Source organism: Apteryx mantelli, chromosome 2 (assembly GCF_036417845.1).
Source record: "Apteryx mantelli isolate bAptMan1 chromosome 2, bAptMan1.hap1, whole genome shotgun sequence".
NCBI lineage: Eukaryota > Metazoa > Chordata > Aves > Apterygiformes > Apterygidae > Apteryx > Apteryx mantelli.
This window is the reverse complement of record NC_089979.1, coordinates 93,438,024-93,503,828: the sequence shown is the minus strand read 5'-3', so window position 1 is coordinate 93,503,828 and position 65,805 is coordinate 93,438,024. Positions and strand designations below refer to the sequence as shown.

At 37.8% G+C, this 65,805-nt stretch overlaps 2 protein-coding genes across 5 annotated transcripts; one reads left to right on the top strand and one right to left on the bottom strand.

Annotated features, from left to right (window-relative positions):
* Window positions 1–14,885: 14,885 nt before the first annotated feature.
* On the bottom strand, window positions 14,886–30,994 carry TRIP13 (thyroid hormone receptor interactor 13). Its single transcript, XM_067291063.1, has 14 exons — window positions 30,861–30,994; window positions 30,425–30,527; window positions 28,496–28,661; window positions 28,061–28,190; window positions 26,155–26,210; window positions 23,329–23,419; window positions 21,638–21,710; window positions 20,532–20,595; window positions 19,643–19,729; window positions 18,735–18,841; window positions 17,536–17,689; window positions 17,238–17,350; window positions 15,690–15,759; window positions 14,886–15,156 (listed from the first exon to the last, which is right to left on the bottom strand). The coding sequence occupies exons 2-14, from the start codon at window positions 30,514–30,516 to the stop codon at window positions 15,061–15,063; spliced, it is 1,299 nt and encodes a 432-aa protein (XP_067147164.1). The 5' UTR covers window positions 30,517–30,527; window positions 30,861–30,994; the 3' UTR covers window positions 14,886–15,060.
* A 10-nt stretch (window positions 30,995–31,004) lies between these two features.
* BRD9 (bromodomain containing 9) lies at window positions 31,005–56,590 on the top strand. Of its 4 annotated transcripts, none has more exons than XM_067291061.1 (17): window positions 31,005–31,143; window positions 32,177–32,397; window positions 34,087–34,219; window positions 36,118–36,178; window positions 37,101–37,245; window positions 39,872–39,982; window positions 40,817–40,929; window positions 43,351–43,483; window positions 45,811–45,886; window positions 47,684–47,779; window positions 48,670–48,802; window positions 49,171–49,282; window positions 50,993–51,031; window positions 51,480–51,551; window positions 52,911–53,013; window positions 54,686–54,853; window positions 55,651–56,590. In XM_067291061.1, the coding sequence occupies exons 1-17, from the start codon at window positions 31,071–31,073 to the stop codon at window positions 55,749–55,751; spliced, it is 1,890 nt and encodes a 629-aa protein (XP_067147162.1). In that variant the 5' UTR covers window positions 31,005–31,070; the 3' UTR covers window positions 55,752–56,590. The 4 variants fall into 4 exon arrangements, with proteins under 4 accessions (XP_067147162.1, XP_067147161.1, XP_067147160.1 ...); XM_067291060.1 differs by having other exon boundaries at window positions 40,814–40,929; XM_067291059.1 differs by having other exon boundaries at window positions 40,754–40,929.
* Window positions 56,591–65,805: the final 9,215 nt, after the last annotated feature.

The following is a 65,805-nucleotide window of genomic DNA, read 5'->3' as shown; positions in this document are numbered from 1 at the left end:
GCCTTAATGGCTCTGAACAGCCTCACCTAGGGCCTCCACTCACACTCTCTGCCCTTACAGGAGCACCATTAAAGCTCAGGCCAGGAGTTTCAGTCCTTGTCTGAGCTATGTGGTAGATGTATCTGTTTCAAGTCTTGTCTCTTGGATGAAATTCAGACCTACCCTGTAGGTAGCTTGTCTCTTGGATGAGTCCCTTGGGTAGGTGTTGCACCCTTGTCATCTGTCCTGCCTTTGGCCCTGTCTTCTTTTGCTTTTGACTGCCCCCCTGGATGGACCCTGGATCCGATTACTTTGCCCTGTCTGGGACTGTCAATAGACTCTCTTTTCAGCACCCTGCTCTACTCACCATGTGTAGATCCTGTGGAATTGAACCCTGGCTGGTGACTGTGACGGTGTGCTCCTTTTCCCCCCCACTGATGTGCTCTCTCCCCCTCAACCTGACCTCCCTGTAAACAGCATGTATGTAGGGGCTAGTTGAGCATGCACCAACTAAGGCCCGTCTAGTATGCAAATATGACTATGAGTCAATCATCATCCCCCCCCCCCCATAAATAGGGGGCAGCCCAGAGCCCATTGAGCTCTCCTGCACGGCAGCAGGCTACACTGTAGAACCTCCCCTTGAGCAGGGTCGCCTCTCAAGGTTACTCCTCGAGGTTGAGAGATTCCTTACCCGCGACAGATCCTCGGTAAGTGATTAATAGCATGCTGAACTTTTGCAAACTTTGCAAAACTTTGTTGAGTTATATCTCTGATTAATTGCGCACATAATCCCTTAGACATGAACCGTTGACCAAGTCGGAGACTAGGACTGGATCCAGCCGCACCTAGACTCCTCTCCGAAGGAGTTTAGAAAGCAAGGGGGTCCAGTCTGAACCTCGTGACTCAACGGGAGGGTCTCCGTTGCGCACGCACCTGACCCTATCCTTCATGCAGTAAATAACTGAGTGAACCTTGCCAATCGAACCTCGTTAAATCATTCTTATTTACGATTGAACTTTGTTAAGTCGCTGTCTTACTGCAATAAACGTAGTGCTGCTTCCCTCTTACGAGTGAAGTGCATCACTCCTTTCATGACAGTGACACACTGCCTGTGTACTGTGATCCCCCTCTGCTCCCAGCTCATGTCTCCTTGAAGAGCAGCCCAGCTCTTGCTGCTACCAGGATATGGTGAGTTCTGGAAGCTCAGTCTGTTGCAAAGTAGTCTGAGTTAGAGCTTATACTGAAAGTGGACCTGGGACAGATAGAATCTAGATTCATGGGCACCGCCACGTACTAGCAGATAGGGATAGGCGACATTCTCTTTGTTTCAGGTGGAGAAACTGATACACACAAAGAATAAGTGATTTGTTAACATTATGGAGCTAAAATAATTGCTGTTTCTCACAAAGAACAGAGAACTCACTAAATCATAAACAGTCTTAAATTCCCAAACTGTGATTTGTGAGTGACTTCGAAGAAGTACAGAGTAGCAGTCCTGTCTACCTGTCTGCTTGCCTCTTGACTCTTATCTGAGGCACACAGTGATACCTCTACATAGGCAGGTACTTTGAAACAGTGAGACGATGGGTGTTGATTCCTTATTAGTGAGACCAAAGTAGCTAGGGGCACAATTTTCAGGTCCCAGTTAGACTGGAGTAAAGAGTATTAGGAAGATTGGGGAAGCACTGCTCCTTAATTTGGCAGTGGTAAGGAAGTGCGATAAAAGAGTGTGAGGGGAAGGGATGGACACCTGTTTCCTCCCAACACAGAGCAGCATGCTGCCAGTGGTACTCAAGCAAGTTAAGTTTGGAAAGTCCTGATCATACATGTTTTCTAATACTAGTGTTTTGTTGCACTTTGCTCCTTCCTTACTTTTTTGAGATAAGTGGCTAGGAGATCAGAACCTAAAAATACTCTGTTAGGTTATCAGATTAAAGAGTAATCACAGTGCACATAAAGAGCCAGTGAGGATCAGAGGAACAGTGACAGGTGGAGAAATCCTAGAACCTAATCACAGAAAACAGCACACCCTGAATCAGCTACTCTCTAAGACCATTGCGGGGCAATAATTAAACCATTCTCTCTTGTGTGAAACCCATTAAGGTGAGTAAAGGAAAGCAACTCTCCCCCAGAATGAATGTCTTGCAGACTAAAGGAGATTATTGCCCAAAGGGCTATATGGCTTAATATGGGGTACAGGGGCAAGAGAATTTTAGGACTGGGTGAAACTTATTTTCAAGGGGATGTTCAAGGGGAAGGGTCAAAAGTGGGGAAAGGGAGGGATCAAGGTGCATTGGGAAGGAGCAAGTGTAGGGGAATAGGGGGGAAAAGGGGATAAAAGAGGTCAGTTGTGTGTAAACAGGTGGCTCGTCATTATGCTTGCCTGACTGAGCCATCACTGGAGTCTCTCCTGACATCTTATTGAATTCTGTCCCTAGCAATCTTCTGTGTGGGTGTGCTGAGCCTGTGTGTGTGAATGCTAACAAAATTCAAGCCAGATCATCTGGTGAGTAGGAGGAAAAGTTTGAGTACAAGTGACTGGAGAGAGGCCATGAGCCTGAGGAGCCTGAAGGCCCGGGGGCCAGTGACTAGAGGAGACCAGAGTCTGGGGAACAGCTACTGAACAGCTACTGAACACACTTCATTGTTGAGGGCCAGCTATATCGTGTGTGCATGTGTGTATCATGATAAGATACTGGAGGACACCAGGATCTAGGGGCCAGCCATTGCATAACTAAGTGTCTAAGATCAGCTACTGGAGAGACCTTCAGTGTGTGTGTGCATGTCCCACTAGTGAAGTTTGATCCTCATCTGCCACAGATGAACAGGACTGGACCATGCTTGTGCGAGTGCTGTGTGTGTTTACATGGGTGCTGGTAAAGGGCACTGTTTCCATCTGTCTTGATCTGTGTGGTCACCTGTGGGTGTGTTTATTGGGAATATCGTGTGTGTATGTTTATTGGGAATACGTGCTCAGCCTCACTACTGGCTGGACCTGGCAACATGGAAGAGCAGCAGATTTCTATCTGTCAGGAGAGTACAGGACAGGAGGAATCCCATGGGGTCATTAGGCCTACCAAGTTCAGCTACCTTCTAATATGCTCCTCAGAGAAAGGTAGGAAAACTACTTTTTTTTTTTTTCCCAGTTCAAAGATGGTTGCTCATGTCATCTCGTTTCCACAAACATAGCATTAGCAGAGTTTGTCAATTCTGCTTCTGATTTCTGTGTGTGTGTGTGAAACCTATTCAGAGTTAGTTTCTTGATAGAGGAATGACTCTTGATACAGATAATGAAATCTAGATTTCTGTGTAACAACTTTAGGTTAACTGCACCTGATTCATTCTTTTCTTGTGGAATATGCTATCAGTCAACACAAATCTTTTATTCCATTTACAGCTAGGTTGCACTTTACAAAGGTTCAATGATTTAGCTGAGTGTGGAAACCTGACATAACTTGACATTCAGTTTCAGAAGTGTCACTCTGCATTATGTTTAATATTTGGTCTACAAATAAGAATTGAATGTTAGAACAATAACTGGCAGCAGATTAACACTGAAAACAGGTCTTTCAGAGAAGCAAACACTGTTCTAGTTCCCATGGCACCAGCCCAATATTTGAATTTTATATTCCTGAGAGAAAAGAGGAAAGCAGAACAAATGTTAAACCTCCCACACAATACTCTCAGAGTAATAACATCATCCCCTTAAGACTCCAGGCTGCTGTCACACTGTTTTTCTGACAAGTTTCCAAATGCTTTTATTGAGAAAGGATAATAATTATAATTATCTGAAGTTTAAGTCAATGAGTTTTTACTCAAACAGGTTAGCTCCATGGTCTCTGTCATTGAAATATGTTTTACAGTCACTCATGTAATTTGCAGGGTATGATTACCACTGAGGAACTCATATATATACTTGTGTAAATAGATTATTATTTGCCTAACTAGCCACCTGTATAAGCAAATTCCTGGTTTTTATCAGTAATCTCAGTATTTATTTATACAAAGGAATAGGCATTTGTGCAGATTTTTTTAAATCAGTTCTGCCACTTCCTATAATGTTGTACAACTTCTGATGCACTGCCATATAGTTTTTCTTTATCAACCCTGATGTATGCTTTGCATAATTTCTAGGGCTGAGCAAGTATCTCCCTAGAATGCTCAAGAAATAACCATTTTCAGTTGTTAAAGATTTCATTTCAGCCACATTTATGTACCTCTTGTTTGGGAGACGAGATGAGGGTGTAGAAAAAAGAGCCCTTTTGATCATTTTATTTCTAACATTTTTTGATGTTTTCAAAATATGTTCCATTTTTCAATGGCATTCACTTCAGAAAAGGAGAAAGATGATGGTTAAAGATGACCTCCAAAGATCATGTCCAACCAATGTTCCTATGACTTTTTTGTTCTTGTTATCAGGAGAATCTAAATCAGCTTTCTGTGTCAGTTACTACTCAACTTAGTGCCTTTCCATAGAAACATACTTTTTTTTCAACTTTGGATGTAATGTATTAAAACTCTGCCGCTGCATACTTTGACAGGCATATGGGAAAAGAAGCTATTCTACTTTTCTTTTGTGCGACTTAGAAAATAAGCAATATCATGGAGATGGTGAAAGGGCTCTTTTCAAAAACTTGCATCATATATCCCCATATGCATATACTGTGCAGCCTAAATGCAGCTCAAACACTGATAAGTGATGTTGGAGCAACACAAAAATTTAGTGACTCATGCCTTTTGTTCCTAATGCATATCACTTACCAATCAAGTAAGTGCTGAACATTTTACACCTTGCTTACTCCAAATAAAAAACTGAGTGAAGCTGTCTTCTTTCATTGTACAGTTTTCATTAGAGCTTTGCAGAGATAAGCAATAATGAATTCAGGTGATTATCTGTCATTTCCATTGAAAGCTTGGAATCCAAATTCTCTGCTCATTCCTCTGAGGCAGGAAAAGTCTTCATTTTACCAAAGTTCAGTCATTTAGACATTTCAGCAACTGAGCAGGCTGCTTTCAGTAACAGTGAAGAACATTTTAATCTTCTTAACAAATAATGGCCATTTCCTAAATGAAAATATCTGTTAAAAGCATCTCTGATGCTAGGAAGCATTGAAATATGCCCAGAGCATTAAGTTTTGCTTCTACAAAACAAGGAGCAGAAAGAAACATTAGCTAGTGCAGAATCTGTAGAAAAGAGGCATGTGAAGCTCTGAGAACCCCCAGAAGTATTATATTTATTCAGACTATTTACCAATAAGCTCTAAGCCTTCAATATGAAAACCAGAAAAATGTTTTTACTAAAAGTGGATATCACAATGGTCTTTGGACCATGGTTTTAATGTTCACTGTGGAAAAGTTAACACCTAAATGCAGTAAATGACAGATATAGGGAGGGTGAGAGCAAAGTGTAACAAGGCTAATATGTGGAAACCAAAGGATGCAAGGAGCCTCCTATGTGTACAACAATACCTGCTATATTAATAGCATGTATTAATAGTTCTAATGTCTGCTGGGTGCCTCACAGACATTTAGTCAAGCAGGTCTCTGATTAAATAGTGTCTCTTGCATAAGCCAGTATTAAACCAATAAAATAATAAAATCATTTAGTTTGAAAGGGAGCTCTGGACATCTCTAGTCAAACCTCTTACTCAAGGTGGGGTCATTTAGATCTGTTTGCTCAGGGCCTTTAGTTTTGAACATCTCCAAGAATGGTTATTCCACCTGTCTGGGCAAACTGTTCCTGTATGACCACCCTCATGGTGAAAATGCTTTTCCTAATATCTAATCAGAATGTCCTGTGCTTCAACTTGTATCCATTGCCTCTTGGTTTATCACAGTGCATCTATGAGAAGGGTCTTGGTCTGCCTCCTCTATACCCTCCAATTAGATAACTGAAAACAATCAGATTCCCCTCAGCTGTCTCTTCATAAGGTTGAACAAACTCATTTCTCTCAGCATCTCCTTGTGAGTCACATGACCAGTCTCACAAACGTGTTGACAGCCATCTGCTGGACTCACTCCAGTATGTCAATGTTTTTCTCGTACAGTGAAGCCCATAACTGGACACAATACTTCAGATGTGGTCTCACAAATGGCTAACAGAGGGAAAGAATCTCTTTCCCTGATGTGATGGCTGTACTTTCACTAGTATAGCCTAATATATGGTTGGCCTTCTTTGTGGCATGGGCACTGCTGACTCATGCTCAACTGGTTGTCCACCAGGACACTTTTCTGCAACTTTTCTGCAAAGTTGCTTTCCATCCAAATGGACCCCAGCCTGTACTGTTGCATGGGGTTATTCCAGTCCAGATGCAGGACTTTATATTTTCCTTTCATTCCTGGCAGCCCTTATCTCCAGCCTGCAGAGGTCCCCCTGAATGGTAGCTCTGCCCTCCTCACTTCACTATTGTTTGTGAACTTGCAGAGGGTACATTCCATCTCATTGTTCAAATCATATTGAAGATGTAAAAACAGTATCAGTCCCCAAACTGATCCCTGAGTGATGCTGCTAGTAACTGGAAGCCACTTGGACTTTGTACTGCTGATTACAACATTCTGAACCTGAGGTCCAGGCAATTTTTCACCTACCTTATTGTCCATTTATCCAGTCTATATCTCAACAGTTTGGTTAACAAGATACTACAGAAGAGCGTGTTACAGGCCTTGCTAAAATCAAGGTAAACATCCACTGCTGTCCCCTCATCCACCAAGTCAGTTATCTCATTGTAGAAAACTATCAGGTTGGTCAAGCATCATTTGTTCTTGGTAAATTTATGCTGGTTGCTCCCAGCCATGTTCTTCTCCTTAATGTGCCCTGATGTGTCCTGACATGGTTCCAGAGAAATGTGCTTCTTAATCTTCCTGGGGACTGAGATGAAGCTGTCTGGCTTGTAGTTCCCTGGATCTTTTTGCTTGCCCTTTTGAAGATGGTCTTGGTGTTTGTCTTTTTTCCAGCCACTGGAGACTTACATGACTGCCACCTCCTTTCAAAAATGATAGAAAACAGCCTCGCAATGTCATTGGGAAGCTTCTTCAGCACATCTGGCTGCATCTCATCCAGTCTTATGGACTTGTGTGAATCCAGTTTGCTTAAGTGATACCTAACACTATCTTTCTCTACAGTGGGAAGTATTTCACTCCCCCATAGTCTGTTAGTAGGCTCAGGGACCTGGGAGGCCTGAAGGCAGATCTGATCAGTGAAAACCAAGGCAAAAAAGACACTGAATAACTCAGCCTTTTCTGTGTCCTTGGTCACTAGGTCCTCTGCCCCGCTGAACAGTGGATCCACATTTTCCTCAGCACTCCTTTTGCTGCTACTTATAGAAACCCTTCTTTTTGTCTCCAAGTAGTTTCAAATCTAGCAGAGCTTTAGCTTTCCTAACTCCACCCCTCTATCCTTGAGCAGTGTCTTTATATTCCTTTCAGGTAGCCTGCTTCTACCTTCTGTGTGCTTCCTTTTTGCTTTTGAGCTTAGTAAGGAATTCACTGTCCATCCATGCTGGCCTTCTGCCATACTTGCTTGACACCCTGCACATTGGAATGGACTATTCTTGGGCTTTGAGGAGGTTGGTCTTGAAAAATCAACCAGCTCTTCTGGGCCCTTTGCCCTCCAGGGGCCAAGCAGATTCCTGAAAAAGCTGAGACCTGCTCCCTTGAAGTCCAGGGTTGCAATTCTACTATTTTGCTTGCTCATTTCTCTCAGGATTTTAACCTCTGTAGTCTCAAGGTCATTGCAGCCAAGGCTGCCCTTGACCTTCATATCCTCAGCCAGTTCTTCCTTGTTTGTATGTAACAGGTCCAGCAGAACGTGTCATCTAGTCAGTTAGTTGACTACTAGCATCACAAAATTGTCTTCAACACGCTATAGAAATTTCCTGGATTGCTTGCACCCAGTCATATTGCACTTCCAGCAGACATCCGGGTGTTTAAAGTCCCCCATGAGTACCAAGGCCTGCAATCATCAGGCTTCTTCCAGCTGTCTGAATAAGGTTCACCTAATTTGTCTTCTTGATCAAGCAATCCATAGTGGATGCCCACTGTAATATCATCCGTGTTGTGCTTTCCTCTAATCATTACCCACAAACTCTCAACTGGCTCATCACCTGCTCCAACCTTCACCTTTCCAACCAGCCCTTCCTTGTTTGTAAGTACGAAGTCCAGCAAAGCACCTCTCCTCATTAGCTCCTCTATCACCTGTATCAGGAAGTTGTCATTGATGATCTCCAGGAACCTCCTGGATTGCTTGTGCACTGCTGTGTTGTCCCCTACAGCATATACAAATCATTTACAGACACAGAGGGCCCCTGTTGCTTTTAATGAGTGATGGTCGGCTAATGGAAGGCAGCAAGCTTACTCATAAACTTGAGAGCAACCTATTATTTTTGGAAAAGTGTAGTGATGCAAAGGCTCATGGGAACACGCCTCAGAGCTGCAATCTCTTCAAAGCAGCCTGGTGTCCCACTGCACCACCCTCTGGGGTAATTTCAGCTACTATGCCTAACCTGCTTCAGAGGCTGGTGGGAGGAGGAGGCATGTCTGTTACTCACCCACAATAGTGTACTCAACAATTGCTGGCAGAGAATCTAAAATGACAGTCATGGTCATGTAAATCTTTCCACTTTTTTCAAATGCAACAATGTTAAAAGACTGCCAGGATTCTGAGAGAGAGGTCATGACAGGAGCCATGATCCAAATCCAGCTATAAGCCCTGTTAAAATTGAAAAACAATTTTATTTTTCCTTAGAGCCTTCAAAAATATCCACCTTTTCTCTCTCCTGGTAGAAGTCCAAAATATCAAAATCAAGTACCTGATTCTTTTTAGCATTTAACAGCAGAATAGTCTGAAGTAACAGATACCTATAAGCTGGTTTTGTTTTTTTTGTATTTGAACAGTTATTGGACTAATATGGATTTACTCAAGTATTGGTTATTAGTAGACATGTAGTCAAATAGAGCAGGACTTATTTGTCCAAACATGGATGCCTATGGTGCAGATGTTCACAGTACTGAAGCATTTCAGACAATGTTCTACATTAAGTGGTGAGAGAACCTCTTCTAGAATACAATTCATCTGGTCTATTTTTGAAGTCTAACTTAGGGAAAGATGCACCTCACCTTAGAAGGGCCCATTTCTCTCCACCAACTACAATGGAAGTCAAGATGAGTAGCTCATATCTTCATATGATATCTGGAGATACGGTTCACTTCTTCAAAATCAACATCTAACTTTAGGTGAGGAGAATCCTGAATGCTGTGATATCAGTTCTATATTGGCTAAGTATATCTCTCTAACTTATTTAAGTACACTATAAAACCTACCTCTTTTAAGTATATTATCTCACTTTCCTCTTAAAAAAAAAAAAGTATTCACTAATTGCACATGTATAGCATATGAACTAGATGTTTGTTGCCAGGGCACCCAGACAGAGACTTGAAAAACGACAATTTAGGATGACCTAAACAAAACAAGCAGAATTTCTGGAAAGAGGATGACTTGAAAGATTTTACTGGGCAAAATGAACAGATTTCATGCTTTCAGTAAAGAAATTTATGTGTTAAGCCTACTTATAGTGCTGCTAAAATGCTTAATTCATAAACATCTGAACCAATGTTAAAAAGGGAGGTTTTACTTCTTCAGCAGGTACAATCAAAAGAACCACTGAAAACTGCAATCAGTCCCTTATGCAAATACTGTCACTGAAATCCATAAGACTGCACCCATGAGAAGTGCTGGTCAATATCAGAGCTGCAGAATGTGGATTAATACCATGAATTCTTCTTCAGCACTTGGATGTGTTCAACGAAAGACAGGAATATTAACTAATTTTCACAGAGCCACCTGCAGACAGGAGCCTGCATGCTTCTCAGACATATGTGAGAGTTTAAGGGAGGATTGTTCCTTCTGGTATCATAGCCCCTTCTCTGCCTTCCCCAAAAGCAGCTCAAAAAGGCACTATAAAATTTTCTATTTTTTTTTAATAACAGTAATTTGTTGTTGCTATGTACTACAAATTGCATTAGCATACTGTAAAATGGGGGCTTTTACTCTGGGCAGCATACAATTGCAGTAGGCTTTCAAGGCCACAAACAGGAAGAAAAAAATTATCTTCTGTACTTTCCAAATACTAGATCTTGTGGTTAACTAAAAAAACAAAAACAAAAAAAATTATCTGGGAAGATATTGAATGGCCATCTTTTCCAAATATAGCACAGCAAAAACTTCATCCGTTTTATCCTGGGAAATATTTGTGCATGTTTGTTTGAAAAGATGGTACATGCTATTTGAGTCATGGAAGAAGAATCACAAAATTTAGCAACGTACCGTCATCAAAACAGGTTTTATTTGAAGCCATACATCCTGAAGGTGCAGAATTGCTGTACTAAAGCTAAATTCTCCCAATGAGATCCAAATAATGCCAAAACAGACCTCCTAACAGTACTTGCAAAAGAAATTGATAAAATACTCCATTTCTAATATCCTTCTGAATGTATGAGGACACTAGCCCAAGCCTTTGGTATTACAGGGACTTCTGATTAATTCCTCAAAACTTTCAGATAGCCACATGCACATTTTATGTATCTATTAACAATATTTTGCTAACTCTAATACATGCATTTTATATACATTTTAAATTTTATATACATTTTTATATTCATATTTATATTTTACATAACTCACTACAAAAGCAAAAACATAATCCAGCTCAATGCTTAAATTTAGTTACCTTGAAAAATCTACATCAATGCTTGCTACAGTATGATTCTTTATGATTAGAGAAGAAAATTTTCTAGTGAAAGCATGCTTGTTTCCCACAGAGCAAAAGGGATCCTTCTGACATCCAGACAACTTTGGCTGAGATTTTCCTGCAGGCTGAGGCACAGCTGGAATGGAAAAATATTTGGAATGTGAGAAAGTTCTGGAGCTTATGCAGCAATCTGAATGCATATTTTCCCATTAAGAATAATTTAGTGACCCTAATGATCTAGGATACCCTAGCAATGACCAACACTGCACAGAACAGTTCCACTTTGCCATGGATGGCAAACAGACTAGGAATATTAGAGGGTACATGCCTGTCTATTCTTTTTAGTTTCTTTTTGGACCTGTTGACTATCAATTTGTTTAAATCCCTTTCAAACTTTCTGATACTGTCTGCCTCCGCAGCCTCATGGGGCAACAAATTCCAGAAGTTTACTATGTAAAAAAGTACTTCTTAAAAATCAGTTTTAAACTGATCTTCTATGAGTTTCAACAAATGCCTCCCTTTTTTAGCACTGCAGGATTTGATGATTTACAGTCCTGCATTCATCTTACCTACTACATTCACAGTTTTGTAAACCCAAGTCAGCTTTCTCTCCAAATCAGCCCCCTTTTTTTCCTGTCCCTATAAAGTGACTGTACTATCCCTTTAAATATGGTAGCTGTTCTTCCCTGGACATTTTCTACATCCTCTATATCCTTCTTATGATGCAGAGACCAGGACCACAAACTGAATTTGGTACAATTCATATAGATCCCATCTTTCATATAAAGCTTTTCAGAATTTAGCTGTTACATTTCTCCTCTTCAGTAAGCTTGAAATGAATTACTTATTTCCAAAGGTCTAAAGTTTTAGACAAAGCTCAGTTTGAGCCATTTTTAAAAAAGTTATTTTAGGAAAAAAATCAGTCTTTGAAAAATCTGTCAAGGACAAATTGAGTAATAAAAGTCTTCCCTCTCTCCCCCACCTAATTTTGCAAAGCATTTTGTAGGAGCTGGGTCAGAAATGAACATTTTTGGCTGCTTGGAGAAATGTTAGTCACAGAAATATCTCGGGAGATAAACAGTGCTTAGCTTGGCAAAGGGTCTACTTTCACTTTTTGCAAGTGAAAAATTATTTTACATTGCTATTTTTAGCAATATTTACCTCTGTTAAAACTCCAGGCATTCCAAACGCTTTAATATGCTATGCTGAAAGTCTTTGCGTTCACCAGGCTCAAAATTTCACCATCTACGCTTATAGTAACCTAGATCCCAGAGATCCACCCAGTGGACAAGATGGTGAAACTACAGTACAAAATAACTTCTGCCCTACCCATCATAGTGCGGAAAATTTCACTGGTTGTCATCTTTGGATCAAATTCTTTAATGGCTTCTTTTTATTAAAGCAATTTTTGTGTCCGTCTATAAGAATTTGGGGAAACATTTTATACATTAGACTATCCCTTCCCTAAGGCTGGCTGGAGGGATTCTAAGGTGTTATGTTGCATTACAGCATTGCATTACAGTCTTGCATATCTCTAAGAGAATCTAAGCACTGCCTTCAACAAAATAAAACTGTATTATCTGTTTTCACAGAAAGGCTAAATAAGATCCCATGTGGGCTAATATCTGTCTCTGTTCTGCAGAAAGTGTGTGTATTCAAATTAGACAGTCATTAAACACCAGATAAAAACAATTCAGTCTAGAATTTCCCATGCAACTCTTCCAGCTGAATGGCCTGACCCCTAGGTTGCAGTAAGGATCCCCATTTTATGTTCTCTGTTGAGGCTCATTTACTTTGTACTCTTTGGGGGGGGTTCAACAAAAGTGGAAAATAGTTCCCACTAAAATGACATACAACCCACTTCAGGATGATTTTCTTCAAAGATGTGGATTCAAAGCCTTTAGAATTTAAAACTGAGTTGAACTACAATGGTCCTCAAGAAAAAAAACAGATCCATAATTTCTATTCTTTGGAGCGTCAGTGCAGGGAGCACTTGTCATATAACTGAGAAGTAAGGAAAACGCAAGCCTGCCTCATTGTGTGATTTTTCTTTCTGGAATTACTTAAAATCACTCAACTGAATTAGTTATTATCTAGGATTTTAACAAAAGATTAAACCACTGCCAGCCATTGCACAATCACAATACTAGTGAGAGCACACATACTAGAAAATGGTCTCTAAGTTATGCTTCTTAGAATAGTTTTCCACTAGTGTGTCCTATTCTAAGTATTCCTATCTACTAAATGCAAGAAAACATCCTAAAACTAAAACTGTCTATAAAATCTGAGAAAAAGGGTAAACCACATGGGTGGGGAAACTGGCATCATCTCAGATTAAGGAATAAAGAAAAAAAAAAGAAAAAAAGCTGCTGGTCTTCACAGTTCTTATAGCTTTGATATAATGAGTGAGAATAGTTAAGAGTCTACACACAGAGCAAACCAGCAGTGCTATTAAGGTCTGCTTTTCAAGCAGAGGGAGTGCATATACCTCCTCTGGTGAAATATAGGCAGGAACTTGCCATTTGTATAGCCTCTGTAGTTCTTAAAAAAAAAAAACAAAAAAAAAACAAAAAAAAAAACAAAAAAAACCAAAAAAACAAAAAAACAAAAAAACAAAAAAAACAAAAAAAAACAAAAAAACAAAAAAAACCAAAAAAAAACAAAAAAAAAACAAAAAAACCACACTTCCTCTAAAATTCTGAAATTAATACCAGAAGATAGACCCATGCTTTTGTATTATGCTGGAAGTACTCCAAAATACCTATTATTTGGATCATCAAGATACACACACATACCATATACCTGTATTGAAGGTACAGTCATTTTAAAGTACATCTCTAAGTCTCCAAACTTTAAAAGGCACAAGTCATGTATGGACTAGAGTTTGTACAAAATTTTGCTGTTGAGCAATCCTCCTACACTTGACTTTTACGGAGGTTTCTTGCATGCACCAGTATTTCCAAAACAAGCAATACATTGGATATTACAGTACTCAACTCCAAATGATTGATTTTGGTACAACCTGTTTTTTTTTCCTTCCTTTTCTTGAAGATGGATGGATGGGGAATAACATTTAACAAGTTATATCTCAAACTAATATAACAGACACATAAGACAGGCTTAACACAGAGACTCTTTACAAAAATATAAATGCCATAATAAAAATTGATTAGTGATTCTTGCTGACAAGTTCAGTGCAATTGTATAATGCACAGTTTTTAGTGTTCATCAATATTCATGACAATCTTCCATCTAAAGAATGTATAACATCGATTAATCAAACAGGAAAAACAAAATGACAAGGAAATAACAAAATACGCAGAAGGTATGCATTAACTGGATATAGTCAGCTTCAAAAATCTCACTATTTTAAACTTCACTTAAGAAAAGTAAACTTCTGGTCTGTAAACTCTTCTACATTTCACTGTTTCTGCTGATTGCAGGTGAAATGCTTGTAAATGCAAAAGAAAAAAACAAAAATTGAGTGTTATTAGATAGCATATGTAATTATCAGATAAGAGTTGACTTTGTCCCTGTAGAACCCAAATACATAGATTTCCTGGCTTTTGCACTACAAAATATTTTTCCCCAGAGATTATTTGCAACTTCAATTTTGTATTAAAAAAAAAAAGGGGGGGGGATTTCACCCATTTTAAAGAACCTTGCACAATGTACTTGTTTTTCAGCGAGAGTACATGGTCCACTGTCCATCCTTGCATCAACATAGAAAAGTAGTATTCCAAAATAAAATTAAGTAATATCTCTTGATCTTAAACTTTCTAAGATGATGTAATTAAAATGTAATACTTGAGATTACCTTTCAGCATAAAGAAGCGCCAGTATGAAATGCCTGGGCAATCACTGAGCACTTTGATTCTTACCCAGTTTCACACTTGTTAATTTCAGAAGAGGTAATAACAGTAGTGCATTTATTGCATAAGTATCAGAGCCAGACTGAATTTCTATTGCCTTTAAAAATGGAAAAGAAACTGAAAGTATAAAAACTGATGCATGGATAGAAAGTTAGTGATTAAGAAACAAGGAACAGAAATATGCCCATTTTTAGTTTAATTGCAAAAGGTGTAGAAATTTTTTTTTTTTAAATGTCAGTTTCTAAGCATCTTATTGGGATTTGAAATAAAGCTTTTCAGAAGCGTGCTACAAACTTTCTTAATTTTGTTTATTAGTCACTGTTTTCAAAAATTAGATCAGGCCTTCCAGGTTTTTTCAGGTGTTGACAATCTATTTTACAAATGTATAAAAGGTGCACATTTTGCATTCAAAAATATGTACATTTCAGTGGCAACAATACAGACAACTATAAAACAGTAGAATGTCACACACAGTTTGCAAGTTTCTTTCTTTCTTCAAATTGCTTGTCCACTACAAGTGAAAGAGCTTGAAGAAATGTGGTCATTGTAACACTGGGGGACTGAAAATAAGAGAACATTTTGTTAGACACTACAGCAACAGGCACGCATAACATTTCATATTCTATGCGCAGTATTGAAAAGAGAAGTATTTGACTTCCACTTTACAATATTTTCAAAATGCTACAAAACATTAAATTGCAGCTCTATTTTATACAAGTTAGCATAGTAAAAATCAAAGTCAAGCCATGCAAACTCTTGAGTCAATCAATAATACTGTGTATTTGCTTCAATGAAAGTTTAAACCAATTATTACTTTAAAAGTGGGGGAGGACTTTCAGCAAGAAAGCATCAGAGAACTGATATCAATGTTCTGTTACAATATATAATTAAGTAGAATGTTGTTGGACAGGTCAATCCTATTAGTCTTTTTCAACCTCATTTTAAATTATAGGCAGCACAAAATTGTTTCAGTCCAGAAAGCAGCAGCAGAAACAGTACAATTTAGATTTAAAATGATTCAGGGCTTTTGTCCAAATGTCTTCCTATCTATCTCAAAAATCAAACCAAAATGAATAGAATAGAATTAACTTACTTGAATGTAAAGTGCATGTGCTAGGAACGGAAGTTTCCTTAGGACCCGGCCACTAAGACCTTCACTTCTTCTACAGTAAAACAGAGACAAGTGCTGCTTAAATGCTAAATATTCACTGATAAAGACGACTTTTTCTGTGCTTCTCCCATAAGTTCCTCTAAATTAACTCCAATCATAATATCTAGTATTAAACACCTCACTTGCAGCATTTTTGGCAGAAGCAAGAAGTTAGGCGAACAGAAAACTTCAGTCTATTCTACTGAACAAAAGGGAAAGATGGACAGGCAGGCAGAAAGGAAAAAAAGACATCCCACCCATGCTACCCATTCTTATTCTACTCGTGTAGCATGTCAGACTAATAACATCTATTCTTAATACAGTTCCGCAACTACTAAATTACAATAAAAACTACACACACATCTTACTGATTCATTTGCTGGTGTCAGTTTTAATTATGATGCATATCATCTTCTGCGAATAGCATATATGAAAGCATGCTTTGGTGATCTATTTCGTTATGAGCATATGTAACCCTGAGGCTGCTAATAGACTAGAGTTCTCTTCACACGTACTCAGAAGCAAAAAGTAAAAGGGCGTATGGTTTGAAGAAACAAGCTAGCACGGGTACAGAAATAGCATAGTTACATTTGCCTGCCAAAGCTTATGTGTTGCACTGCACATCACTGTGCCACATCTCATGAAACTAGGGGAATGTCTACATTGAAAGAGCATGGTACAGACATAACCTTCCATTCACGCTTAGAAAGACATTACTACTTATACCACTTGCTGACTTGTTAAATTTGTTTTGAAGTGCAGAATGTACTTTTTATGTAGTGTAGAGCCCAAACCCATATGCCTAGCAGAACTTATTTGCTTGTACTCCACTGGTTGAGAGCTAGTATTTTAGGAGCAGAAAGTCAGGAAAGTGTGTATGTGTTCTGAATGTTACACTGTTTTACTAAGGTGCCATTTTGTTCTGCAGGGACCAGAACTTTGGAAAGAAATATTGCTTGATATTGTAAACATCATTTCTATTGTTTCAAGAATCTTTATGCTACAGTGAAAGATTATTTGCTGTACTAGCATTCTCAGCAAAACATGACACTCTCCACTTACACTTCAAATTCATCGATCCTTTCCCCTTCACCTCTATTTATTTTTGCCTGCTAAAAACTGACTACTTGGTGGATCACAAGGCATTCTGAGACATCTTCTTAGCAGGAATTTTCTGCTAAACTGCATTATAATTCACAATATCCGCTGAAATCTCAGGTATCTTGCAAATTCAACCAGGAATTTGACAAGAGGACTTCGAAAGCGAGAAGCAGTATCAGACACTGGGCCAGATTTGAGACTGAGAAATGTTTGCAAATCCTGCTTGCTTCTATTCACTGTTCCATGAAAGGTTTCGCACTAATCCCAACAACAAAAAAATTGAGATGTTTCAAAACTATGGCTATTATTATATTCAATTCCTTTCAGACATAATTCCACAACCCCAACTGTATCAACCATATATCATGCAGAGTTTCAAAAAAATCTTACCTTGAGATTTCTTTTAACACAAGGCTTAACCTTGACACATTATTTTCCACGAAGCCAATCATCTCCAACTCTCTGAGTGTTAAGAGCTGCTGTCGAGGATATATTATTTGACACTAGAAAGAAGAGTTACACACATTGTATGAAAACTTTAAAAGTATATTCAAAACCAAATTCTACAGTTAGAGTGGAAATATAGAGAAGGGTTAAAATTTGTGTATTTTTGTTATTTGGGAAGTATAATAAAAATGCCAAATTTATTTAGAAAGGATGTTTTACAGTCCTGCTTTCAAAATGTTACCTTCATCAGTTCTTCCAAGCAAGAAAGATATATTCTGAATATTGCTGCAGCAGATGGAGGTCCAACATATTGCTTTATGTCAGCTCTGTCTACAAAGGCCATGTCAATTTTCTCCGTAATATTTGAAGTAGTCAGGATAACTACATTGGGATACCTTCAAGATAAAAGCAGATTTTTAAGTCACATGCAAAAGAATTATCTCTTCCTGGGACTGGGAAACTGATAACTTCTTTCTTACGATTCAAGCCATTTCATGCAACAAGCAGTCATGCCACTCTCATCAGCTAGCAATTATATTAAATTATCTGAAGATCTTGGCCAGTTATGACTATTTTATTTTAATGCATAGTCTTTTCTTTTGGCAATTTCTCAAGTGTCCATAGTTTCTCTAACTCTGCCTTAGAAGTGACATACATTAACTATCTAGTGTGGAGAAAGCCTAAGTTAGAATTCTTGTTTTTGAATCATGGTGTCTGCCATAAATAAGAATTCAAAAAGAGATTTCTAAATTTGAATCTTTAATCTACACATTTTCAACTTCAATTCAGTAGAAAGTGCCTAGCTTAATCACTAACATGACACTTTCTACAATCGTTGACATTTGAGCAAGCTCAAAAGGCATGTAGCATCTTGCTCAAAAAAAATACTGAAAGAGCATTCTCAACCACAGCTATTTCTAGATGAAACCTCCAAACTTTTACGGATGAATCAGGCACTTACCTCTAATCAGTAGCCTAACATGGCCAAATACCAGGGCACCCTTTTTCTGTGAGCATAGCCAAAGTATGACACAAAAAGGGGGAGGGAATGGGCAAGAACAAAAAGTGGCGCTTGCATGTCCATCATGCAAAGTAGACCAAACACTGCTTGCAGCAGCAACAGCATGGATTGTGCAAGTCTGCTTTAGACTGACATCCAGAAGCTGTTATCATGAATGAATTCTTCACTGAGATGACTCTTGTCTCTCCAAAGCAGATCTCATGACCATCCATGCTGTATCTGTAGATTTGATTGTTCACTCAGTTCCATGCAAAATATTTCATCAGACTACTCCTATTTCTTTTCTAAATTAGAACCATTAAAAAAAGAATAGTTCATTAGGCAATATTTTTGGATTAGTATTCCAAGAGAGAATTAACTTTTATTAGGAATCATGAAGTTGTCAGGTACCTTTTGCTGCTGCAATAATATGAGTTTACCTTTTAATCTGATCTATTTGTGTCAGTACAGCATTCACCACACGAATAGCATCTGAAGGCTCTGTACCTGCCTGAAAGGCACTGCGGGCTGCTGTGAGACTTTCCACCTTCAAAGAAAAAAGAAATGCTCATTTAGAGAGCTAGCAGCAAACAAATATTCCAGACAATACATCTTCAGATCCTCAAGAGTCTGGTATTTAAAGCTTAATCTTCAAAATCTTCTGTTAAATAGGAACTTATGGGGAGAGAGAAAGCCTTTTTTTGAGAGAAAGAAGTGTTATGAAAGCAAAAGGTATGGTGAGCAAAGTCCTTGTTTAGATAGCAGAATGGATGCCATTTTCCATTTTAATTCAATTTTCGTAAGAAAGTTGAGCATAGGATAACTAATGAACCGAATTTAGAACAAGCATTCCCACAGGAATGTGTAGATTCAATATCATAAGGCAAATAAGGTACATAAGTTGCTCATGTATGCAAGTCTGTCAAGACAATATAGACAAACTGAAATCAAACTAATGCTTTTCTGAGCTTTACAACATGTGTAAGAGCATAATTATAATACAAATCCAGGCTACTTTGAAGTTTAAAACAATACTCCACTTGTTAACACACAGCAACAAGGGAACTGCCACCAAGAAAGGTTTCATTTCATTTTAGCTGGAATTTGTCTCAAAAGAAAAAAAAAAAAAAAAGAAAGAAAACAACATACTGTGTTCCTCCCAAATCTCTCAAATCTGCAGTAGCTGAGATTAAACCTCCCTCCTCTACACTTCTGTGCAAAGTTAAATAATTTACAAAAAAGTCTAAACATATTTTCATTGTTCTTTAAGAATAGGGATTGTCATACTTTACTTATCCAATTTAATTTCTGCCAAATTTAACATATATCAATACCATTACAATTATACCTCATCAATCAGTACAAATACAAGAGCATCTTTGTCGTCAATTAACTCTTGAATCTTCTGGAACATCTTGGTTACAAGCTTGCCACTCTGGAAAGAGACCATATGTATATGTTTAACATATTTCCTTATCACATAACATTCCAAGCCTTACCACATTTACAGCTGTATATATCTGTTTTTTAGAGTTAGTCTCTAATACAGCTTCTATTTAAGTGTTCCTAAACACCTTAAGTACTCTGAATAACCTTTGGTGCATACACCTATTTTATGAACCTAGCTCATCAGAAATACTGCTAATTCATAACAATACACAAAGACTACTAAACAAGTTACATCAATACATGTTGGGGCTCTTGCAGTGCTTCAGAATAATAATCCGTATGAATGCTTAACATATTAGCAGGGATGCTTAATAGAAACAAAGGGAGGACTGTTAGAGAATATTGAACTGAAGCTGTTTAGAATTAATTGCTTAGCATAACTTGCTTAGCATTAGTAGCTAAATTTGCTGAAGCCTTAGGCCTTAGGCTGTGAGCTTGCTGTGAACTTTTACTTAGATGAGTAAAAGGGGGCCCCAGAGCCGGTTCAAGCTAGAGAGATAAAGAAGTTACATGGACAGCAGGAGTAGCCAACCTTGAAGATAAGCAGCAGCCTGCCTAGAGACAATGAAGGGGCCTAGTGAAGAAGGGGAAGAGCCCAGACCTAACTGTTACTATTGGTCCAAACTATAACCAATCAAAGTGGCCAAGGCGCCGCGTGCCTGCATGCCACGACCGCACAAACATATATAAGATGGGCAAATTGCTGAATAAAGTTGGAATTGAATCTGCATTCTGTGACTGCGTCTGATTCTTTCCCGCTACTCCCGCGGACCGCGACAAATACATACCTCAGAAAACCATTTGGAGAAAAGGCTATGGCTGTTTATCTCAATTAACTGTCCATACCTATACCTAAAGTATGAAAGGAAAAAGAAGTATCAACCCTGTAATATTGTAAAAAAGTCAGTGATACCATTGACTTCTTTAAGTCTCATTCCCTCCATTTCAACACTGGATATTGTTAATTAGTACTTTAAATCAATTACTTTTAATAAACATCATGGCTATTTTGAGTTTAATTTTAAATTACAGAAACCTGTCTCACTAGAATGTTTCACTTTAAATTGCTATCAGAATTCCTTCATCAGAATAACTTTGGTTACTGTTTATGTATAGTTATGTATCAGTTACCATGTTAATGGCCTCATTCTTCTGTTCATGTAAGATTTTGTTCAATATAGCAAGTAAAAATATGTATAAAAACATAAAGCTCATTTACCACAATTACTTAACTCTGTATGGATGTCCTCAGGATAAAATATCTCAGCCAAACATTATATAGCCCATGCTGATCATAAACTTAGCTTGGCAGAAGTCATACCACTGCAATAATTAAGCATTATACTAGTTGCATCTAGCATTTTATATTAAGTTTTATACAAGTTTTTAATATAAATTTGTTAACCTTAAATTTCATAGCACCTTAATTCTATTACTTGTCTGATATACAAACTGACCTCTGCCAACTGTAGCATTCGGTCAATTCAACTACAAAACAAACTGGTTCAAAAATCACTACCTACTAAAAATACAGGCTTTCTCAAATATGAAAATACAAGTAGCAGGCTTGATAGTGTACAGTCCTTCACCTTTTAGTCTTCACTGATGTGCAGTGCGACACAAACAAGTAAAACAAATTCAAGTGGTAATATATTCACATTCCTAGTCACAAATATCTACACACTTTAAAATACCCCCATCCAGTTTCTTTCATACTGCATCAATTTTATTGTTCGCCAGATATACTACAAATACAAATACTATATGAATGTTAGCACTTAGTGATTACTACTTGGCACTACCATCTTTTCAGAGCCCAAAGATATTTAAAAATAGCAAACTACAGTAAAAATCTCAGAGGGGAAAAAAATATCTATATCTATACATATCTCACCTGTGTGACAGTCGAATTGTCAGCTTCTGGGCCAATGCTTTACAGAGAGAAGTTTTACCAGTTCCTGGAGGGCCTAGATTCAAATCAAATCCACACAATCAAATCCACACATTACATAGCACCTGTGTCAGATTGTTAATGCCAGGTAGCATCTTTTTAACTACAGAATTTCATTACAGCAATAATTATAGAATAAAAACACAGCAGATAGATTGTGAACACAGCTTATCACCAGGGCTACTTTGAGAAGATTGCTTACTTCGACCAAGTCTCCGCAACAACCCTAGAGCTGTGCTTTATCTTCAGCTTTGAATTTGTATCGTTTTCAGTTATTAAGTATTGGTTAGTGTAACAGTCTGTATGCAAACACCATAAAGTCAAAACACTCAACAGCCACAGGAGCAAAGTGGTTTACCCTAGCAGGATTCATGCATTCTCAAAATCAGTGCTATGTTTAAATTTCATCTTCCTGAAACAAATTCTTCTAATATGCAAACAGAAATATACTATGCCCAGTTTGCTCAGCTGACACTTTTCCAGAAACCTCTATCTTAGCTTTTGGATATGGCTTGAGGCCCTATGGAAGGGCCATCCAGATTCTCTCCAAAAAGACCAGTACACAAATAGTTAAACAAAGAGTATGAATGTATAGAAGTTGATGTGCAGATGCCAAGCAAACTGGTAACAGCAACAAGATGACAGTACTTTTGTTCAAAGTTAATACTGCCATTATAGCATAAATGTAATATTTTGCATTATCGTACAGTTACAGATTTCCCAGTATTAACAACTTTTTCAGTAATCTTAATTTTTGGAACTTTGAGAGTTTACTGCTAAAATTAAATACATCTGCTGTAGATATATTGTTAATAGTTTAAAATAAATAGCTTTCCAGGCAAAAGAATCCTGCATCTTCTGAACTGACAAATAAATCAAGGATGAAAATCTTAATTTTAAATTGTTCCACGAACTGGATGCATTAAGTATTCTCATTATAATTTTACTGAAATCATCACCCGTAACAAAAATTTCCACTATGAACTTTTATTGTTGAATAGTAGTCTCAACTATAAAATTGTAATTAATCAATAGCAAGCTGCAAACTGCAAGAAAATGGATTCAGCTGAATGTCAATCTAGTTTATGGCATAACTTCCAAAGTAAGCAAAGACTGGTTGAAAATTATGGCTTCATAATAACTCGATTAGTGAGGATACTACTTTTATACTTGATAATACAACACAAAATGTAGTGTATCTATTGCCAGGTTACAGAAAGGCTTTCATAAAGCAGCCATAACTAATGAAATTTTTAATACTGCAGTAGAGTTGTAACTAAAATACAGTTCTTAATGTTCTCAGTATCAGCATTATTTTTTGCATTTTGTACAAAAAAAGTCATAATATCACTTACAAATGGAAATTAAAACAATTAACTGTTGTCACTGCATTATAAATTTTGTAACTTAAATTCCTGCGAACACAGTAAATGCTAATATTAAACATGACTTGACTCTGATGTTATGTTTCATCTGAATTTGTACTATAGAGAGAATACTTCCCAAGCACTGCTGCTATAACACAGGAACATCTATTTAATTTCACTACACAGAAGCACAATACAAGTTTTTCAGAAGGAAAGCATAAATAGATGGCCAATGAATCTACTTGTTTTAAGATAAATGATTTTTACCATGCAGCAAAACAACTCTGTTCCATGATATCAGGTTGCTGTCAACATTTCTGTCAGAAAATAGTAATGTTGTCGTCACATAATCAAGTAGCTAATCGAAAAGGAGGAAAAAAGATTAAAGACATATCAGCAAATAGAATTTAACAAATGGAAGCAATCCCTAATTATCTCTACTGAATACTCTAACAATGAAAACTGTGCTCAGGGCTTATCCAGGTTTTAATCCTAAACCAAATTTCTTTCTACAAATCTTGGAAATCTCATTTTGTTCCTGCCCTCAGGAAAAAGAATGGCACGTACTGGGCACCAGTGGAGTTCCATAACTTTTACATGAATACATTAAATGCTTTAAGGAAGTGAAATTATTTTCCATTTTCCACTGTCCCAGTTTTAAAAAGGATAAGAAACAAAAAACTAATGGTCAGAGGGTTTAAACCACAAGCTGTCCAAGAACAAGAGTCAAAGACTCAAACTCTGCTTACTGTTTAACTGTTACCTGGCTATACATCTGTTGTCTGTTGTTGTCAACCCACCAAACTAAGCATTTCCAGTCACATTTTATTTTACTGAAGCATTTGTATCAGCTACTCTAAGCTCTTCATAGATTTGTTAAGTTTCCAATTAAGAAAAGTTGCATGTACTTTCCCTGAATGCTTACTTCCAAAAATAATGTTATTTGATTTTAGTTATCCAGAATTGGCAAGTAATAGACTTTCTTCAACAAAACGAACCTGAGGCTTGAAACTATACTTATTTTTACCAATAATAACACCTGATACCATATTGTTTTCTGTTGATGTTACCGGGAATATGTTTTTGACCTATTTGCATTAATAGGACAATAAAACAGTCCTAACAGTCTGCAATATCTCATGCCATAGGATGTAGCAGTTAGGGAACAGCAAAAAACAAACTTTATCCAGCATGTTTATCAATATTACTTTGACACTGACTGATATTACTTTGAAACTTAGCAGCAAACATTTCAGTCTGCAGAATCCAGCCACATCCAGCCAGTTCCATGGTTTAAAGAATGGACACTTCATCACAATTACTTTCACAGAAGTAGTTTCAGTTTTAATGATTAAAAGCCACCAGTGCTCTTTCTATCAACATATGCTTACTATCAAGAGTGTTTGGCTCAGTTATTCAATACATCAGTAAGTCTAATTTTAAGAGTTCTGTCATTTCACAGATGAATTGGAAAACAGTTCTGTAAAGCTAGACAAAACTTAGCTTGTTTATTGATGGTCTACCTTACGTATAATGAAGATGTATAGGGACCTGAATGTTTTGTTTTGTGATAGAAATCATGCTTATACAGATTTAAGTGAAAATACTTTATCTGTCCTATTATAACCAAGCTAATGAATTCACCTGGTTATTTATGCTCAAATACTTTGAATAGAAACTTTTTTTTTTTAACAAGCAATATAAACATCCTAATGAGTGCTGTCATAAGAGCAACTGTGAATTGAATCACTTGTGGTTTTTACTCTTACCACAATTCCTTAGTTTCAGATTATAGTATTACAGTTTGATAAATTCTAAATTACCACCACAGCCTTTGATGAATGCACAGAATCTTCAAACAAGAAAATGACCCTGTAGAACTGTTTGCTTCTGGACACCTTACCAGCTGCTAAGAAATCAAAAAATTGGGAGGGCAGTATAGTCAAATCCTTCGATGTGCATTTGAATGAAGAATAACAGTGCAGACTGACTTTATTGCTAAACCAATCAATTGACTAGTTGCTGCCAGAAACACCCAGTCCAACTTCTGCTCCCTTCCACCTAGCTGCACCCATCACTTCTGTTATATGACCATCAGCTGAGGTCATGGTGAACCAATTCCTGGGACAAAATCGGCTGGCAATTAGCCTATCACACAGTGAGGCAGATATTTTTAGTGATTCAGTTCCCTCAGTTCACTGCAAGGTCAGGGTAACAAGAGTGTCAACTGAAGGGAAGCGCTGGTAGTACAGCCAGGAGCAACACGCTCCTCTTAGCAGTTGCAAGCCACTAAATTGGTTATCTTTAAAAACCCACACCAATATCAAAACATAACAGCCCTTTTGGGACTTCGCAATGGAGAAATAAAGAACTTATTACAAATAATGTTGCATGCATCTTTCCAAGCCTCTTTGGAGTTAATTTTTCCAGCAATTTTCTTCTTCCCTTCTAGAAAAACATGCAGTTAGTCAGCCTTAAAACAAGGTGAGATCTTTTCATAAAGTAAATTTCTATACAGATCTAGAGAGTATTCATTTTTTTCCTCAAAGCAGGCTGATGAATATGTCTAGAGCAGTAAAGCAAAAGTAAATCTCCTGAGAAGTTGCAAGTTCCTAACAAAACAGTACCTCCAGCTGTTAAACTTCTAGTTTCTCAAAGATAAGACAATGCAAATAAAGAAAATTCATTATAATTTGGCATGGGCATCAGTGAAACTGTTAAGAGCAAAACTGGAATTTCTCGCAAAGCAGACATCACAGTAGTACATACTCACAGATGTCTGAAATGTGATGTTTAATTTTAATATGTCAATTTTGGCTTTTTCTCTTACGTATATATCAGAAGTAAGCAACTGTCAAAAAATATACAGGAATTTTAATAGGAACATAAAACTTTCCAAAATAATGAGGAACTACAATCATTAGAAATTACTGCTTTCAAAATACAAAAGCGTAATAAACAGACATCAGAATTCTTTCTCGAGCTAGTTATTTCCAAATACGTTCTCCATGAGATGCAACAACTTAAGACAGGCTATATATCAACTCTTACTTCTCCTTGAGCAATTTAAATTGTTATTAATTTTCAACTTACGTGTGATTTTACTTCAATGTCATATATAAGACTTTCCCAAAGGCCATGGAATTCAGCTGGAAAAACAATACATTATACTTCTATTTAGGGTAAATCAGTCCAGTAACCTGCCATCTAGCACTACAGCACCAAGCACTTTTCAAACTATTCTCAGCTAAAGGATGAAGAACAGATATTTTTGAACAATGAAAATACATGGATTATTTTTCTCAAAAAGCAAACACTACTTTTTAAACAGGCATAAATTCAGCAGCTTCGCAACATTTATTTCTCAAATAATTGTGAACAGAGGTTAATCATCTTCAGCCTTCAATAACCCTTAACATGAATGGAAAAATATTAGTATTTAATTCTGCCTATTGAAATCACTCCCCACCACCACCTTGAACAGGGAAATGAGCTACATGTCCCCAAGATAAAGAATTATGAAAAGTTCAGAGGGTTTTCTAAGCCCAATTTTAATCGTTCAGCTTTATTTTTTCTTTTAAATTAGTGTCAACATGTAGAGAGGAAGGGAAAAAAGCATGTTGCTGAATAATGCTAAAAATTAAGCAAAGCTGTGATTTGGATTTCAATCTTTTTAAGCTTTTTCTTGCTTTCATCTGCTGAAAGCAGAAATACTGTGGTAAAGAATGCTAAACCACATGGGAGTAACATCAAGATACCAGACTGAATTCTTCCCCAAAAGAAATATAATGGATATTTCCACAATGTGGAAAGAGCAAGAAACATCACAGAATCACCATCTCCTTGATCCGAAGCTTGCTTCTGTGCTTCTACCGCATAATCCAACTTCCCCAAGCACATGATAGCAACCAGGCAGACCAGGCTCTATTGCAGAGGATGGTCTTATTTTCAGAAGATGCTTTGAGAAGTTTAAATCTTTTTTGTTTGTTCCTTTCCAGAAAAAAAAGCTTAGTTTCACAGTGAGGAAGTGTCTCTCTAGGCAAATTGCTGTTTTCTCTAGAGATCAGAGAAAAGCAATCAAAGTATTCTGCAAGTTTACTGTAAGCAAGATATAACTTGAATTGTTGACAATAGCAACTATATATATATATATTTATAAAGAATGTATATTTTTATACATTTTTAAAATGCTTACTTTGAGTTTCATTGCAATAGGTTGACACTATGTAACTTTATGAAGAGTTTTATGGTAATTATATTTAGTCCTCCAGAAAAAGCCAGAATAGCATTATTTGTTTAATAATGTTGTTTTATTTATTTAATTTGATTTTTCCCCAGACTATCTAGGTTTTAATGCTGCTGTTCAGATAGCAAATTAGAATTACTTCAAACAGCAATATTCACAGAAAAAAAAAAGAAAAGGCAAGAAGATGCAAGAATCAAGGACCCATAAAGGATCAAGTTAACAAGTCATTTCCAGTTCCTTTGCCTGCTCTGTTGTGTTTTCATTACAGCTCTTGCATAGACTCAACTGTTGACAGGTCACATGCTTCTGTTCGAAAATATAAGAGCAGCACTCTCTTGGGGCTGGAAGCCAACAGTGGGCTCTGGAAAATGAATGTTTAAAGTGAGCTTCTTGTTGGTCTCCATAAAAGTTTGCAATACAGCTTGTAGGGTTAGAAATTTGTATGTTTATGATTTTGACTACGCATTTTCAGGCTTTATTCCACGAGAGCACTTATCTTCACCCACTATCTTGTATTACAGAAATACTTGAAATTTTGTGGAATCATCTGTGGTAGTTCAGTCAAAAACATAAAGCTGCATTAAAAAAAAATCCCAGTATATTGATTCTATCCAAAAAGGACAAAGCTATATAGTATATGCAAATAATATCTTTAACAGGTAATCCTATAAAACACTCTTACAACTCTTAGCCCTTCCAAGTTTTTCTTTTATTATAAATGCTCTGGACCTTCCAGAAACATCAGAAAGGTACCTGCAGGTAGCACCCAGTGGTTAGCTGCAACAATATCCTCATTCTCTTCTTCTAAATTTTCAGAGCTTGGTCCTTCCTCATTCAAATGGAAAATATGAAGAGAAAGACTACTTTTGCTTAAGTCAATGGGCTAAAAAGGACACAGAAAACAGACTTTTAATACATCATATTTCTCATTTCAAAACTAATTATAAAAAGAAAAAATTACAGTACTCAGTTGACATTCAGCTTCAAAGCCTACTACTTATATTTCAGACCTTAAGAACAGCTGTGGGCCCAGAAGTTTGGCCACATTCTCCTGGTTATACCAGTCGGTCTAGTAAAAGATATTACATCTTCCTATGAATCTTGTCTTGCTTAGACTATCACGACTAGTCTACATACCACTGGCCCACATGCATACGTACAAGGCTGTACATTACTGACTGTGAATACCTGTCTTTCTTTCAGTTTCAGCTCTGTATCCACAACTGACACAGAGTGCACATTGCTGTTGAGGAAACCATCATCAAACTCTGTCCACTTGTAATCACCAAACACAATGTTATGTCTGTTCAACAGCTTTAAGATGCTCATCCTGATATCTTCTTTCTTTGCCGTGCTAATAAGAAAGAAACAGCATTATTTGTGGCACTGGCATTTATACTATGAACTAACAGAGAGCTTTATTTAATACACTAACCCTACATGGAAAACAGCTTCTACTAACTAAATAAATAAATTACTTAAGATTGTTGGGAAAAGCAACAACTTTGATACCTGTTTTTAATATGTGCACAGGCCAGAGAACACTATTTGATCTGCTTGCTATCAGATCAGGGTACTGGGCATGACAACACCAGAAGCTTTCAAGAATGGAAATCAGTTATGCAATCTGGCTGTGTTTCACTAGGGTTGGAAAAACTAAACTACTAGGCTGAAGTTAGTACACTTAGCCTAGAAGCTCAGTTACTCTTTCACTCTTGAGGGCAACTGGTACCTCAGGATGGGAACATGCTATAAGAACTTCAGTATAAGAGACAAAAACTACAGGAGAAAGAATACCATATAAGATTTCTAAAAGGCCTTAAATTAATTTTGCCATGTCAGTGATGTGTCCCCATTGCTGTATCTTGCCTTTTCAAGCCTGACAAAAAGAGAGCAGGGGATGTTGTATACCTTGACTTCAGCAAGGCCTTTGACACACTCTACCATAGCATCCTGATAGCCAAACTGGTAAGACAAGGACTGGAGAAACAGATAACAAACGGGCTGGAAAATTGGCCAGACTCTCCAGCACAGAGGGTTGTAATTAGCAGTACAAAGTCCAGCTAGCAGCTGCTTACTATTGGCATCACTCTGGGGTCAGTACTGGGACTGACACTGTTTTTATGTCTTCATTAACAACCTAGACAATGGGATGAAATGCACCTGCAGCAAGTTTATGGATGACGGCAAAGAGGGGAGTGCTGTCAACACACTGGAAAGCAGGGCTGACATTCAGAGAGACCTCTGCAGGATGGAGATAAAGGCTGACAGGAATCTCATGAAGTTCAGCAAAAGAAAATGTAAAATTTTGCATCTGTTACCCACACAACAGTAAAGGCTGGGGTCCAACTGGACAGTATGCAGCTTTGCAAAAAACAGTCTGGTAATCCTCGTGGATAGCAAGGTGAACATGGGTCAGCAGTGTGCCCCTGCCATAAAGGAGGCCAATGATATATTAGCCTGTCCTAGCAAAAGTGCAGCCACCACATTAGGGAAAGTTAGCCTTTGCGAGGCCACATCTGGAATACTGTGCCCAGCTCTGCCATACAAGAAAGACACTGACATACTGGAGCAAGTCCAGCAGACAACTGCCAACATGATTATGAGACTGGATCACATGATGCACAGAGAGCAGCTGAGAGAAATGAGCTCATTCAACCTTAGGAAGGGACAACTGAGGGGAATCCAATGGGAGGGGATAAAGAAGGCAGAGCAAAACTCTTGGAGACATGCAGCACAAGGACAACAGGCAACAGACACAAACTACAGCAAGTAAATTCTGTTCAGGCAATGGGGAAAATGTCTTCATGGTAAGGTGGGTCAAACACTGGATCCATTGCCCAGAGGCTTTGGGATCTGAGGACAAGACTGGCCAAGACCCTGAATAACCCAGTCTTATTGGCCCTACTTTGAGCAGTGGGTTGGGACCAGACAGCCTTCAGAGGTCCCTTCCAACCTTTATTATTCCATTAAAAGGCTTCCTTTCCTGTTTTTACACACCCACACCCACCTTTTCCATTCTTCAAAATCAGAACTTTGGATTTTGGAAAAGCCACTAGTATTTTTTACAGCTCAAATTAAAAATTCACCCGTGGGCAACCACAGGGCAGAAGAGACCTGTTTGATTTCTGATGAACTTCCACATGTATTTGAATGTTATCGCACACGATAGGGAGAGCTTGCTTCAAGTCCCCGGCGGCTTCATCCATCCTCCTCGCTCCTAGGAGGAAAGCGACCGTTACAGGGCCGAGAGCAGCACCTGCGCTTCCCCGCCCCGCTCAGGAACTCCCAACCGCTGCGCCCGCACACGGCCCGAGACGGCAGCGCCTCCACTTTGCCGCTCCCCCTCTTTCCGCGAAAGAAACACTGTACCGTGCCGTGCCGTGCCGTGCCGTGCCCCGCCCTGCCCTGCCATGCCCTGCCGCCGGCGTCCAACGGCCACCGGCGCCCCCTTCCCTTCCGTCTCGAGGGCTGCGGCGGTTCCCCTCCCCCCTGTCCAAGGTCTCCGCAGCAGGGCGGGGGAGAGGGCAAGGCAGGGCTGGGCTGGGCTCACCTCGGGGCCGCGGGACACGAGCCCGCGGGGTCGCGCGGCGGCCAGGCAGCCTCCTTGCGGCCTTTTCGTAAAAGCGCGGGCTGCAGCAGGGAGCCTCCGCTCCGCTCTGCGACCCGGATCTTCCGCCGTGAGCGGGGGAGGTGCCTTCCGCTCCGAGCGCTTCCGGGTGGGGCCGCCGGGAGGCGGTGGAGGCTGCGGGTGAGCCCCGTCATGGGGAAGAAGCACAAGAAGCACAAGGCGGAGAAGGCGGAATGGCGCTCGGCCTCCGCCTCCACCTACGGCGGTAAGAGCCCGGGGCTGACACAGGGCGGCGCGGCGCCCGGGGTCCCTCTGTGGGCTGTGGCCGCGGGGCGCCCCGGGAGCGGCCGGCGCCCGGCGGGGCTGGGCGGGGGTTGTGGTGTTAAAGGCTGGGGAGGAGCAGCGCCCCCTCGGCGATGGGGCCGCAGACGCGGCGCGACAGGTGGCGATCGCGGTGTGACAGGCAGGGTTGCTGTCTCCGTGCAGACGCGGCTCGGGGGAGGGTCTTTGAGCAGAGAGAAAGCTCGGGGGCGGTTGAGGTATTGCTGCGTGGTGTGGTTTTGGAAGCGGGAGTCTTAACGGTTCGCGCAGCGGTTGTTAAACTGAAGAATTCCTGCTGCGCGGATGGAGAGACTATTGTTTTTAGCTCATTCTGACAGAGCTCTGACTTGCTGCGTGACCGTGAGGAACGTTTTTTAGAGATACTTAGGATTCGCATGGCAGTAAGGTAATGTAGTTTGTTAGAGGGTTGTAAACCGTGGAAAGGCTTGTTTACCTGGAAAAAAAATAAAGGTTGACCATTTAGCAGTGAAAGAATAAATGCTTTGAGCATTGATTCCAAACATTGATAAGGGAAAAAAGCCTTAGTGAATAGTTGCTGTAGCATTGGTTTTCAGCATAAGAATTACGTTTGCTTGATTTTTTTTTTTTTTTTTTTTCCTACGGGGTCAGCTTTGGCTACTTTAAGTTTTACAAACCCTCCTATTTGTGTGTTATAGTAGGATGCTAGTCTAGCAGCAGCATCTATGATTTTTTTATAGAATGCTGAGGAGTTAGTTCCTTATGTATTATAGGTTTCTGAAAATCATGATTGTAAAGGTGCGACCAGCTGTTTCTTATTTTGGATGTATTAGCCTTTGCTATTATTTTTCTTTCCCAAAACATTGCATACATTTTACAAGTGCAGCAGATTCTTTTTAATAGCATTTCTAGAAGAAGCATCACTAACAATGGTTTAAATACTGTGCTTTGTCACTTCTGTGTGTATTTATGAAATAATTCACCTTGTCTTAATTCAGGTTATGTAGACAAACCCTTGGAAAAACCTTTAAAGCTGGTGCTTAAAGTTGGAGGAAGTGAAGTAACTGAACTTTCTGGATCGGGGCATGATTCTAGTTACTATGATGATAGATCAGATCATGAGCGAGAACGGCATAAAGAAAAGAAAAAAAAAAAGAAAAAAAAATCAGAGAAGGAAAAAGAAAAGCATCTTGATGATGAGGAGAGAAGAAAGAGAAAGGTAAGCTGTGATTTTTAGAATTCAGAGGTACTAGTCATTTTCATGCTTGCTTATCAGATCTAAATTCTGGTGCAGAGAACAAGAAACCATTTTTTAAATTAAAGTATTGCAGGAAACTCATTGTTTGGAGACAGCACTTCAAAAATGTAGAAAACCGTGTGTGTGTTGGTGTATTTCTCCCATGTAAAAGTGAGCTTCATATGATTTGTTGAATAATGCTTATTTCTTGTAAGAGCTGTTTCTCCTGTCAGTTTGTCTTGTCTGTAGTTATGAATACTTCTGATTTCTTAAATATGTTATTTTATGTTTCAGCCAGATTAGGAACATGTTTTGCCACCCTTTGAGGTGGGTATTTCCAATGCATTTCTGTTCCTGAAGTGTGCCAAGTTATATGATATTGAAACTGGTATTTTTACTCAGAACAGTTTTCTGAAGTCTAATCTGTTAAGTACTGTGATACAGTAGTTTTATTGGCTGATGTTTAGAATAAGTCAGATGTTGGGCTTTGTGGCTTTTTTAATAGCAAATGATGAGGTCACTTTAGCCATCTGTGTTGAAAGTTTAGAAGTTAGAATGAAATCTGAGAGAAGGCTCTGACAATATGGTTGCCTATAAAGTTTCATTTTAATAATACTTCTTTTGTTTGTTAATGTTTCTTTGACTTTACCTTTTTAATTCTCTTCTGCTATGTAGTTTTGTTACTTGCATCAGTATAATATCTGACAGCTTTCCAGCACTGCTTTGTATGTGTGTGTGGCTATCATTTCACATTGATTTCTTTTTCAGGCTTGGTTTGCTTGAAAGTGATACATTTTGTAGGATCATTTAGAAGCTCTTGGAAAACAGGACAGACAGTGGAAAATGTTCTTTGCACAAACGTTTTCAAATGTTTCAGTTAGAGTATAGCTGAGTGTTGAAATGTGGCAAAGTAATTGCTGTTAAGACAAAAGAAGTGCCTTTTAGCAAAGACTGGCGTTTTTTTTTTTTTTATGCTAAATTGGTGGCTTTTTTCAGAACTTCGTTATTAGTGTACACAAAAGAACCTAATGGGTAGATTAGTAGCAAAACTATGATCTAAACACGGTTAATGAAAGTGTGCTATGCTGTACAAACATGAATAATTACTGTAAGATTATAGGAATGACTCAAGGCTGTCTTAGGTTTGAAGTTCAGGAAGATATCAGGAAGATATCATTAATTGTCATCGCTGTTACAGAGTGTTCTTCATGGCTCTTGTGTGGGCTTCCTGAATCATCACATACTTTATTCATTCCTGTTTAATGCACCAGACAACAGAAGCCTGTTGATCAAATGAGAGCAGCAGATTGTTCTTTACTGGGTAGTAAATTCTTTGTTTGCTCACCATTATAGCTTATAATTATGCAGTGTTTCATATAAATGTCTACACAGTAAAACATTCTTTTCAGTAGAGGTAGAGCATCTAATCACAGAACAGTAGCACATGAAAGACAAAAAGGCCAAAAATGAATGGAATTAGTTGTAATAAGATGGGGAAAAAAAATAGAGACAGGGAAAATGCATGCGCTATTGTTTAAACCATGTTGTTATATATTGTGGCTTGGATATAGCTTGAGTATTCCAAACAGATAATCGCTTATTTTTTTGTATGTAGAATTGTACATTCCAAGCACATTTTTTTAAAAATTTGTCCTCTTCCTGTTGTGCTAGGAAGAGAAAAAGAGGAAAAGGGAAAAAGAGCAGTGTGACACTGAAGGAGAGACTGATGACTTTGATCCTGGAAAAAAAGTGGAGGTTGAGCCTCCTCCAGACCGTCCTGTCCGAGCATGCAGAACTCAGCCAGGTGAGGAATGTGGAAAAATTAAAATTGTCTTGGATATTCTTAAAAGCACCTACAACAAACTTAGTAATCTTCTTGTTAAGGTACTAGAGTGCAAGACTTTTATGAGAATTTTCTGATATTAAGAGATTTAAGGAGAAAGTTCTGAATATTGGAACCTCTGTCTGAAAATCGGTATTCCTCTTGGTGCTTGTGGGTTTTAGTGCACGTTTTCATGTGCTGCTTTGAAATATTACTTCTTTAGATGTTATGCTTGCTTATGGTTGCTTGTTTAAATCTAGAACAGCTATGCCAATTATAAAAGTTAAAATGCGTTTTTAAAATGCATTTTTAAAATCTGTTTTTATTTTCATCAGGCCTATATGGCTGCTTTTTACATGTGCATTAGATCGTAATTAATACTGACGAGATTGATTGAACATACCAAGGACGTCTGTCTCTGGCCCCAGTTACTTGTCAGAATAAAACTAATGTAAAAGTATCGTTGTGCGTGGTGTTCCCTAATTCCTCATCCTTAACATTTCCTCTGTCTTGTACAAAACCATGGTCAGAATGTCTGAAACGAAGAGTTTTTTTTCAGCTCAAGGGAAAAAATCTGTGGAGAGTGCTCAACTGTTGGCACGGTCTATTTTTATAACCTATATGGAGTTTTAATTTGAGTATCTCTATTTTCATCACAAAGTGGCAGTAAATTGTGATAGGGTGTCTCTAAAGACTGTAGTCCGCACAGTTTTGTTTTACAAATCTTTAACTATCATCATCAGCCAACATACCTATCAATTGTGTATAGTGAGTTCTGCATACTTATCCCTTTGGATTTTGCCATGCTTTTGCTACATGCAACCGTTGTTGATAGCTAACTCTTAAAATTTTTCAATGGAAACTTTTACTTAGAAAAATTTTCAAATACTTTGTGCTTGAAATGTAACTTAATAGCAAAAAGTTGGGTCTTTAGGAAGATTACCTGTATTGTCTTCAAAACTCTGTTCATTGACCGGGCAAGTCATTTGTTGAGGAATTTTCTAATTATGACTATATACTAAATTGAGGACTGTGTCCGTCAAGGTGGCCTAATAGAGGTAACTGAAATGTTCTGGTTGCAGATTTTATGTCTCTGGATATAACGGACCACTGAAAACTTGTTAAACTAAAAATGATATCCAAATTGACAAGATTTCTATTTTCCATCTGCTTATAAAAACAACAGGTTTGAAAGTATTTATCTTGCCTGTTTTAGCTGAGAAGGGAATATCTCCTCATTGTCATGATGAGGAGTTTGAGTTTTAATTCTAGATTTTAGGTTATTTCTTGTTCATTTTTTCAACCTTCACATCAAAGGCAGTCTTTCTGAAGTACCTGTATGCGTGAAACAGGTAATTAAACAATAAACACTACATACATTAATCTGTACAGTAAGTAAAATCTTAATCTGCACTTGTTTCTCTAGCAAATCTGCATCTATACGTTATTCTTATTTTTGATTGAAAAGATTAATCTGAATCTCAGGGAAACTAATGGCCTGGATTGTTAGGGTAAATGAATTATTATAATTGCACTGATTGCACGAATGAGGATCTCCCAGCTGCAGTATTTGAGCAGCCAAGTCTCACTTTTCCTGTTAGAATAGATTACAACAAATTATAGGCTTAGTATTACATCTGATTTAATGTATACCAATTTTTAATTTAATGTGATTAAAACTAGGTAAGTAATAAGGGGGAAGAAGTAGTTACTGTATGTTTCAAAAGAGATTTACCTGATGTGCTTCTGTTGTCATTAAAATCCATATCTCATTGACCTTCAGATCAGTACAAGTTATAATTTTCCCTTTGGTATTGATATTATAGATAGATATTTCTATATCATTGCACTTTACCTATTTTTTCCATTTCAAATTACAGCTGAAAATGAGAGCACACCCATCCAACAATTACTGGAACACTTCCTTCGCCAGCTTCAAAGGTATTTGAACATGTTGGATCGACAGCTGTATCGACAGTGTCTAGTGTATATGTGTTTAGAACTTCTTAATCTGCTTTTATGTTTGAAAATAATACATAAAGACTAATTATAATACGGATGGTAACCTTTGCAACCACATCAGATCTTGTAGTTTTTAAAGACTAGTTGAGGAAAATTATTACCAGCTTTGCAATTCTAACTTTTTTTGTGGAGGGTTGGAGGGGGAAAGAGGTTTGCTGTTACATATTTATTAAATATTAATGACTTTAGGAACTTAAAAAAAAAAACTATGAATTTTATTGGCTTAAAAGGTGAAACAGTTCTCGTGAATTTTTGTCTTATGTATCCTATGTCAGATGCCAAGTCAAGTTTATACCTGCTCACATGCTAATCCACTAATCTGGATTTTTATTTTATTGTCTTCCATAAGACATTAACCCTGTAGCTTATTTTTTTGAAAAATTACTGAAACATTTCATTTTCCTTATTCTGTAGCAATAAGCTGAATTTGGAACTAATTCTAAAATCTTAAACTTGCATAGTTTAAATAATAATATTAATAAATATTAATAAATAAACTTGCAAGAGGACAAAACCCTAATGAACCAGAAGATTGGAAGAGGTTATTACTCAGAGAAGCTGAAAGACCCCTTTGGAGTGTAAATAGAGTTACAGAAGGCATACAAGACAATAATTTCAAGACCTTGTTGAATCTGTCTTCAAAAAGTCTGCATATTCTTAATCAAAATTCTCTCTTGTTTTAGGAAATTTTTCAAATATTTTTCTGTTTTGTGAAAATGTTTTTTGTGTTTTTTTTTTTTCCAACTAGGACTATACATTTTATGCTATTAATATACTATAAAACAGTGAAGATTTTAGTTCTGAACATAAATCTAAATGTATTTTTTTAATTTATTTTTAGGAAAGATCCTCATGGATTTTTTGCTTTTCCAGTCACGGATGCCATTGCTCCTGGATATTCCATGATCATAAAGCACCCCATGGATTTTGGTACTATGAAGGAAAAAATTACAGCAAATGAATACAAATCAGTCACTGAATTCAAGGTGAATTGATAGAGATTTTGTTACTTCGGAACGCTTTTGTAGTAAACCTAAGATTAATTTTAACTTTAATTCATGTAAGAAAGGCTTCTAATGTGCATTTGTTGAGAACTCAACACCACTGTGCATTTTGCCTGTTAGGATGGGTTTCTTGCTTTATTTTTCACTCTAGAAGCTTTATATTTGTCAATCTCTTATTCTAGTAGAATTACCCAAATTATTGTGGAAAATAAGAATCTGCTCTAAAGTTCTACTATGAAATTCATGCTGCTAGACATAAAACACATGAGTGAGAATATCACAGGCACTTAAGCTTTTTTAAGGGACCTGGATCTCCATAAGGTTTTTTTTTTTTTTTAATCTAAGCTTGATTAGGTTGATTAAAAGGCAATTTTGGCACATCTGCAAGAAAACTGTGGAAATATTCAAGCACTTTTGTATGAGTAAAAAAATTAGTTGTGTTTTACAGTGTAGTTACTGTTTCTTAGATTATCCTGTTTTCCATGTAACTTTGTTTGGAATGGTCTTTTGGCAAAACGTTACTTGGCAATTGGCCTTAGCTATTTTGGGTCTTGGCCCTGCTTTAATACTGTATTGAGTGTTTTGTGGTTTTACAGACAGTGCAGTAAGAAATCTGGTATTGCCCGATCCTGTAAGGAAGGGATTTTTGTGTGTGTGTGTGCTTTTTTTTTTTTTTTTTTTTTTTAAAGAGATTCATGTAGTTCTGATAGCTGCCTTCAGTATTATTGTTTTCTAGGGTTTTGTTGATGTAACAATAGACTTGGCAGAGAGTGTTGGCTTGCTCCTCAGTGGTTTATTTCTTCCTTTGAAAGGTCCAGCAAGGTGAGCAAGGAATGGCTTATATTTACTATAGGTGCTTTGACAAGGATTAGTCTCTTTTGTTAAATCTCTTTTATTTTTCAAAAAAGGTATGAAATTTTACAGGAAATAGTAAATGTAGCATTCACATAGCATTACTGTCAGAAACTTTGGTTTATTTAAATTCTGTTGGCTTTTGGATTGTCTTATTAGGCAACTTCAAAAGCAAGCTTAAATGTCAGGTCAGTGGCTATATGTAGACACAGGCAAGGTTGAGATAATGATTAGAAGTTGGGGGGAGCAACCCAGAAAAATGAAAATCGCAGTATTTTAAGATTAACAGACTGTGTTTGTCCAAAGGACTTGGTTTCTTCTGATACTTCAAGGAGCAATAAGTAGTTGCTAAAAGTCTGACCATCTTATACTGACAAAGAGGCTGGACTTTCTTCTAGGGGTATAAATGTCCCTCACTGTGCTCATGCCTTTGTAATCTTGTAATATGGAAATGAAACTTACAAGTGTTTGACCCCTAAAACAAGTCCAGCTCAGAGGGTTGATCTTTTCATCTGATATACCTATTAAAATTAGCTGAGGCTAGTCACGACCTGGTAATTTTAAGGTGAATCCCGTAAGAACCTTGTGCTGTGTTCAGAAGGGGGAAATCACTGCAAAAAAACCTATCAGTTTTGCTGCCAACAAAAAGGGACTACTTCAAAGTTGAGCAAGTAGGAGATTTCTCTATCCTTCTCTGCAGCGCCTCAAAGGCCATCAGTAGATATGTAGCTTCCCTGGGCTTCTTTGCTCATAGTTTGGTGCTTCTCAACACCACTTTCCCAGTTTTTGTTGTGTTCTCCTTAAGTGAAAGCAGATGACTTAAATGCCATAGGAAGTCACATCCTAGCAAATGTTAACTCTGTCCATCTGTTTGCTTATTATGGGCCTGATGGCAACTGCTAAACTGCTAGATGACTAGGAGAGCACTGCTCTGACATTCCTGTATGAAAACAGGAAATTAAAAACCAAACACATTTACACTGACTAGAATAAAGGCATTCTAAAAAATACTTTCGCAATCTGCAACAAAATTTTTGGTTCAGTGTACAGTGCAGTGTCTTGTAGCTTTATTTTGGCAACTTGCATCAATAAAAATTATTTGAAATTAGTAGATATGAAAGGAGACCATTTAAAGGAAAGGACAAAATCAGGCATGGCTTTTTTGCTCTTTGTTGCATGCAAGGAAGGTTTGGAAGGCTGTTTCTTACTTTTTGATGTTTTCTACCTTTTTTCCTTCCTTTTTTGAGTGCAAGTGATTGAAGAAGTGATCAAATTGCTACAACTAAAATTATATGTAGGAGGCTTTGTATCTTTTTAATGTCTTTTGCATTCCTTCAATGTCTTTCAATTTAAAAGATGGGAAAAACACCTGAAGAGTAATCATCTCGCGCCCCCCCCCCCCCCCCCCCCAAACCTTCAGTTGATTTCTCCACTTCTTCCATTCGGTCCTTTTGCAGAAGGAGGAAATATTACATTTGGTATTCAGGAAAATGTTTATATACAAAGAAAAAAATTCAATTTATATACAAAGAAAAAAATTCAAAGCAAAACTGAGCATTATGAAGAAGCAAAAAGGGCTCAAACCTTTACAAGTCAGTTTTACTTTTTGGCTTGCATTTGCTCTGTGACCCTTTATTAGTGCTGTTAAAATATTGTCGTTAATGTTTTTCAGAGCTGTGTTGATGGAATGGTATCTACTAGTCACTTAACAAAGGAGTTTGAAATTTTACCAGTTCTTTTGTTTTGTATTTTACAGGCAGATTTTAAACTGATGTGTGATAATGCAATGACGTACAACAGACCAGATACTGTTTACTACAAGCTAGCCAAGAAGATACTGCACACAGGCTTTAAGATGATGAGCAAAGTAAGAGACCTATTAAAAACAAAAATCAGAAAAGTAGGGGGTTTTGGGGGGTCAGATTTAAAAGAAATGTAATTAATAACAACGATAAACGTTGTTTCATCAGTCATTAACTATGGCAGTGCCCTTTAGTGCTGCTATATTTAAGGGCTTGATAGCATTTGTCATTATAACTGCCCCTTTATTTCTCAAACTGATCTGCACCACTGAAGTCTTCGTGAGCTTCTTCCACTGGCTTCAGTGGAAGCAATTAAGGTCCAGATACATAAAACCCAACTGTAAAACACTGCTTCTGGCTGAAACTTTGAAAACAAGATCTCACTTCAGAACCAAGTTTTATTTATTACATTAATAAAAGAGCTGGTCTTTTTTTTAAAGGGGATGGGGGAGAGAAGATAATAGGTTTCAGGGGTTACGCAAATATACACTTCTTACTCATGTAAAGTTGTTACTCTGTGAAACAGTTATTTTTGTGAGCTACTGCATGCATGTGTGTGTGTGTGTTTGTATTGCAGTTCTATTGTGGTAAGTCTTGTCTAAAATAGGCGGCTGTCTTTGCGTATGCAGGTTTTTTTGTTTGTTTCTCTCTTGATAGTCGGGCTGCAGAAATTCTGATGCTGTGCTACCATGACCAAATCATGTTGCATCACCATTGGAAATGAGGCATTAGGAACAAAATAAGGCCATGGCCATTCCCATCCCATCCCATTATCATAGCATCTTGGCTATGAGGGAAAGGTTAAGTCCCTGCCGCTCTGTCCTTTCTGATTCTAGGAACGGCTGTTAGCTTTGAAGCGCAGCATGTCGTTTATGCAGGACATGGATTTTTCTCAGCAGGCAGCTCTTTTGGGTGATGAAGACACAGCAGTTGAGGAACCTGTCCCTGAAGTTGTTCCTGTACAAGCAGAGACTACCAAGAAATCCAAAAAGCAAAATAAAGAAGTTATTAGGTAAAGGTTTTAATGGACATGCTTGCTGGTTTGTTGCACCTTTTCCATTATCAGACAGCAGCAAAGAACTGAAGGGAAGAAAAAAAAACTCAACCTCCTTGTGGCCTTTTTTCTTACCACAGAATAAATGGCGATGTGACTTTTTTAGGAATTTAACAATCTAGTGATTCCCAACTTGAAACAAATGATTCAAGGAATGACTGCATGTTCTTTTAAACTTACTGTTGACATATACATACTTTTTTTTTCTTCTCTATACCTGTATAAAATAATAAGTAGTTACTTTGATTTTAAATATTCTTTCATTTTTAACATAACCACAAATATGTTTTATCATAATTATCATATTTTTGATTTTGAAGTTGTGGTTAATGTCAGACTTAATGGAAAATCATTGTGTATTCCATTTTTTTAATGAATTGCTTGGCTGTATCAAAATCTGAACAGGACCTTTGCTGGAGGGAAAGTAGCCCAAATTAGTAAATGATTTTTCTCTAACTGAAGTCTTATCTGGCAGGATACAGAGATAAGGGAGTTTCTTTTTAGAGCAGATGATACCTTCCCAGTGAAATCTTACTAAATTTCTTTGTAACAGATTGTTAGTTTAATGGCTGTCTTCTAGCAATATGCACCCTCTTGTCACAAAATCATGTTGTGATAGCTAAAACTTAATTTTGGAAAGTGAAAATGATTCCTTTTTTAATTTATTTTATAGAGTGGGGTTTTTTTGTTTTTTGCTTTTTTTTACAGCAGCAATAGAAGAAAATAGTAGCAGAAACTATGATTTACAAGGAAACTATCCTATTCAGTGAATGTTGTCTTTACATAGATATCCTAAATGTTGAATTTAAATTGTAGAGCATTATATCAACTGGATTTTAATAGACACACTTTATAAAAATTCAAACTGCAACAGGGCATCACCGGTCATGTTTTAAATAATTTGGCCATGTAAATATATCCTGCAAGCTTCTGTCTTTAAAAATCCACAGTAAGCAGAGTAAAATGTGATTTCTTGTTTCAAATTTATACTCCTTCATTTGTGTTTAAAAATAAATAAACTTTAGAGTTCTAATCAGCCACATCATGTGGCTGATTAGAACATGATGTGTTTTTTACATGTCAAGGATTCTGATAATCCTGTGGCTGATGGAATAAGTAATATTTTGAAGGAGTTGTTTTGTGGAAGTAAGAGATGCTAACATGTATTTTTTTTTAAAAAAATTTCAAACTTTGAGTAATTTTTTTTGACTGGATCTACTCTGATGTCAGCATTCAGAAACATAGCTGCCACTGTTTTACTGGCAATTATCAAAGTGTAATTTGTTCTTTGTTTAATGGATTGTATATAGAATTAGTTGAAAGTACCTTTTTGTTAATGGGACTTCAGACTTGATACAGATTCTTTTTGAAAAGATACTTTAATGTGGTTTATATGGTGCCCAGAACAGTAGGTTTTCCTTTATGATTAATTCTTAAGTAATCTCCTTTACAGAAGTAACTTGGTACTTTGCCACCTTTTATGTACTCATCTTCAAATACAGGTAGTTAACAGAGCAAAGAATTGAGGCTGCAAGCAATGTATTACTGCTCCTGTCTTTAAGATCTAACTTACTGTACAATCAGACAGCAAAGAATTACTGACCTTTAATTCTATCCTGATACCCAGTTGTTTGGGGATCAATTTTGAAACAGCTTTTACTTTCCTGTTCTCTTCACTGTTTATGTAATTTTAGTACTTTTAATTATTTTGTCTTTCTAATTAACTTGACGTTTTAAAAACACGAATTTTGGCTTCAGTAGGAGAGTTATTATTCTTTTTGATGTACAATAAGAATTTGGAGGGGACAATTGGTCCTAATGGCAGATATTTTTGCCTCCATAATTCACATTTCAAAACTGAGGAAGAGCTGCAGTTGACATTTTCAAGAAGTATTAAAGCAGTGTGGACCTCTGTTATGCTTTAAGAAGTGACTTGATCACATAGACACCTTTATCTAAGCCATTTTTGAAAATTTCATGCAGGATGCTGCACCCTTCTGAACATTCACTCAATTCTTGCTCATTGTGTGGTGTAGAATGTGATAGAGCCAGTTGTTCCAGAGTTTTCAGTTGCGTGCATATTTTCTTAAATTTTCAATGGAACAAAAATCTTTTAAGACACTTTTCTCATAATAGCATGACCCTGTGATTTTTTTTATTGTCTTTAATAGCAAAATTTCTTGTGCATCAGATCTGAATCTCTATACGGAGAGAAATTCTTAGCTAAGCAAATGGAAGAAAATAGCCAGTGCCTGAGGTGTCCTCCTGAGAGAGGAATGAGAGGACTGATTGTTTTATTTAGTTAGAAACCTGAGAATTCAGTGCTTTGTTTTGCTTTGTCTTTTGATTTCTAAAACTACTACTCTTTTCTTTCTTTAGCTGCATATTTGAACCTGAGGGAAATGCATGCAGCCTGACAGATAGCACTGCTGAAGAACATGTCCTGGCACTAGTGGAACATGCGGCAGATGAAGTTCGGGATAGGATCAATCGATATCTACCCAACAGCAAGGTCCACTGCCTGATCAAGTTCACAATTCTGTGTTGTGTCTGACTATTGAATACTGTTTGTTTCATCATATGAAACAGGCTTAAGTGTTCATTATCTGAGAAATGTTGCATCTAGGAAGGGTAATTTGTGCTCCGCATGGAATATGAAGGTGACTACTGTCTATCGTTTAGTTCCCATTGAAGCCCATTTTAGGGTGGTATACAAATGTTATATTAAACATATTTAGAAATTCACCTGCAGAAAACTAGTGAAATGTTGCTCAGGCTTTGCTCTGGCTTCCTTAATTGCAACCTTTAGGATTAAAAGTGATTAAAATAGCATCACACTCTCTTATTGTTGCAACTTCAGAAGGAAAGCAAACTTCAGCATAGGTTGAAGGGTTATTATGATTCCTCCCCCCTCCCCCAAAGAAGTCAGCACTTAGAGTTCCTTAACTTACTGTTTTCAGTGAAAAGTTCATATCCTCCTCATTCTGAACCCCTTTTAGTTTTGTACCAGCCAGCAGTAGGTGTCAGATATAACACATTCTTGTGTGAGTACAAAATACAAAGATTCTTCAGTAAGTAGGAGCAGATAGCACTCTGTATTAAGAGTTTTGGAGGGCACTAACCACAGGTTAGATGATCTTGAACGTGATTCTGGTGCATACATTCCATACCTTTGATTTTGTGGTATTGCAGGAGTTAGGAGGAAAAGCTCAGCAATACTGTTGATACAGTTTCCTCAGCATGCCCTGTTTATGGGCTGGATTTTTCTTAGCTATGTAATGATTATGGTTTCCTATGTTAGTTAATGCTAGGGTTGGAATGAATGCTGCAGCAGGCATATGCTGAGATGCATGTTGCTCTATTTCCTTTGCATCATGTGGAAGCTTATCACCACCATTAAACATTGGTTTCATTTCTATTCTGTCACAGTCTAGTGACCACCTCAGTCAAAAAAGGTTCAGGATGTTGCTGCATTCTCAATTTTCCACCTAGTTTTTAACTGCTGTTGCAGAAGAAACATTTGCCTTGAAACATTAGTGGTAGCAGCTGTGTGTTCAAATCCACGTGTCTTGGGTTCAGCTGGATTAGAAAATAAAGCCTCAAAGAATGATAGAAGAAGGCTTAGCTCTTTCAAGATATTTCTGCTTCCTGGGTAAGTAGAAGACTTGCTAGGAACCAAGGCTCTTTGGAAAACTCCAGAGCAAGAGTGGCTTTTTAAAAACCTTTTGCAGGAACAGCAGTCTTCTGCTACTTGCCAGCTTTACTGATGCCTATATACAGCTGTGTACTTTCAAATACTGGTGTTTTGAGGAGAGTAAGTCATCAGTGTGTGAGAAAGCAGCAGAATGTTCTACATGTTAATACATTAATGTGTAATATGTTAAACACCTAGACCTACAGAACCCGCTGGATCTTGGTGACACTGGTGCATTCTTAAAAGTTCACCTATTGTTAACTTTTGTGTCCCCTGAAGGTATCATTCCTGTTTATCCCTCTTTCAAATGTTTGTCACCTCTTTATTCTAATTATATGCTACCATTAACTTTGGCCTTATATATGGAGACGGTGTTAAACTCTCAAGAGGAAGAAAAAATGGGGGAGAGATTTACTGGTCAATTCATTTGACTGTATTTATTTATCTTTCTTTAGGGAGAGTGTACCTCTCATCTGTACTGAGAAGAGAGAATGTTTTGCATGCTTCATATGTAGTCAGTTTCTAATATCAGCTTTTTTGTGGCAACAGTTTGTGGCTCTGTCCTTAGAGACTCTTGTGTTCTGTTGTCTTCCAGATCTTCGGTTGTCTTTTTACCAGTACGTACATGTGGTCTGATCACTCTGTCACAGCACTTCTTCCTCTTTAAGAATCTGATAGTATGTTCACAAAAATACTTCTAATTAGAGAAAGTCGTGGGTGAGATTTGAAAACAAGGAGTTCAGTCTAGACTTGAAAGTAAGCAGTGAGATAGATTGCAGATGGGAGTTATGGTTCTGCTTCTAAAGGAAGTGCATAAGTCTAGAACACCATAGGAGTTCATTGGAATTGTTTTTATCTTGGGTGCAAATTTTAGATCTGACTTAGGAGGATGGAGGTGGAGTCGTACATATGACAGAGAAGCTGTTGCTCAAAAAGTCTTCTGGTTTTAAGCATTTGCTGGGAGATGCTAAATACTTGAGATCCTAGATTCTCTGTGTTTAAAAAATGAATATAGGAATGCAGGACCTGAATTTATCTAAAAATACTTTTTAAAGTTGTCTGTGTAAGCAAGCATCTCTTTCTTTTGAGTTTGGACTGTTGTGAATTATGAAAGTGCTTCTCTATCTTTCTGTTTCTGTTTACAGATTGGTTATCTGAAAAAGAATGGAGATGGAACTCTATTATTCAGTGTAGTCAACCCATCTGATCCAGAAGCAGAAGGTAAATGTCTCAGTCTTTTAAAGAAACATTTCAAATGGTGTGTGGTCTAGCAGATTTTGAAGGCTTAAATGTATATACAGATCCTGTGTAGTATAGATGAGTGGGGTTGTTTTGTTTTGTTTTTAAGAAGAAAAAAAAAGTTTGTATTCCCCAACAGTTTGTAGTGACAGATAGATTTAGTAGCTCCAGAATGTTTCTCTTGACCTTTCAAGTTTTCACTCTCTTCTGCAGATGCTTTGTTTTACTGAAACTAACAATATGAAGGTAAAATGATATCTATTTATAAACACTTATATTTTGCTACAACTTTACAGAGAAGTTGGAAGACAGCTTTTACTTCAAGTTACCTAGAATCTTAAAATCTGATAGACAAAAAGTGAATGAAAGTGCTGTTGTCTTGCTAAATGTGCAATATACAATTATAAAAAGAAAGGGGAAAGGTAACTTTGTATATGCATTTCCTAATTTAAATTATCAGCTAATTTTCTGGTTTACAAGTTTTGCTTAATTGTTTTCCTGTGGTTCCTTAATCTATTCTGTGCGGTTTTGCTTGTTTTACTACTACATGTTGTTTGCCTTATCCTTTCTGCTCTTTTTAATCTTGAGCTCAAAATGCAGAAGTCCTGGAAAGTTTGCAATAAATGAAATTACATAGTGTTTATGCTGCTGTATGACATGTTGATTTTGCACTTCCTCCTCTACAGCTTTTGAGATTGGAATTCATTCACAGGTTATCTGTTACTGGGATTGATGAAGGCATGGACCCTTTTGACTAGTCAAACTTCTGTTGATTTCATTTCGGAGATAGAAACCTGTATCTCAGCTGTTGTCTAAATTCTTTTTCATTTATTATCTAAGTTTGTAGTCAATAGTTTTGACAATGAAATTGAGCATTTTGGATGCCTTCATACAATTACCTATTTCTGAACAAATGAAATGAATGTGATTTAAAAATTCTGAAATCGTGCCACTATGAAAATTTAGACAGTGATGGTAACGAGAGCAGAACAAGCTTTTGCTGTGTTCAGTAAAGTACTATACTGGTTCTTGATGTTTCTGTGCTCCAGAATCTTTTTGCTTTGTTTGTCTTTAGTTAATACTAGTTATACTGGATTTGCAGCTAACACTATAATTAGAATTTTTGTTGTAGACTTTTTTCCTATCCTAGTAAGATTCTAGTTATGTATTTGCTTTCTATAGTTTAGTAACTGAGTATAATTACCATTAGATTCTGTAACAGATCCACGGGAAGTGTCCTAAGTACAGAATTATATTTTTTTCCATATAAAAGCATATTCCAAATGTTATGAGACATTTTAATTAAGCAGTTCTTCAGTACTTTAGAAAAAAGAAATATTGCTGCAGCCATAATGGTAATTTACTTACCTTAACAAATTTCTTTTTATTGTGGTTGTGTTTCTATAGCCAAACTGCTCAGTAGTCGGCATAAGAAACTGCTTTTATTGCTTTCATAATACTTAGATGTTAAATATTTTTGAATCAGCTAGTGGAAAAAATTCAGATGATGCTATATTTGTTAGAAAGGAAATAAATAAGCCATAGATTTTGTAGTTAAGATATGGAAAGTTAGTTATAACATGTACTTGAAATTTAAGTGGAGAATGTGAATTACTCTACCTGTACTTTATACAGCTATACAGCTTAAAAGACATTTAGCTTTTATGGTAACTAGGACTTTGTAAAAGGAGCAACATCCAATAGTCACCATGAATAAATCTTAAACATGAAATACATTTTTTTTAAATGACTATTATATTTTAATTCAAATTATCACAGAGGAAGAGACTCACCCAGTGGATCTCAGTTCACTGTCAAGCAAATTATTACCTGGCTTCACTACATTGGGCTTTAAAGATGAACGAAGAAACAAAGGTAAATGCCAGAGAAGAATGTGTTTTAACTTATGCATTAATTAAGTGCTTGAGTAAATTCCATACATAAAACAAATTCAGATTATACCTGTATCCCAATGTTGTTTGAAAATATTTAATTATTTCAATTCACAGCAGAATGTGGTTTTAATTAAATTGACTTGTTTGGGTTATTAAATGTAACAAGATTAGGAGTTCATTGATTAATGTTTTGCTGTAATGTTATATCCTCAGTAGAAGCTTTTTAATGAATCGCCCTTATTTGCTGTGGCAGAAAATAAGTTTTGCAGAGCAACTACCTTCTTCAGGGTGGAGAACAAACCTCTTGGTCATTTGGATTCTTGTATCAGATGACATTGTTTTCACAAGCTGTAGTGCCATTTTATTTAAACTTGCCTTTTTTTTGTTGCTACTGTAGTTTTAATAGTTTTGAACTGCTTAGTAGTTTCTAACCTACTGTTATTTAGGACTTAATGCCTTAACCTGCTGAAGTGTTGTTTTTAAATTTCCTGGCTAAATATGGATTCTGTGTTTCAGTTGCTGAATAAGCTTTGATTTCAGTCTCTGTCTGCTCTCCGGGAACTGAATGACAAACAGTGAATTAGCCACACACAAAAAGCAGAAATCTGTTGGTTAGCTTAGTTCTTTATTTGCTGACAGCATAAGTACATTTGTTTATACACTTGAAATAATTACGCAGTTCTGGATTTTGGAAGTGTCTTTGAAGTATTGCTCTTGAATTCAATTTGGGGGGGGGGGGAGGCAGGGTGGGAAGGGACCAGAATAAAATAACAGACCAGTGAAACTTTACATACCTGCTTCCAAAAATATTTCCTTTTCCAGTGATTTTACACTTGTGCTAATCATTTGTCATCTCTTTATTCTGTCTAGTAACCTTTCTTACAAGTGCAAGCACAGCACTTTCCATGCAAAACAACTCTATATTTCACGACCTGAAATCAGATGAAATGGAACTGCTATACTCAGCGTATGGCGATGAAACTGGGATACAATGTGCCTTAAGGTAAGTGCTTCCTTATTGGGAGGGCTTTTATTGAAGAAAGATTTACTCCTTTAGCACTAACCTCTCAGAGCAATCTTATGAAAAGCAATTTGGAATAAACTTAGAACTAAGAGCCCCCAATCCTGATTTTTCTAAAATTTACTTTAAAAATAACTTACTATGAAGCTTAATTTTTTTTGTTTAATAAAAATAAATAAATGAAAAAAATCTTGAAGGTCTTAATTCTTTTTTCTAAAGATGAATTAGAATTAGAACAAGGAGAAAACCATAATATAAGGTGTGTTTTTCTTCTTTTTCTTTTTCTTTTTTTTTTAAATGAAAGTAGCTCTTTTCTTTTCTTGTATTGCTAATATCTTTATTCCTACTAGCTTACAAGAATTTGTGAAGGATGCTGGAAATTACAGCAAGAAAATAGTAGATGATCTTCTGGACCAGATCACTAGTGGAGATCATTCCAAAACTATTTATCAGCTAAAGCAGGTGGGTCCCTGATGCACTGAAATGTCACAAGTTCATCAAAACAAGGATGGACCTTGCTCTGTTTTTTAAAATAGTTTGAGATGCTTTGTTTTCCAGTGTCAGTTTAAGTCATCCCTACCCCCAGCCCTCCCCCTTCTTGCCTTCATCTGTTGTGTAGGCTTAGCTGTTCGTGCAGCCATGTGGTGAACCAAATTAGAAACGGAATTAATCAACTGAGAAGTAACCTTTCTATTTTTTTCGTTTTTTTCTTTTCTTTTTTTTTTCTTTAATGTTTTGTTTTTTCCCCAGCTGGATCAACTCTCCAATCTGGTTCACCATGTGACTGCAGAAAGGAAGAGGCAGGGGGGTGCAACATAGGGGTGGGACCAACCAATTGAGGGCTGCATGAGCAGCTCTGTCACTCAGTATCAAGCAATGACCTAAGTATCTGCTTCTGAGTTAGATTGCAATGCTTATGTTAGATTTTTCTTTGTTAAAATGTAAAATACGTTCTTTGTGGAAGGATTTATTATTTGGGGCATTGAAATAGTATTAGAGAATAGAATAATATCACTTTATTGGTACCTATACCCAATGATGCTAGCTCTTAAATTCATGTGATGTGTTTAAAGGAAAAAGTTTAACTCATTTCCAAAAACAGTTTTTCTGAGAGATTCATATTAAGACTGGAGAAGAGTTTTCCCCAGAAATGTATAAAATACTAGCGGGTAACAGTGTTCACATTCCCAGGACAAAATAGACTATTAAAAATTGCAAAACCTTGTTTCATGTTATCTGCGCTCTGAAAACCACTGTTAGTTTCACATAATTGCCTGTTGTTTAAACTGGTGATGTTATGAGTGATTCTAGAAGAAAGAAAAAAAGGTGGGAATAGAGGAGAGGGAAAAGTGCTCCGACTTCCTGATGTGGTGGGAATGAGATTATGCTAACCTCTGCAGTCTTAGAAATCAGAGTGGGCAGTGTATGGGGGAAAGGAGACAACAGAATGAAAAATATTGAAGACCCTCAAGACTTTTCTGGGTATTTTTGCATTGTCTCTACTGGAAACAATTTGTATATGAAACATGATCCTTAGAAGGAAGAAAAATGTAAAGGGTTAGTTTAAAAAGTCTAAAATAATATTTTTAAATACTCTTCTATATGTAAAAACGTGTATGCAATATACATAACTTAGCTTAAAAATAAAACACACGCCTTAACACTTTTGCTGCCTTGTTGTATGAATCTTGTTTCAAATAAGAACATCTTTCAAATGGTCAATGGCTATTTACACTTAGACTGTTCAGTTGTGGCGTATGTGAATGTGTACAGATCTTATGCAGCTGAATGTGTTTCACTAGTGATGTGCCATGGTGTTTTATGCTCGGGTGTTTTATGCTGTTACGTTTGAACAAGAAAGAATGTCTCTGCAAGTGCAACTTTAAATGGATATCAGAAGTTGCTGTATTAATGACTAAGATATTGCACTTGAACATAAAGTTCATGGGCAGAAGAAATAGTGTAAGGGAATTCAAACATTAGTTAAAATGGATAATAGTAAAATACTTCAAAACAGTACGCTTTACATTGTAATTGCATTACAGATATGTGAAAAACATTAGATGTCTTTAGCTTCAGTTTATGTGAGAAGCTTGAATATAGTTGATACTGTACAAAAGAGACCTTTTGCTTAAGTTGAAAAAAGTAATTGGTAGTATTATTTCTTCCCAGAGGCGAAACATTCCAGTAAAACCACTGGATGAAGTTAAAGTAAGTTATGCTGATATTCAGTCTTTTATTACTGGAAAAAGTGTCTTATTTTAGAGAACATGATGTTCTCTGGGCTTCCAACATTCAAATTCCCAATTTTATTTAATGTGGAATTTATTTAATTCCTGTTGTTTACAGGAAAAGATTGATAGAGTTTATATAGGGTTTTTTTGTTGTTGTTTTTAAAAAAGCTGCTAGCCTGGCTAGTTCTAAATTAATTGTTTATGTGAACATATATGGTGATCCGTTACAGAAGAGCTAGTCTTAATTTTTTTTTCTATTTATTTATTTTAAAAGACCTATGCTAACTTCAAACAGAGTAGCGTTCCATGGTGGCCTAAAATCTGATCACTGTGAACTAGTCAATTACACAAATTAAGAGTATTCTTAATAAATGTTAGTCCAAGCTGTAAAGTGCCAATAACTAACGTATGATTTGGTACCTTAGGTTCTGCCAGTTCTCATAAAGGAAGAACACAAGTTGCGGAATACCTGTCCGGATTCTTCCAAACAGATAATGGTAAAATGGTTTGTGTGTAGAAAATAGGAGTGTTGCATACATTCATTTTGTTTCAGTGCATGGATATGCATGTTCTGAGGTAGAAGATTAAAATTTCAGTGTCTAGAATAAGTTTTCAGTATTTAAAATGTATTCTCTAACGTTAATTCTGTTTTAGTTAGTGGTTTTGTTTGTCCTGTTGTTCTGTATTCTCTGGTTTAATTCAGCATGCATAAGCTAAATCTCAGAGGTGGAAAGAACAGTTAGGAATCTGAAAGATTGTTGATCTGCTGGTGATAAATATTTGAGGTCTATCCTGCTGTAAAAGTGAAGAAAAAAAAGGTATCTACCAATTTTTCCACATGTCTAGAAAATGTCTTAGAAAATAGGGGTAAATGAAATACACATTCTTCCCTTCTACAGCTACTAATCAGCAAATCTTCCTTTAAGTGTACAAGTGTTATCTCGCAAATTGTTTGTGATAGCAGAGGATATGCATGTCAGGATTCCATGGTAATTCACATAAAAATTCTGACTACTACATTGTAGATGCCAGTAAAATTACACTTTTATAAATATTTCATACATGTTTTGTGAGAAGGTTTGTATTTCTTTAGAAGGTGACCAGTCAAGGTAATTCATGCAAGTACTAAGTTATTTTTTTGAAATATAAAATAAAAATACCTGGTTGTCCTATTTCTGCTGCTGGAATTCTGATAGAATGTGTTTTGAAAGTTAATAGCTTGTAGTTTGATTTCCTACTTTTTTGCCATTGCATAGAAGTATTGCAGTGAATTTGGAAGAATGAGGTGGTTGTAAGTGCAGCCTGCATTTCATTATCTAAGAGGGTAGAGATATACTTTCTAGAGTCCATCTCCAGGTGATGCTGTCTAGAATAGGGAGATCTGTCTTACTGGCTTTATGAATTATATGCTGAAACTTTCAATACATCCACTGTTACATTGGGAAGGTGAGGGAAAAGAAGTTCTGGGAGTGGTTCATGGGAGGGACACTGATAATTCTTCCCCTGGCCTTCTGTGGTGGGACAGGGATGAACTGGGCATGTAACTGAGTTCCAGAGGATTTGATAATGTTGGTTTCAGCAGTCCTGGATGATCTAGGTGAAAGTTGCAGACTACCCTGCAGATCCCTTCCTGGACCTTTTGTCATTCTAATGGTACAGTATGTCCTGGAACCATGTTTGAACTGCCTGTGAGCTGCAGGTTGGCCAAGCTTGGCTTGGGAAGTTCCAGTCTCAAGTGTTGGTGCTGCACACTTTTGAGAGTGTGGATCCATGCATTTACCTTGAACTGTTAGTTACTGTGATAACTTGTCACTATTGTTGGTCTTAAGTCTTCCTATTTCTTGTATTTTAATTAGGTTGGCGAATCTGCTGGAGACAATAATGCTTCTGACTTGGACTTTCTCTCTATGAAACCATATTCAGATGTATCTCTTGATATATCCATGTTAAGTTCATTAGGTAAGTAATTAAATATTCAAGCCATCAATTACGGTTTAGTTGTAACACTTAGAGTAACAGCTGGACTTGCTAAGAACGAGTACTCAAAGTGGTAATAATTCTAAAGTCAATGTAAATAAAAGTCTGTGGCTGGTACAAGGGAAATGGAACCTTGGTCCATTTTTCCTTTGAAACACCCCTGTGCTAGCCAAGCTAACTTCTTCTGTCTTACTTGAGAAAACAAAGTATTTACACATCATGAATTTGAAACTTTTTTTTTTTATGTATTCATAGTAAGTTTAGGAATCAATGTGGAGCTGTGGCTCAGAACTCTTATTGCTTTATATACTGTCTTTTGAAATAACTATTGGGAAGTAAGTAGTAAGTATATCAAGCTCAATTATAGCACCACTTCAAATGTCCCAAAACAACAATCAAAAAAAAATTTTTTTTTTTCAGGTACTGGAAAGACTATCTTCAGAAAAGGAGGCAGTTTTGGGTTGTTTCAAATATACATTGTTTATAGGCATTCTTCTTTAAATAAATAAAAATAATAATGTTCCCATTTTTGCAGGCTGCTGAACTGATCAAATGTCTTCAAAAATGTCATCACAAAATTAACTTTTGATCATGGTTAAAGATGCCTTTAATTCAGTATCTGAAAAATGCCAAACCATCTATTGAAAAACATAAGCAAGGTGACAGAAAGCTTAAATATTTGTACAGATTTTTCCTATGGATGTAGTAGTCTTCAAAAAGCAACTGTAAACTGTGATTATGCCGTCACACACTAATTTTATTGCAGTTCAATAAATACTTAAATGAATATATATCTGTATTAATAATGAATATACATTTGTTTCATAGATAATGTTAGGAATTATCATTCTTGCTATGAATTTTTTTGCTCCACTGAAAGCTACTCATATTTTTCCTTTAAGACCTGTGAGTGGTCTTTCTAGAAATAATTGTATTTTCAGAATACTTGGGTTCTGGAGAGAGATTATGACATATCCTATTTCTCATCATAATTCTTACAAAGTTGGCAAGCTCTGTATTGAAGACAATCCAAAAAGAAGTGAAAGAGTTTATTTTTTCCCCTATTTTCCTATTTTTTTAACTCTTCAGATGAAAGAACAACATATGACACATACTTCCAGTTGATTTAAAGTTCTCAACTTTCTTTGGCTTACTGTAAATTGAGTACAGTTGGAAAAGATGCTGTTCTTAAAACCTTCTGTGATGGGGATGTCTCAGCCTCCCTAGATGATGTGTTCTATTTTAACTATATTTTAGGTTAGATAACTGTTCTACTAACTTCCTCTCTCTTACTGCAAGCTAAACTTATTTCTTGTCTGCAGCTTGACAGATCAGCAAGACAAATTAAGCTCATGTAGTTTTTAAATACTGGGAAACTTAAAGAAAATCAATTCAGTTTCAACCTTTCCCATGGCTCTCTCCTGCATCTCTGTTTCTCCAAATGCATTTCAACTTGCATTTCCTGAAACTGAAAACAGATCTGAAGCTGATGCCTTTTAGAAATGCAAAAGGAAAGTACAAGATTCAGCTCTTTTGTGTAATAGGCAACACTTGTGATAGTTTATTCTAGAATTTATTTATTGTGACTTGGTAATTCATGACTCAGTTCACATGTGCTAATTACTGTTTTTGGTTGATAACTCATGGCCCTTAGGAAAGGTGAAGAAGGAGCTTGATCATGAAGATAACCATTTACATTTGGATGAAACAACTAAGCTGCTGCAAGACCTCCATGAGGCTCAAGCTGAGAGAGTGGGATCCCGGCCATCATCCAATCTGAGTTCCCTCTCCAATACCTCTGAAAGAGACCAGCATCATCTTGGTAGAGTTAATTGTGTCACAGAAATTGCAATATTTCTGCTGTAACTGAAATTACCTGGAAACTTACCTTTTAACTTATATAAATTTTTACATGAAACTACTCTGATTAAACAGTGTGCAGACTGCAGGCTCTCTTTTTAATTTTTAAATATGACTGATAAAGGCAACTAAGAAGACTTACTTTTCATCTGTGGAAATAAAAACACTAATTCTAGTTACTTCAGATTAAGTGTGATTGATGTAATTGTGAAGTAAATTGATATTTGGCAAACTACAATATGCCTTTGTATTTTATGCTGCTAAGGAGGAGATCATGTTTATTTTACTTCAGCATAGTTATATGCACCAAGTAACAGATGGGATTCTGCAATAGCCTTCCATTTGTCGACTGTAAAACAGAGATTCACTCATAAGACAGGATGATAGGGTAACACACCACTTCATAATTTGGTACCATTTCTGAGAAGGTAGGAGATAATGTTTGGATAATATTCAGTTAGATTTTTTTTTATCATTTTTTCAATTCAGAGTAAAATACTGACTACTTTTGAAAAAGGATCTAAATTACTAAGGAATCTTGTGGCTTCTTTTTCACGAATCTCCTAACTGTTTAAGTATCGTTTAAATGTCTGTGTTGCTCAAAAAGACTGGAAAGAACATACTAAATAATCATGCTGTTTTTATATATATATTTATTTATATATATATATAATATGTGTGTGTGTGTATACATATTCTCTTGCCAGTATTTTTCTATACTTTTAAAGGGCTTTTTTTTTTTTCTTTCGTTTTCTACAGGAAGCCCCCCTCATCTGAGTGTTGGAGAGCAACAAGACATGGTTCATGATCCCTATGAATTTCTTCAGTCTCCAGAAACCTCAAATACTACTACTAACTAATCTGACATGTACTATAGATATTTTGTATTTTAACTGTATAACATTTTTATAAAGTTTTTGTCCATGGCAAAAACCTCAATTTTGTCCTCTTTTGTATGAGGATTGCTGTTTAATATCATACACATTGGATTAAAAAAACAAAAAAGGCCGGCCTAATATATCATGTTGTTAGCAATGTACCAAAAACTTTTTTTTTCCTAGTTGTGTGTGAATTTTGACTGAAAAACAACAGATTATGTGATAGAAAACTTGTTTTGTAAAAAAATAATAATAATAATAAATAAAAAGTGATCATTTTTCCAGTATCACAGCAGCAGTCATGAAACATTTCATGACTAGTAGAATATGTACCGATTCTGTTTCTGTGTTAACTTCAACATTCTCAAGGAGGAATATTTTATTTCAGTGGTGACAGAACTTCATGAATCGTGGTGGTTATGTTTCCCATCTCAACCCTAATAATCTGTAGAAGTGTCTTAGGTTTCCCCATACTTTAAAATTTTCTTTTTTTTAATCATTGTAGAGCCCCTTAATTTCAGAATACCAATACTTTGTAGTTGCATTAAAATGCTCACTATGAGAATTTTACCCTGCATCAAAAAAAGATGAATGTTTTATGATCCCTTTTCTTTATTGAAACACAAAGAAAATATACTCATTTTTAATTTCATGAAAATACTGGATAAGGTGTGCTTTTCAGTAATTTTAAAATGAAAATTTTATAATTCAGTACTGACGTACCTGGGTTTTTTTGTACCATTAATATGTGCAAGCTGAACAAATGTTATGAATTTACAACATTTTGTAAATACTACCTTAATAAAAATCATACAAAACCACTTTTGATGTTTGAAATTATCTTGTTCTTATCAGGAGAAAATTTGGTTCTTCATCTTTGCAAAGCCTGAAATACTAGGAGCTTTTGATCGGAATTTCTGTGCTGTTCCGTGCTGTATATTTCATCGTGCCAAATGTAGCTGTAAACAAAATTAACTCTGAATTTCCCAGAACCACTAAGGAAGCTTGTCAGATAACTGAGATCAAAGTCTTGATAAAGTCCAATTAGGAAGATCTGTTCACCCAAGCTAGATATTTGTGGTTTGGACTGTTTTTCTATGTGGTGATGCCTCCTCCCTGCTCTTTAAGGATGTGTTTCTCTTGGCTGTTAAATGTATTAAATGTAATTTTATGTAGATTATTAAAGAACTTCAGCTACCATACTGGCATATGGAATGACTGCCCTTTCCCTTCTCTACACTTGCAGGATGCCCTTTCTGTTGCCACAAGTCATTTGTGGGACTGCAAGGTGAATTAATCAAAGAACTGATCAGACTTCAAACCATTGTTCTCCCCAAGTGAGCTTTGTATAACAAGGGGGCAATGGCCCGCCTCAGGCTGCAATACAGAGCCAGGGCCAGAAAGCAGTAAGTCTCAAAATCAGTGTTGCCTCTAAAGCTTTTGCTATTATTAAGCTAGGTCTTTGCCAATTTCTCAGTAAGCTGTTCTTGATTGTGAAGGATCAGACACCTATGCTTTTCAGAATGGAAGTCTGCAGCATAACCTTCATACACTGCATAAGGTAAGGCACCAGAATGACATGCTAAATACTGAAAGGAGACCCTGAGCTTTAGATAGATATTTACTTTATTTATCAATATATCTAAGTAAGATACTTTGATACTTACGTCAAAGAAAACTTGCTTTTGCAATTTGTCTGAGGTCAAAAGCCTTGGTCACTTCAAAAGTTTGCTGGCTCACAGCATTGTTTATCTGTTGATAACTCAAAAGTTTGGAGTGTATTTTTAATCATCAGTCTTCGAGCTCTTTGACTTCTACAGACTACATCCATTGTATTGGACAGGAAAAGTCAAGATGGCAACTGCTGGAGCAGGCAGGAGGAGAACTGGTAGAGGTCATAGCAGAGACAAAGACATGTTCATCACCTGAAGTACTGGTGGATTGTGGTTACAGTGTGTGTGTGTATATAGTATAGTACAGTATAAATACTCCAAAGTGAAAATGGGTTTTGCCAGGGATGATTTTTTTGAACTCAGACCAGAGATACAGTATCAAATAATTCATGGGATGTTTCTGAAGAATCAAACTAAATGCAAATATTACTGTATGCTAGGTTTTGTGTAGTAATGGAGGTTCAGGTTTGTAGGATAAAATGTTTTAATATTTACATTTAGGTTACCATTCAGATGCCACCCCCATTCTCTAAAAAACCGAACCCTTCACTGTTTTGCTTCTAGAAGTAATCTATGCCAGCCTTAAATGATTGAATTCTAGGTTGGGTGAGTGCCTCACAAAAATTTTTTACAGCAAGACATGAATAAAGGAGAATATGAAATCAGCCAGGAGCATTTTCTGAAACCAGGAGGACCATGTTTTATCAGACGATAATTTCTTTCTCTTGTGTTTTCATTTGAGAGCTGAAAAGTAATTACTGATTAACAATAAATATCCTGTGAGGAAAATATAAAAAGAGCATGATACTTCCTCTTTGTTCTGATACGAATAATAAAATGACTGGCATATGTGTGAACATACCCCGCCTCACATTCACTGGACAGCTAAATACATCTGATTAGAGGTTATGATTTTGTTACAACTTTCTTACATGAGAGAAAATCAGTTGTGAGCTCTGTGAGTGTAGGCTATGACCATACAACCTCTGCTGGCTACAGAGGTTATAGCTCCCAACTGCTGCCACTGAGCCTCAGCTCTGCTGGTAAAATTGTCGATCTGGTCACTTCGCAACCTGTTTGTCAAAACCAAGCATATGGCACATGCCATCTCAGGTACAGCTGGACTAGGCTGGCCTTGACAACCTTCTCTATAAGTTGTTTCTGCCCTCCCTTGTTCATTATTGTTGCATCTGCCAATCTGTGGGTTACACCAGCAAAACTGCTTGCTACTTGGCTCTTCTGTATGTTTGTGTTGTTAATAGCTCTCTTAATTGGATATGAAGGAAGAGGCCTGGATTTTGAAAAGTTTTACTATGAAATGTTAGGTTACATGATTAAAGGCTCATCTCCATGAGTACAAAGGAGCACAGAGGAACCCCAATAACGTAAGCACAGAAACAGAGCACCTTGATCCAGCTACTCCCAGGCGTCAGGGGAGAGCGCTCAGCCCATTGTCCACATGGGAAACCCACCTATGTGAGTCAATGGGAGCAGCTCTCTGGATCGCTTTCCAGACTGAGGGGGGTTACAGTGGTAGGGGACTCATTATGGGATAATGCTGGGTAAGAGCATCTTTGTTTTGTACAAGACTTATTACAGCATATTTAGGGGAGGAACCAAAGGTGTGGATAGGGAAGGATCACGGTGGTTTGGGGAGGAACAAGCATGGGAAAACAGAAGGATATGGGGATGAAAAGGTCCAGTCATGTGTAAACAGATTGCTGGTCAGTACACTTTTCTGGCCACGCCCCGAGCCTGGTCTCTGCAGTCTCTCCTGTTGTCTTATTAAACTTCATTTTTACCTACTTTCCTGTGTGAGGGGGCTCTCTTTCTGTGTGCATATGTGTGTGTGTGGAGGTTTAAGTGGCAGCAAGTGGAGTGGGGACCATGGGCCCTAGGGGCCTCTGTGTCTGTGGTGCCAGCAATTGGAGAGACAGGAGGGTGTGAGATGTCTAAGTGGCAGCAACTGGGGAAGGGGCCATGGGTCATAGAGGACCATGCCTCTGGAGTGCCAGCAGCTGAAGAGACCAGAGTGTGTGCATACTGTGTGTGTGTGTGCATATGTCAATGTGTAATTGCTAACAAACATGGAGCTGGCTTAGCTGGCTGATAGGATAAGAGGCTTGGGAGCCAAGCACTGGAGCAGCCAAAAGTGTGGGCTGGATACTGCAGAGACCAGAGCTGTCTGAGAGCTGGCTACTGGAGGGACCAGGAGGGCCAAGCCAGCTGCAGGAGAGACTGTGAGGGCTGGGGGTTGGCTATTGGTAAGGCTATAGGTCTGGCCCAACTGCCAGAGAGACCCATTTGCATGTGTGCATCTCCATGTGTGAGGCACCTGAGAGACCAAGAGATCAAGGGTCCAGCTACTGGATAGGCTGTGTGTTTTAAGGCTAGTTACTAGAGATATTCATAGTGAGTATGTGTGGTGTGGCGGTCTGAGTACCAACAACTGGAGTGGGGCTGCAGGCCTCAGAGGTTTGCATGCCCAAATGCCACCAACTGGAAAGACTGGCTGGATCCAGGAGCCAGCTATGGGATAGGCCTGAGTGTCCAAGACCAGCCATCAGAGAGATCCACATGCTTTCACACTGTAGTGACAACACCCGTGGAAGGAGTCAGTGACTGGCAGAGTACATGATAGCAGCCCCAGAGTGCGCTCTCTATGCACTGATTCCTGTCAAGGCTGGACATGATGCATATTCTGTTTTGTCCACAATGTCTAGCTGCTTCCCAGACAGCAGCTACTCAAGGTTAGCACAGCTGAGATAAGGAAATAGTTCTAGTAGATTTAAGGGGTCCTTAGGACACAATGAGTTGAATCCTGCCTGGGTATCCAACCTGTGCATCCAGCAGCCTCCCATCGGTGACCCCCCTGCACGGTTCCCAGGGCTCCCTGCACAGTTTGGAGTGCAAGTCCTTCATTGAATTTACCCTGTTTAACCCCTCATGAACCTTGAGTCTCTCTCTATGCTGGTATCCAACTCTCCCTTTCCTGTCTTGTCACATACCCTAATCAATCAGAGAGGTTGAGGCTGTTGGTGCTCTTTGCATGAGTGCCATGTTTTCTGTCTGTGTTGATCTGTGTGGCTGGTTCTGTGCATGTGTGCTGACTGGGAATACATGCTCAGCCTAGCTATTGGCTGGACCTGGGGACATACAGCTGCAGTAGCCTTCACTTGTTCAGGCTACCAGATTCAGTAACCCCTAGCACACAGGCACACACATGCACAAAAGGGTGAAATTTCTTAAGATAATTTGGGTCATCAGGTGGTAGAGTGTGCTCACATGAGCACCTGAGCCAAATGATTTTTGAGGTAAGGAAGATAATATATAACAGAGGGCCTGTCACCAGCACCTGGGGGTAATAAATTTTTTTAGTCTGGCAGAGCTTAAAAGAAGATGGCCAGGCACTGCCTAGATCAACTGTTCTGACAGAGCAAGGCTGCTCCACAAGAGAAGGTGAGCCAGGAGATGAGGGTGACCACAGCAGTGTCCTCACCAAACAGGGTGCAATATCTAAACAGAGTGGGCAGAGCAGGGTGCTGATGACAGGTTCCTTGGAGAGTTTCAGGCAAGGCAAGATAACAAAGCAGGTCCAGGATCTACCCAGAGAGTCCAGTCAGGAGCAGCAGGACACACTGTGAAGACAGGTCTGGAGACAAGACTATGATGTAGGCTCAAAGACCATCCAGGAGGCAGGACTGAAGATAAGGCTATAATGTAGGTCCAAGGCCCATCCAGGAGATGTTGCCAAAGACAAGCTACCCATAGCATAGGTCTGAGAAGATGTCCAGAAGATGAACTGAAGGCAGGCATACCTGTGCTGTGGCCCAGGCAAATGGAGCATCTGGACCCCTGGGCAGAGGGTGTGGGTGGAAGCCCCAGGTGAGGCTGATCAGGGCCATTAAGGTATATTGGTGCATTTATGGCCATTGAAGTTGGTGAGGTCATAGGGTGATTGGCATCTGATAGGAGCTCTGTTCTCAAGTTTACTATGTTAGATGCAGAATAATTGGAGTTTTGATTGTAGAGGTGATATAAAAATTGAGTCTTGATGAATGATCTAATTCTTTTGAGTGTTGCCCCTGTAAAAATAATGAAATTGAAGTTGCAGAGGCAGATAAAAATGCAGGGGAGTTCTGGCTCAAGGGAGATCAGAACACAAGGTAGGAGAATGATTTCCTCTTCTGTTGCATTTCATTCTCTCTCCACAGGTTAAAAAACTTAATGCAATTGAAGACTGCTCAGTTTAAGCACTACAGTAGCTGTTGTTGAATAGCCTGCACCTTTGCAAAGTGGTATTCTTTTTTGGGTGCGTTAACTGAGATTTATAATCAAGGGAGAAGAACTCCTGGCTGTAGGAGAGTCAGAGTGTAGTGGGGGAGAGGGTACTATGGTGAATGTTGGACCTGCAATATATCTAGAGAAAGAGCTGGGGAGTGATCTAGAAATGGGAAGCACTGGTATTGTATAAGTGTGTGTGGAATGGACTCAGCTGTGTCAAACCTCTGCACTCCCCAAAGGTTTAGACTTCCACAAGGATACCAGAGCATCCCATTGCATTCTTAAAAGCCCCTGGGGCTCCTGCATGTTTTTGTGTTAAGTAATGCGGTAATCTTTTTTCTAACTCTTACCAGTTTACTAGAGTTGACATTTTCTTTCTGTTCTCAAGAGCTCTGCCTAGTAATCTGCTAAGCAATCAGCTTAAATGGTTGATCTGCTTAAAAGTGCTTCTTTTGCAACATATGTATGAGAGAAGTGAGTGCACTTACAGTGCCCATGTTTGGTATCTGGAATATAGTGAATGTTCCTGGAAGTGGAAATACATTGTTTCCATCCCTGCTCAGGAACGTCAGTTGGGGCTATTTAGATGTGCTGCAGGAGAGCCCTAGCTGTTGGATCTTTGTGAGAGTGCTTGTGTTTCTACCTGTGTTTCTGAGGTGGTTTTAGCAGCAAGCAGCAAGGGTGTTTCCCCCTCTGTAGACATACAGGAATATCTTGGAGATATTGCTGGTTTGGATCCGGACCACCCCAATAAAGCAAATATCTCAAAGCTAGTCACATGCACTGGAAAACCAAAAAATTCATATAAAAGTTCTGTTTACACTATACTGTAGTCTATTAATGTGCAATAGCATTATGTCTTAAAAAAACCAATGAACGTACCTTAATTAAAAAATACTTTATTGCTAAAAAATGCTAACCATCATCTGAGCCTTCAGCAAGTCATAGTCTTTTTGCTGATGGAGGGTCTTGCCTCCATGTTGATGGCTGCTGACTGATCAGGATGGTGGTTGCTGAAGGTTGGGCTGGCTGTGGCAACTTCTTAGAATAAGACAGCAATGAAGTTTGCCACATCAATTGACTCTTCCTTTCATGAAGAATTTCTCTGTAGCATGCGATGCTGTTTGATAGCATTTTACCCACAATAGAACTTCTTTCAAAACTGGAGTCAGTCCTCAAACCTTGCCGTTGCTTTATCAACTAAGTTTATGTAATATCCAGAATTGTTTGTTGTCATTTCAACAATGTTCACAGCATCTTCACCAGGAGTAGATTCCATCTCAAGAAACCACTTTCTTTGCTCATCCATAAGAAGTAACTTCTCACCCGTTCAAGTTTTGTTATGAGGTTGCAGCAATTCAGTCACATCTTCAGGCTCCACTTCTAATTCTACTTCTCTTGCTACTTCTATCACATCTGCAGTTCCCTTCTCCACTGAAGTCTTGAACCCCTCCAAGTCATCCCTGCGGGTTGGAATCAACTTCTTCCAAACTCCTGTTAGTATTGATATTTTGACCTCCTCCCATGAATCACGAATGTTCTTAATGGCATCTAGGATGGTGAATCCTTTCCAGGAGGTTTTCAATTTGCTTTGCCCAGATCCATCAGAGGAATCACTATCTATGGCAGCTCTAGCCTTACAAAATGTATTTCTTAAATAATAGGACTTGAAAGTTGAAATTAGTCCTTGATCCATGGGCTGCAGAATGGATGTTGTGTTAGCAGGCATGAAAACAACATGAATCTCGTTGTACATCTCCATCAGAGCTCTTGGGTGGCCAGGTGCATTGCCAATGAGCAGTAATATTTTGAAAGGAATCTTTTTTTCCCTGAGCTGTAGAGCTCAACAGTGGGCTTAAAATATTCAGTAAACCGTGCTGTAAACAGATGTGCTGTCATCCAGGCTTTGTTGTTCCATTTATAGAGCACAGGCAGAGTAGATTGAACATAACTCTTAAAGGCCCTAGGATTTTCAGCATGGTAAATGAGCATTGACTTAAAGTCACCAGCTGCATTAGCCCCTAACAAGAGTCAGCCTGTGCTTTGAAGCCAGGCATGGACTTCTCTCTAGCTATGAAAGTCCTAGATGGCATCTTCTTCCAATACAAGGCTGTTTCATCTACATTGAAAAATCTGTCGTTTAGTGTAGCCACCTTCATCAATGATCTTAGCTAGATCTTCTGGATAACTTGCTGCAGCTTTTACATCAGCACTTGCTGCTTCACCTTGCACTTTTTTGTTATGGAGACAGCTTCTTTCCTTAAACCTCATGAACCAACCTCTGCTAGCTTCAAACTTTACTTCTGCAGCTCCCTCGCCTCTCTCAGTCCTCATAGAATTGAAGAGAGTTAGGACCTTGCTCTGGATGAGGCTTTGGCTTAAGGGAATTTTGTGACTGGTTGGATCTTCTATTTGGACCACTAAAACTTTCTCCATATCAGCAATAAGGCTGTTTTGCTCCCTTACCATTCATGTGTTCCCTGGAGTAGCACTTTTAATTTCCTTCAAGACCTTTTCCTTTGCATTCACAGCTTGGCTAGCTGTTGGGCGCAAGAGGCCTAGCTTTTGGCCTGTCTCGGCTTTCGACTTGCCTTCCTCACTAAGCTTCATCATTTCTAGCTTTTGATTTCAAGTGAGAGATGTGCAACTCTTCCTTTCACTTGAACCCTTAGAGGCCATTATAGGGTTATTAATTGTCCTAATTTCAATGTTGTTGTGTCTCGGGGAATAGGGAGGCCCAAGGAGAGGGAGAGAGATGGGGGAACGGCCAGTCAGTGGAGCAGTCAGAATACATGCAACTTTTATCGATTAAGTTCCCCGTCTTTTATGGGTGCAGTTCGTGGCACCCCAAAACAATTCCGTTAAATTCCAGTAACATTAAAGATCACTGAACACAGAACACCATAACAGATATAATAATAATGAAAAAGTCTGAAATATTGTGAGAATTACCAAAATGTGACAGACACGAAGTGAACACATTGTTGGGAAAATGGCACTGATAGACTTGTGTGGAGGGTCATGACAGGGTTAAACTGGTGGAAAGTTGCAAGTAGCAAGCAACAGGAGCCTCAGACAAACATACCCAAGGACACCAGTGCAGGTGGGAATGATACATCCTGAGAAAGTACAGATAAACTAGCAGAAGCCAGTGGGAACCAAGGTTAAGGGCAAGACAGCCTTTCTAAACAAGTAGCAGAGTACAAGGCATGACGGCTGCGTGCGTGATCGGTGCAATGATTGGCTACCTGTGACATAATCTGTATGATGATTGGCTTAGCAAAGTGTGTCTGTGAAACCACTGAAGCAGCTAACTTTTTAAATATGCTCAGAAATAAACAATAAATGTCTCAGGACACAAACCCTCCCGAGTCCGTGCCATTCATCTGCCACAGACTTGCTCAACGCATATGCTGGAATGGTATGAAAATGTGTGAGAGTGCAGTCAATAAGGGAGGAAGGCTGGTGATCAGAGGAGGAAAAGGGCTGATTCAGTACAATCTACAAGGAGAAGGCAGCATAGGAAAGAAAAGTGTGAAATGAATTCAAGTCAGCAGGAACAAGCCAAAGGAAGTTCTCTAACTCAGGGCAAGGAGAGTGAAAAACAAAAGACCTTTGTAAAGAATGACAACCATGAGAGTATTTCAACTGCCTCATTTTTTAAGGTGCATTTTTGTTCCCTTGGGAAGCCTGCTGAGAAGACTTCAGAAATGAAAATAACAGGTCATGGATGGGATGAGTGATTTTGTTGCATTGTGTAATTATAATGAAAAACAGGTTTTGATTTTCTTTGGTTTGAGTGAGGTTTTATTGCTTTGTTTGCATTAGGGCTTTTTATCACAAAAGCCCGCTTGGGCTTCAGTAAGCAGAACTTGTCATGAGACTATGGCTTTGGTGACCTTTCAAAAGGAGCTTCTGACCTGCAGCCAGATGTGAGTCCTGTTACAAATTCTGCCACCCCCTTCCTGTGCAACTGTAAGCAAATAATTTCACTGTAGATGCTCTTAGTGGGATTTAATTAAATCTTACGAAGTGCCATAAAATTCTTATATCAAGGATGAAATAAATGTGTAAAATTA

Excerpts from the sequence above, each read along its gene's own strand:
- TRIP13 (XM_067291063.1), bottom strand. The coding sequence starts at position 30,516 with ATGGATGAAGCCGCCGGGGACTTGAAGCAAGCTCTCCCTATCGTGTGC. Across the intron at positions 26,211-28,060 it reads CCACTGGGTGCTACCTGCAG|CTGAATTCCATGGCCTTTGG; the intron begins GTACCTTTCTGA and ends TTGTTTTTCCAG. Across the intron at positions 15,157-15,689 it reads CACATGCACTTTACATTCAA|TCCCCCAGTGTTACAATGAC; the intron begins GTAAGTTAATTC and ends TCTTATTTTCAG.
- BRD9 (XM_067291059.1), top strand. The coding sequence starts at position 31,071 with ATGGGGAAGAAGCACAAGAAGCACAAGGCGGAGAAGGCGGAATGGCGC. Across the intron at positions 45,887-47,683 it reads ATCTGATCCAGAAGCAGAAG|AGGAAGAGACTCACCCAGTG; the intron begins GTAAATGTCTCA and ends AAATTATCACAG. Across the intron at positions 49,283-50,992 it reads CTATTTATCAGCTAAAGCAG|AGGCGAAACATTCCAGTAAA; the intron begins GTGGGTCCCTGA and ends ATTTCTTCCCAG.